Raw genomic sequence first — 72089 nt, forward strand, 5'->3', positions numbered from 1 at the left:
CTACAGTATCCGGGAGTTGCACAATCTCATGGTCTAAGGAAAGGATACTTGACATTAGGAAAGCTCTAGCAGACGAACTACACGATCTTGTGCTATGCTTAAGATTGGGTCTTGTCCATCACATCATTCTCCTAATGATGTGATCCCGTTATTAATGACATCTAATGTCCATAGTCAGGAAACCATGACTATCTGTTGATCAACGAGCTAGTCAACTAGAGGCTCACTAGGGACATGTTGTGGTCTATGTATTCACACATGTATTATGATTTCCGGATAACACAATTATAGCATGAACAATAGACAATTATCATGAACAAGGAAATATAATAATAACCATTTTATTATTGCCTCTAGGGCATATTTACAACAAAAACATGGTTTAATTCTCTTGATCCTAGTTGTGTGCATAGTCCCCAGGATATGATTTATTACTTCTCTGCTAAATTTTTCCCCGCTCATAAGAAACAAGCTGCCTTAAGGGAAATATATAATTTTGTGCAAATTGAAGAAGAGAGTCTCCCACAAGCTTGGAGGAGGCTTCTCCGATTACTTAATGCTTTGCCTGATCATCCTCTTAAGAAAAATGAAATACTTGATATCTTTTATAATGGACTAACCAATGCTTCCAGAGATTACCTTGATAGTTGTGCTGGTTGTGTTTTCAGGGAAAGAACTGTTGATCAAGCTGAATTGCTATTGAATAATATGTTGGCTAATGAAAATAATTGGACACTTCCTGAACCAACAACTAAACCAACTCCGAAAAAAGGGGTATTCTATTTCTCAGTCCCGAAGATATGCAAGAGGCAAAGAAATCTATGAAATAAAAAGGTATTAAAGTTGAAGATGTTAAGAATTTACCACCTATTTAAGAAATACATAGTCTTAATTTGCTACCTATTGAAGAAATACATGGTCTTGATAACCCAACACATGTAGTAAAGGTAAATTCTCTCTATAGATATGATAAAGCTGAAATCCCGTCCACTAAGTTTACTAGTCAATGCTTGGATGAGTTTGATGACTTTATGGTTAAACAAGAAAATTTCAATGCTTATGTTGGTAAACAATTGAAACGTAATGCTTATATGATTGAACACTTGAGTGATTATATTTCTAGAGTTAAAGGTGAACTTAAACTCATTAGTAAACATGCTTCTATGGTTACCACTCGAACAGAGCAAGTGCTTAAAGCTCAAAATGATTTGCTCAATGAATTAAATAATAAGAAGAATGATAATGTTGTTATAGTTATGACTAGAGGAGGTAAAAATGACTCAGGAACCTTTTATCCTGAGGGCCATCCTAAGATAATTGAGCAAGATTCTCATAGAACTAATGTAGATGCACCTAGTCCTTCTAAAAGGAAGAAAAAGAAAAATGATAGGACGTTGCCTGCTTCTAGTGAACCTGTTGTTGACACACCTGAGAATCCCAATGATATTTCTATTTCTGATGCTGAGACACAATCTGGTAATGAACATGAACCTAGTGATAATGTTAATGATGATGTTCATGTTGATGCTCAACCTAGCAATAATAATGATGTAGAAATTGAACCTGTTGTTGATCTTGATAACCTACAATCAAAGAATCAACATTATGATAAGAGAGACTTCGTTGCTAGGAAGCACGGTAAAGAAAGAGAACCATGGGTTCATAAACCCATGCCTTTTCCTGCTAAGCCATCCAAGAAAAAGGATGATGGGGATTTTGAGCGCTTTGCTGAAATGATTAGACCTATCTTTTTGTGTATGTGTTTGACTGATATGCTTAAAATTAATCCTTATGCTAAGTATATGAAGGATATTGTTACTAATAAGAGAAAGATACCGAAAGCTGAAATTTCCACCATGCTTGCTAATTATACTTTTAAAGGTGGAATACCTAAGAAACTAGGAGATCCAGGAGTACCAACTATACCATGCTCCATTAAAAGAAACTATGTTAAAACTGCTTTATGTGATCTTGGAGCCGGTGTTAGTGTTATGCCTCTCTCTTTTATCGTAGACTTGATTTGAATAAGTTGACACCTACTGAAATATCTTTGCAAATGGCTGACAAATCAACTGCTATACCTGCCGGTATTTGTGAGGATCTGCCTGTTGTGGTTGCAAACGTTACTATTTTAACGTACTTTGTTATTCTTGGTATTCCCGAGGACGATAGTATGTCCATTATTCTTGGAAGACCCTTTTCGAATACTGCAGGGGCTGTTATTGATTGCAACAAAGGCAATGTCACTTCTCATGTTAATGGTAATGAGCATATGGTACACTTTCCGAGGAAACAACCTCAAGTCCACGGTATCAATTCTATTGGAAAATTTTCAACAATTACTTTTGAAGGTTTTGAATTTCCTCGCTACTGTCAAGAAGAAATATGATATTCTTATTGTTGGGGACATGCATATCCCCGTTGAGGTAACATAGTGTTATTCGAAATTTCTCCGGTTCCATGTTATTCAGAATGAGTTTGTTAACAAAACTTGATCAACCTTTTTAGTGGATTCCTTTTGATGAGCATGAGATGGATGAAGTTAGAAAGCACAACCTTCTGTACCCTCCTTTTACTTTCTGTTATTTAGATTAAATAAAGGAATAATAGTATTTTTTGTCTGTTCCCTGAATTATCCATGCAATAAAAAATACCCCAAAAATAAAAGTTCTCCAAATGCCCCGAAAATGAAATATGATTTTTTTCTAGATTATTTAAGAATTTTAGGCACTGAGAACATAGCAGGGGGAGCTGCCACGTGCCCACGAGGGTGGAGGGCGCGCCCACCCCCTAGGCACGCCCCCTGCCTTGTGGACCCCACGTGGGTCCCCTCCACTTATTCCAGCACCCACACACTCCATCTTCCTCCAGAAAAAATCACTAGACAGCTCAAACCTGAGTTATAGCTTGTCTTGCTGCCATTTTTGATCTCCTTGCTCAAAGCTCCATTCACAAAACTGCTTTGGGGGATTGTTCTTCGGTATGTGACTCTTCCAATGGTCCAATTAGTTTTTGTTCTCGTGCTTTATTCATTGCAAATTTTTACTGCCTAGGTGACCCTGTTCTTGAGCTTGCATGTCAACTTTATATGGTCCCAAGTAGTTTTAATGCATGATATTGCCTCTAGGCACTTGTAGGAGTTGTTGCTATCAATCTTGTTGAGTTTGGTTCACTTTTATTTTGAGTTACTAAAAATTTCAGAAATTTTTCATAGGAAGAAATATGTTTAGGAAATTGTACCAAGGGGGTTATTCAAGGAAGAAAGGACCCAGGCCCGCAATACGTGAGCCGGACAATGACCTACCAAGGGAGGCTCAAGTGCGGCCTTGTGAATGGCCGTCAGAGGACTTCATGGTTCGGGCAGGAATTAAGGAAGATTTTGACGCATATGTGTGTAACGCTGATCTAGAGAGCTTCAAGGCAGATAAGTGCTGGCAATACCTCTATTTAACTGATTCGTTTGTGAGAAGGTTTAAATTTACATCATCACGCAATTCTCAAACTGTCCTGTTTGATCTTTATGATAAATCTTATACCATGGATTTAGAGGATTTTAATACTGCTTGTAAACTCCCGCAGTGGGGTAATGTTAGTGAGCCCCACAAATCTAAATATAAAGACTTTCTTGCTAGTATACCTGTGAGGGAATCTAGGGAGATCACGCAAGCCACCATAGGGAGCATTCATTTTCCTGCCATACATTATTTTGCTCTCTTTATAGGTAGATGCATTAACGGTAAGGACGAGGCATGTCACATGTGCGTTCCAAATCTTAGTGTTCTCAAGGGTGTTGTATTAGGGGATAAACAATACAACTTGGGGGCCATTGGTGCACATAGGTTGCATAATAATAGTATTCATGGATATTTCTTTGGTGGAATTTATGCAACTCGCATAGCTAACTTTCTTGAGATACCCATATGTGGAGATGATATTGATTTGACTCCTTCTTATCTAGATTATGATGATATGGTTCGTCATCAGTTTGTTGAGAGGAACAATCAGTTCCTCCAGTACTGACTAATCTTTGACAGACGACATACCTATCATGTCGCTCTCTCTACTCCTACTTTCTTTGACATTCAGACAAAAGGGAGATATGTTATAACCAGGGAATAGGTGAACTAGTATCAGAGGAGGACGGAGGCAGCCCGCCTCCAAGCTGTAGCCCTACAGGCAGTAGCTGATGCATCTCAGTACGACCCTAGCTTCAACTTCGGATATCCACCTGGCCATCCATGGGCATAGACCAACTTAGGCCAAAAGCCTAAGCTTGGGGGGTACGTATTTCTCACCGACATTACATTCATGTTCACACACTCATGCTAGTTGTCGGTACTCATACTTTTTCATTGTATTATCCATGCTAGTTTATTTTCCTTTTTCTCGCTTTCTTCTTGTGTGTTTGAATAACCTTAAGAAAAACCAAAAAAATAGTTGTAGCTTTTAGCTAGTTTACTTTCCATGCCTGTAGTAGTAATTAAGAGAAAACCCAAAAATATTTATCATTCTTCTTTTGCTTGTTGGGAGCTTTCCCGTGTAAATAGTTTTATTTCTTTTCTTCTTCTTTGGGGGTTGAGAGGAGAAGACCATGATGAAAATGTTAAATGGCTCTCATATGCATTATTGTTAATTTAACCAAGAGCCATATTACCTTGTCTTCTCCTGCGTATTGAATGCTTGTAGATTCCAGCTGTTGGAAATATGCCCTAGAGGCAATAATAAAAGCATTATTATTATATTTCCTTGTTCATGATAATTGTCTTTTATTCATGCTATAATTGTGTTATCCGGAAATTGTAATACATGTGTGAATAAATAGACACCAACATGTCCCTAGTAAGCCTCTAGTTGACTAGCTCGTTGATCAACAGATAGTCATGGTTTCCTGACTATGGACATTGGATGTCATTGATAACGAGATCACATCATTAGGAGAATGATGTGATGGACATGACCCAATCCTAAACATAGCACAAGATCGTATAGTTCATTTGCTAGAGTTTTCCAATGTCAAGTATCTTTTCCTTAGACCATGAGATCGTGTAACTCCCGGATACCGTAGGAGTGCTTTAGGTATACCAAACGTCACAAAGTAACTGGGTGACTATAAAGGTATACTACGGATATCTCCGAAAGTGTCTGTTGGGTTGACACGGATCAAGACTGGGATTTGTCACTCCGTATGACGGAGAGGTATCACTGGGCCCACTCGGTGATGCATCATCATTATGAGCTCAAAGTGACCAAGTGTCTGGTCACGAGATCATGCATTACGGTATGAGTAAAGTGACTTGCCGGTGACGAGATTGAACGAGGTATTGGGATACCGACGATCGAATCTCGGGCAAGTAACATACCGATTAACAAAGGGAATTGTATACGGGGTTGCTTGAATCCTCGACATCGTGGTTCATCCGATGAGATCATCGAGGAGCATGTGGGAGCCAACATGGGTATCCAGATCCCGCTGTTGGTTATTGACCGGAGAGCAATCTCGGTCATGTCTACATGTCTCCTGAACCCGTAGGGTCTACACACTTAAGGTTCGGTGACGCTAGGGTTGTAGGGATATGTATATGTAGTAACCCGAATGTTGTTCGGAGTCCCGGATGAGAACCCGGACGTCACGAGGAGTTCCGGAATGGTCCGGAGGTAAATAATTATATATAGGAAGTGCTATTTCGGCCATCGGGACAAGTTTCGGGGTCACAGGTATTGTACCGGGACCACCGGAAGGGTCCCGGGGGTCCACCGGGTGGGGCCAACTATCCCGGAGAGCCCCATGGGCTGAAGTGGGAAGGGATCCAGCCCAAAGTGGGCTGGGGCACCACTTCCCCTAGGGCCCATGCGCCTAGGGTGGGAAACCCTAAAGGGGGGGCGCCCCCTTGCTTGGGGGCAAGCCCCCCACCCCTTGGCCGCCGCCCCTCCTAGGAGATTGCATCTCCTAGGGCCGGCGCCCCCCCCCCTAGGCTCCCTATATATAGTGGGGGGAAGGGAGGGCCTCTGACCTACGCCTTTGGTGCCTCCCTCTCCCTCTCCAACACCTCCTCCTCCTCCATAGAGCTTGGCGAAGCCCTGCCGGAGTACTGCAACTCCATCACCACCACGCCGTCATGCTGCTGCTGGAGCCATCTTCCTCAACCTCTCCTTCCCCCTTGCTAGATCAAGAAAGAGGAGACGTTACGCTGACCGTACGTGTGTTGAACGCGGAGGTGCCGTTCGTTCGGCGCTAGGATCTCCGGTGATTTGGATCACGTCGAGTACGACTCCCTCATCCCCGTTCTTTGAACGCTTCCGCTCGCGATCTACAAGGTACATAGATGCATCCAACCACTCATTGCTAGATGAACTCATAGATGGATCTTGGTGAAACCGTAGGAAAATTTTTGTTTTCTACAACGTTCCCCAACACCAGCTTAGTCCAATGCACGTGCACTATTATTATTTTCCACACCGTTCGGTCATGCAAGTGAAAGGCAATAATGACGATATATGATGGACTGATTGAGATGAGAAAAGCTGGTATGAACTCGACCTCTCTTGTTTTTGTAAGTATGATTAGTTCATCGTTCCTGATTCAACCTATTATGAATGGAACATGTTTGCAATGACAATTAGAGATTATAGTTGCTTATGCCATGCTTAATTAGCTAGGAGTTTATAATGGTTCACCTTGCGTGCCAACATGCTATTAAAATGGTTGTGATGTGGTATGATAGGGTGGTATCCTCCTTTGAATAATTTAAGTGGCTTGACTTGGCACATGTTCACGCATGTAGTTGAAACAAATCAACATAGCCTCCACGATATTTATGTTCATGGTGAATTATATCCTACTCATGCTTGCACTCAGTGTTGATTAATTTTAATCCATGTTCATGACTGTTGTCGCTCTCTAGCTGGTCGCTTCCCAGTCTTTTTCTAGCCTTCACTTGTACTAAGCGGGAATACTGCTTGTGCATCCACCTCCATAAACCCCAAAGTTATTCCATATGAGTCCACCATACCTACCTATATGCGGTATCTACCTGCCGTTCCAAGTAAATTTGTATGTGCCAAACTCTAAACCTTCAAATGAAATTCTGTTTTATATGCTCGAGTGGCTCATGTATCAACTAGGGATGTCTGTATCTCCCATGCTAGGTGGGTTATTCTCAAGAGGAGTGGACTCCGCTCCTCATTCACGAGAAAATGGCTGGTCACCGGGATGCCCAGTCCCATGCTTTAAGCAAATCAAATCAAAATAATTGCAAACAAAACTCCCCCGGGATTGTTGTTAGTTGGGGGCACCCGTTGTTTTGGGCAAGCCATTGATTGATGCTTATTAGTGGTGGGGGAGTATAAACTTTACCATTCTGCTTGGGAACCACCTATAATGTGTGTAGCATGGAAGATATCGAGATCTCTCGGTTGTTATGTTGACAATGAAAGTATAGCACTTAAAATATTATTCATCTCTATTTCAAAACAGAGCTCTGGCACCTCTACAAATCTCTGCTTCCCTCTGTGAAGGGACTATCTATTTACTTTTATGTTCAGTCATCACCCTCTTATTAAAAAGCACTAGTTGGAGAGCACCACTGTCATTTGCATTCATTACTATTAATTTATATTGAGTATGACTATGACTGGATCTCTTTTACCATGAATTACAATGTTTAGTCAGTCCTTGATCTTCAGAGGTGCTCTGCATTTATGTTTTGTGGTCTCAGAAAGGGTTAGCGAGATACCATCTTGTTATATCATATTATGATTGTTTTGAGAAAGTGTTTTCATCCAATATTTATTATTATTGCTCGCTAGTTGATTATGCCATTGATATGAGTAAATGTGAGACCTAAATGTTACTGTGAATATGGTTAGTTCATAATCTTTGCTGAAAACTTGAATGTTGGCTTTACATATTTACAACAACAAGAGCAAACAGAGTTTGTAAAAGTTTTTTCTTTATCACTTTCAATTTGTCAACTGAATTGCTTGAGGACAAGCAAAGGTTTAAGCTTGGGGGAGTTGATACGTCTCCGCCGTATCTACTTTTCCAAACACTTTTGCCCTTGTTTCGGACTCTAACTTGCATGATTTGAATGGAACTAACCCGGACTGACGTTGTTTTCAGCAGAACTGCCATGGTGTTATTTTTGCGCAGAAATAAAAGATCTCGGGATGACCTGAAAATAAACGAAGATTATTTTTGGAATTAATAAAAAATACTGGCGAAAGAATCAAGGCCAGGGGGCCCACACCTTGTCCACAAGGGTGGGGGCGCGCCTACCCCCTGGGCGTGCCCCCTGCCTCGTGGGCCCCTTGGTGCTCCACCGGCCTCACCTCCAACTCCATATATTCGTGTTCGGGGAGAAAAAAATCAGAGAGAAGGATTCATCGCGTTTTACAATACGGAGCCGCCGCCAAGCCCTAAACTCTCTCGGGAGGGCTGATCTCGAGTCCGTTCGGGGCTCCGGAGAGGGGAATCCATCGCCATCGTCATCATCAACCTTCCAAAATAACCAATTTCATGAAGCTCACCGCCGTGCCTGAGTAATTCCATCGTAGGCTTGCTGGACGGTGATGGGTTGGATGAGATTTATCATGTAATCGAGTTAGTTTTGTTAGGGTTTGATCCCTAGTATCCATTATGTTCTGAGATTGATGTTGCTATGACTTTGCTATGCTTAATGCTTATCACTAGGGGCCGAGTGCCATGATTTCATATCTGAACCTATTATGTTTTCATAAATATATGTGAGTTCTTGATCCTATCTTGCAAGTCAATAGTCACCTATTATGTGTTATGATCCGTTAACCCCGAAGTGACAATAATCGGGATACTTACCGGTGATGACCGTAGTTTGAGGAGTTCATGTATTCACTAAATGCTAATGCTTTGGTCCGGTAATCTATTAAAAGGAGGCCTTAATATCCCTTAGTTTCCATTAGGACCCCACTTCCACGGGAGGGTAGGACAAAAGATGGCATGCAAGTTCTTTTCCATAAGCACGTATGACTATATTCGGAATACATGCCTACATTACATTGATGAACTAGAGCTAGTTTTGTGTCACCCTAGGTTATAACTTTTACATGAGGAATTGCATCCGACATAATTCTCCATCATCGATCCAATGCCTACAAGCTTTTCGCATATTATTCTTCGCTTATTTACTTTACCGTTGCTACTGTTACAATCACTATAAAACCAAAACTGCTACTGTTACTTTTGCCACTGTTACTGCTACTATCATATTAATTTGCTACTAAATACTTTGTTGCAGATATTAAGTCTTTCAGGTGCGGTTGAATTGACAACTCAACTGTTAATGATTGAGAATATTCTTTGGCTCCCCTTGTGTTGAATCAATAAATTTGGGTTGAATACTCTACCCTCAAAAACTGTTGTGATCCCCTATACTTGTGGGTTATCGGTGCATACTCGGGGAGAACTCTTTTATCTTGAAATTTAGTGAAGGGATCATCTTATAATTCTACCGTCATTCTAAGAAAAATAAGATGCATGATAAACATCACATGTAATCAAAATATGTGACATGATATGGCCTTCATCATCCTATGCTTTTGATCTCCATCTTCAAAGCATCATCATGATCTCCATCGTCACCGACTCGACACCTTGATATCCATTGTTGCATCGGGGTTGTCTCGCCAACTATTGCTACTACAACTATTGCTAACGCATAGCGATAAAGTAAAGCAATTACATGGCGCTTGCATTTTGATACAATAATTAAGAGACAACCCAAAGTCTCTTGTCGATTGTCAATATTACAAAACATGATCATCTCATACAATAACGTATATCACATCACGTCTTGACCATATCACATCACAACATGCCCTGCAAAATCAAGTTAGACGTCTTCTACTTTGTTGTTGCAAGTTTTACGTGGCTGCTACGGGCTTCTAGCAAGAACCGTTCTTAACTACGCAAAAAACACAATGGTGATTATCAAGTTTGTTGTTCTAACCTTCTTCAAGGACTGGCCCTAGTCAAATTTGATTCAACTAAAGTAGGAGAAACATACACCCGCAAGCCACCTTTATGCAAAACAAGTTGCATGTCAGTCGGTGGAACCGATCTCATGTACGTGGACATGTAAGGTTGGTCCGGGCCACTTCATCCCACAATGCCACCGAATCAAAATAAAACATTGTTGGTAAGCAGTATGACCATCACAGCCCACAACTCCTTTGTGTTCTACTCGTGCATATCAACTACGCATAGACCTGGCTCATGATGCCACTGTTGGGGAACGTTGCATGGAAAACAAAAAATTCTACGCACACACAAGATTCCATGGAGATGCACAACTACAAGAGGGGGAGAGCATCTACATACCCTTGTAGATTGCTAAGGGGAAGCATTTATCACATGATTGATGTAGTCGTACTCTTCATGATCCAACCGATCTAGTGCCGAATGGACGGCACCTCCGAGTTTTGCACGCGTGCTGCCCGATGAAGTATCCTCCTTCTTGATCCAGCAAGCGGGAGAGCGGAAGTAGATGGGATCACAACCAACATGACAACATGGTGGTGATGGTGGTGGTGGAGCACCGACAGCGCTTTGCTAAGCGTCACCAGGATGAGTCAATGGAACTACGGAGTAACGGGAGAGAGAGGGGTACCAAGAGCTTGGTGTGTCCTCTTTGGGTGCCCCTCCCCTCTATATATAGGTGGATGAGTGTGGGAAACAGCCCCTCCAAGCCCTAGAGCGTAGCTAAGGGGGAGAGGACTTGGACTCCAAGTCCAATCCTATTCCTACTAGGACTCCTTCCTTTTTTGCCTTCCCTAGCCACATGTGCTTTTGAGGACTTGATGCGCCTAGCCCAATAAGTCCAGGGCACCTCCCCGCAGCCTATGCTAGCCTTGGGTCGTGGTAGACCCACTTGTGGACTTCTGGCTCCCTCCAGAATCCTCTGGAACCTTCTGGAAGCTTCCTAGTACAATACCTAAAAAACTGCACCTTTTTCCGGAAGCCAAAATACGACTTTCCATATATAAATATTTACCTATCGACCATTCTAAGACTCCTCGTGACATTCAGGACTCCGAACAACATTTGGTTACTACTCATCAAATATCCCAATACTACTCTAGCGTCAACGAACGTTAAGCGTGCGACACTGCGGGTTCAGGAATTATGTAGTCATGACCGAGACACCTCTCTGGTTAATAAACAATAGCCATACCTAGATGCCCATATTGATTCCTACATATTCCACGAAGACCTTTCATCGGTTGAACCTTATGACAACATACATAATTCCTTTTGTCTGTCGGTATGTTACTTGCTGGAGATTCGATCGTCGGTATCTCCATACCTAGTTCAATCTCGTTACCAGCAACTCTCTTACTCGTTCTGTAATACATAATCTTGCAACTAAGTCCTCAGTCACTTTTCTTGCAAGATTCTTGTGATGTGTATTACCGAGAGGGCCCACAGATACCTCTCCATCATACGAAGTGACAAATCCCAATCTCGATTCACGCCAACTCAACAGACACCTTTGGAGATACCTGTAGAGCATCTTTATGATCACCCGGTTATGTTGTGATGTTTGATAGCACACAAGGTATTCCTCCAGTATCTGGGAGTTGCATGATCTCATGGTCGAAGGAATATGTATTGACATTAAGAAAGCAGTAGCAATAAACTGAATGATCATATATTAAGCTAACGGATGGGTCTTGTCCATCACATCATTCTCCTAATGATGTGATCCCATTATCAAATGACAACTCATGTCTATGGTTAGGAAACCTTAACCATCTTTGATCAACGAGCTAGTCTAGTAGAGGATCACTAGGGACACGGTATTTGTTTATGTATCCACACATGTATTTTAATTTTCCGGTCAATACAATTCTAGCATGAATAATAAACCTTTATCATGATTAAGGAAATATAATGATAACCATTTTATTATTGCCTCTAGGGCATATTTCCATCAAGAATGTCTCCTGCCCAGGAAGAGATTAATATTTGCTAGGCTTCTATGTAAGAAGAAATTGATGAAATTGTGAGCTCATTAGATTAAAAAGATGAGGAGGAGAGTGAAGAACAAAAGGAGGAAGAGCGGATTAGCTACCCGTGCCCACCTTGTAATGAGAGTAACTCTTTAACTCATACATTGTTTAATTTCCCTTCGTGCTTACCGGTGTTGTGATCTCGCTGATTCGACTGAAGTATCTTTTTTGATGAATTTGGTGCTTGCTATGATTATGGCCATGATGCCAATATTGATGATGCTTATGAAGATGAACTTCCTATAGTTCCTTATGTTAAAAAACAAATTTTTGCTATTGCACCCAGACTTGATAGTCCTATTATCTTTTTGAATTCTCCCCACTACACTATATCAGAGAAGTTTGCACTTATTAAGGTTTATATTGATGGGTTGTGTTTTACTATTGCACATGGTTTTTTTAATTGGTATAATATGCACGTGCTTACTTGAAATTATTATGAGATAGGAATCACATCTCCACCTCAATATATTTCTAATGCGGTAAAATTTCAAGAAATTGCTTATGCTATGTATTTTCCTTTACTTTTTGTGCATGAATTGTTCTTTTATGACATGCCAATGCATAGGAAGAGAGTCAAACTTTGTTGTTATATGATATATGTTAGTTTGTTCTCACTAATAAATTATAAATCATGGGATTTCTATTTTTGTGCCTCTGGTTGCTTGGTACTCCCCAGTTTTGCCCCGCCCAACTAACATCCCTCACTTTTGCCCTCCTCCACTCAGCCTGCACTCTAAAATGCCCAAAATAGAGCATTTCCGTCGGGTTAAAGTTGTTGATCATTACATGGCTCATATACTGGTGTGTGGGACACGCCGGGATCCACCTATCAGTGTCTGGTTTATTGTGACAAAAGGGTGGAATATATTGACGTGTGGGACAACCCAGGATCCACCTAAAAGTGTTTGGTTTAGTGGCAAAACAAAGGGTGGAATATAGTGTCGTCTGTGGGAGTCGTACTCAAGAGCCATCGTTCAATATGCATCGTACGAGCCATTTCATCTATGTGGGTGTGTGTGCCTATGGGTAGAGCCTCGGCTATTTGACCTGACATTTTCTACGTAACAGAAGGGACTGTGATGTAGTGACCCTAGAAAAATAGAATGCAGCAGCGTCAAACAAATCAGATTTAGAGATTCAGACAAGCTTAACAAGCACATTCTTATATTTGTGAATGCTTAACAGAGCGCACTGACATACTGACATTACACTAAGGGATCCATTACACGAATATAAAATTTTAACAGGAGCGACGGACAGCCGGCGCTAATACGTCCATTTTGCATCATGTTTTACTACAATTATTTATAATATTCTTATGCATAATAATGCTTTATTGAGTAATTATAATGCCTTTTCTCTCATAATATGCAAGGTTTACATAAAGAGGGAGAATACCGGCAGCTGGAATTCTATACCTGAAAAAGTTATGTCAGAGATACTTATTCTGCACATCTTGAAATGAGCTGAAATTTAACAAAGAATTATTTTGGAATATATAATGAATATTGGAGCAAATAGCTACCAGAGGGGGGCTGTCTGGTGCCCACAAGACACCAGACCTAGAAAAAAATAGGACTCCAGGACGGAGCACCGCCATCTCGAGGCGGAACTTGGGCATGAGCACTTTTGCCCTTAGGCGGAGCGATTTTGCCAGGGGAACTTCCTTCCCAGAGGGGGAAATCGAAGCCATTGTCATCACCAACAACCCTCTCATGTTTGGGAGGCCAATCTCCATCAACATCTTCAACAACACCATCTCATCTCTAACCCTAGTTCATCTTTTGTGTTCAACCGAAACCTCAGATTGGTACCTATAGGTGACTAATAGTGTTGATTACAAATTGTAGTTGATTACTATATGGTTTATTTGGTGGAATATTATATGTTCAGATCCATTATGCTATTTAATACCCCTCTGATCTTGAGCATGAATATCATTTGTGAGTAGTTACTTTTGTTCTTGAGGTCACGGGAGAAGTCATGTTGCAAGTAATCATGTGAATTTGACATGTTTTTGATATTTTGATGATGTGACAAAGCTTAAACCCTAGTTTATGCGCTATTTCGTAAGGGACTGATTTGGATCCATATGTTTAATGCTATGGTTAGATTTTTTTTCTAAAGACTTTTCTCTTAGTTGCCGATGCTTGCGAGGGTTTTAATCATAAGTGGGAGGCTTGTTCAAGTAAGAACAACACCCAAGCACCGGTCCACCCACATATCAAATTATCAAAGTAGCGAACACAAATAAAACCAACATGATGAAAGTGACTAAATGAAATTCCCGTGTGCCCTCAAGAACGCTTTGCTTATTATAAGAGACCGTTGTGGCCCGTCCTTTGCTACAAAAGGATTGGGCTATCTTGCTGCACTTTATTTACCATTACCATTACTTTCTCATTACAAACTATCTTGCTACCAAACTACCTGTTACCAACAATTTCAATCCTTGGAGAAATTACCTTGCTGAAAACCACTTGTAATTTCCTTCTGCTCCTTGTTGGGTTTGACACTCTTACTTATCGGAAGGACTACGATTGATCCCCTATAATTTTGGGTCATCAAGACTCTTTTCTGGTGTCGTTGCCGAGGAGTGAAGCGCTCTTGGCAAGTGGAAACCGGTAACGAAAAATTTATATTGCATGCTGAAATTTATTGTCACTTGTCACTATGGAAAACAATCCTTTGAGGGGTTTGTTTAGGGTATCTTCACTTCGACCAGAAACACAAAGAGTTGCCCCTCAACCTACTACACCTACTGAAAATGTTGGTTATGAAATTCCTTCGAGTATGATAGAACAACTGCTAGCTAATCCTTATGCAGGAGACAGAACTAAGCATCCCAATATGCATCTGATACATGTGGATGAAATTTGTGGATTGTTTAAGCTTTCAGATTTACCCAGAGATGAAGTTAAGAAGAAGGTTTTCCCTTTATCTTTGAAGGGAAAAGCATTGACATGGTATATGCTATGCGATGATATTGGATCTTGGAATGAGAATCGATTGAGATTGGAATTTCACCAAAAGAAATTATCATGTGCATCTAGTTCATCGTGATTGGAATTATATATATGTAATTTTTGGCCTCGTGAAGGAGAGAGTATCGCTCTAGCTTGGGGGAGGCTTAAGTCAATGTTATATTCATGCTCCAATCATGAGCTCTCAAGAGAAATTATTATTCAGAATTTTTATGCTCGTCTTTCTCGTGATGATCAATCCATGCTCCATACCTCTTGTACTAGTTCTTTTATGAAGAAGACTATTGAATTCAGGTGGGATATTTTAGAAAGAATTAAGCGCAACTCTAAATATTGGGAACTCTATGAAGGTAAAGAGTCGGGTATTAAGCTTGAGTTTGATTGTGTTAAATCTTTTATGAACATTGATGCTTTTCACAAGTTTAGCACTAAATATGGACTTGACTCTGAGATAGTAGCCTCCTTTTTGTGAATCATTGGATACTCATGTTGATCTCCCTAAGGAGAAGTGGTTTAAATATCATCCCCCTATTAAAGAAGAAATTAAAGAACCGGTTATATCTAAAGATGAAACTATCATTTACATTGTTGATCCAGTTGTGCCTACTTCTTATATTGAAAAACCACCTTTCCTTGTTAGGATAAAGGAACAAGCTAAGGTATCAACTGTGGTTTGCAAAAGTAATATTATAGCACCTAAACCCTCTGAACAAATCAAAGTAGAACCTAGTGTTGCTATGGTAAAAGATCTCTTGGTCAAAAACATTGATGGCCATGTTATTTACTTTTGTGATGAAGCAGCTAGAATTGCGAAACCCAAGGAAAAAGATAAACATAGACCTGTTGTTGGCAGGCCTATTGTCTTAGTTAAAAAAGGAGATCATTTCTATCATGGTTTATGTGACTTGGGTGCTAGTGTGAGTGTTATTCCTTTTACCTTATACCAAGAAATTATGAACATAGCACCCGCTGAAACAGAAGACATAGATGTCACTATTAAAGTTGCTAATAGAGATACCACCAACCACTTGGGATTGTTAGAGATGTCGAAGTCTTGTTGGGAAAATAAAATACCCTAGTGATTTTCTAGTCCTTAGTTCCCCACAAGATGACTTCTGTCCCACTATCTTTGGTAGACCTTTCTTGAACACTGTCAATGCTAAGATAGATTGTGAAAAAGAAACCGTCAGTGTTATCTTTGGTGATGTGTCTCGTGAGTTTAATTTTTCTAAGTTTCATAGACAACCTCATAATAAAGAATTGCCTAGTAAAGTTGAAATAATTGGTCTTGCTTCTATTGCCGTACCTCCTACTGACCCACTAGAACAATAGTTGCTAGACCATGTAAATGATATGCACTTGCATGAAAGAAATGAAATAGATAAAATATTCTTTGAACAACAACCTCTCCTTAAACACAATTTGCCTATTGAAACTCTAGGAGGTCCTCCTCCACCTAAAGGTGATCCTGTGTTTGAATTAAAACAATTGCCAGACACTCTGAAACTTGCTTATCTTGATGAGAAAAAGATATATCATATTATTATTAGTGCTAAACTTTCAGAACATGAAGAAGAAATATTATTAAAAATTCTAAGGAAGCACCGTGCTGATATTGGATATACTCTTGATGATCTTAAGGGCATTAGTCCCACTCTCTGTCAGTACAAGATTAATATGGAACCTGATGCCAAACCCGTTGTTTATCACCAATGATGATTAAATCCTACGATGAAAGAAGTGGTAAGAACTGAAATACTAAAGCTTCTGGAAGTAGGTATAATCTATACCATAGCCGATAGTAGATGGGTAAGTCATGTTCATTGTGTCCCTAAGAAGGGAGGTATTACTATTGTTCCTAATGATAAAAATGAACTCATCCCACAAAGAATTATTACTGGTTATAGAATAGTAATTGATTTTAGAAAATTTAATAAAGCTACTAGAAAAGATCATTACCCTCTGCCTTTTATTGATCAAATGATAGAAAAAGATTGTCTAAGCACATACTTTTGTTTTCTTGATGAATATTATGGCTTCTCTCAAATACTTGTATCACAACATGATCAAGAGAAAACCACCTTTACTAGTCCTTTTGGAACCTACACTTATAGACGTATTCCTTTTGTTTATGCAATGTGCCTAATACCTTTCAAAGATGTATGACTGATATATTCTCTGATTTTGTGAAAAGAATGTTGATGTATTCATGGATGATTTTTTCCGTTTATGGAACTTCTTTTGATGATTGCTTAAGCAACCTTAATCGAGTTTTGCAGAGATGTGAACAAACTAATCTTGTTTTGAATTGGGAGAAGTGCCACTTTATGGTTAATGAAGGCATTGTCTTGGGTCATAAAATTTCTGAACGAGGTATTGAGGTGGATAAAGCTAAAGTTGATGCAATTGAGAAAATGCCATGTCCTAAAGACATTAAAGGTATCCGTAGTTTCCTTGGTCATGTTGGTTTCTATAGGAGATTTATTAAAGACTTCTCAAAAATTTCTAGGCCTCTTACTAATCTTTTACAAAAGGATGTTCCATTTGTTTTTGATGATTATTGTGTAGAAGCCTTTAAAACACTTAAGAAAGCCTTAACTTCTGCATCTATTGTTCAACCACATGATTGGAACTTGCCTTTTGAAATTATGTGTGATGCTAGTGATTATGTTGTTGGTGTTGTTCTAGGACAATTAATTGATAAGAAATTAAATGTTATCAATTATGCTAGCGAAACTTAGGTAGTGCCCAAAGAAATTATGCTACTACTGTGAAAGAATTTTAATTCACTACAAAAAAAGACACATCTGTGACATTTTGGGCCGAACGAATTTTTTTCCTGTCATGCTTATGACACTTCTATGACGATAATTGTGACAAAATCCGGTATCATCATAGATGTGGTGGGCTCCTACTTCTATGAAAAAAATCATGACAAAAATGGGCTTTTTGTCCACCCAACGCGATAAAGGGGTTGTCAATCCCTTCACGGTTACTTGCAAGGATGAGATCTGATAGTGATAGATATAAAGATAACTAAAAGTGCAAAATAAGATAAAAGTAAATAAATTGCAGCATGGTATTTTTGTGTTTTTGAATTTATAGGTCTGAAAATAATATGATAAAAATAGACCCGAGGGCCATAGTTTTCACTAGAGGCTTCTCTCTTGAAAGAAATCATACGGTGGGTAAACAAATTACTTTGATCAATTGACAGAAAAGTGCATAGTTATGACAATATCTAAGGCAATGATCATGAACATAGGCATCACGTCTGTCGGTGTCAAAACCGGTGGATCTCGGGTAGGGGGTCCCAAACTGTGCGTCTAAGGCGGATGGTAACAGGAGGCAGGGGACACGATGTTTACCCAGGTTCGGGCCCTCTTGATGGAGGTAATACCCTACTTCCTGCTTGATTGTTCTTGATAATATGGGTAGTACAAGAGTTGATCTACCACAAGATCAGAGAGGCTAAACCCTAGAAGCTAGCCTATGGTATGATTGTATGTTGTCCTACAGACTAAAACCATCCAGTTTATATAGACACCGGAGGGGGCTAGGGTTACACAAGGTCGGTTACAAAGGAGGAGATATACATATCCGTACTGCCTAGCTTGCCTTCCACGCCAGATAGAGTCCCATCCGGACACGAGACGAAGTCTTCAATCTTGTATCTTCATAGTCCAACAGTCCGGTCAAAGGATATAGTCCGACTGTCCGGAGACCCCCTAATCCAGGACTCCCTTAGTAGCCCCTGAACCAGGCTTCAATGACTATGAGTCCAGCACGCAGTGTTGTGTTCGGCATTGCAAGGCGGGTTCCTCCTCCGCATACATCATGGAAGAGTTCTGAATACAAGGATAGTGTCCGGCCCTGAAAAATAAGTTCCACGTACTATTGTAGAGAGAATAACATTTCCACAAATCTAATCTGCTGACACGTTTTGACGGCATGAAATCACGCCATGGCTCGGTCATTATTCGAACCGTTTTTCTCAGCCAGCTCCGCACATAACGCGAGGCGGTTTTCTTGACACGTCTCGTCAAAGCAGAGATCGTGTCCCCCTTATCACGGGATTCTCATCAATAATGTCGTGGGTAACCCAACCGTGCCTATTGGTAGGACTCCTAGATCTTAGGCAAGTCCCAAACGGCCATGAGGAGGACGCTTGATATTCACCCTCTTTATAAAGGGGACAAGGCTTTTTATTTTTTCCCTCCCGTGCTCAATCGAATCCTTCCCCCACCTCGAGTTGTAACACCCAAAGCTCAGGTCAGGCGCTTCGGACCTTCAACTATGTCCGGATCCAACCTACAAGGTCGGTGGATGCCTTCCTCTATCACAGAGGAAGACATCAAGAAGTTGATGGAGGCCAGATATCTAACCGCCGAAATTCCGCATCGGCTGCCTGCCCGAGGATAGGTCGTCCCTATTCCCGAACCCAACGAGAGCGTCGTGTTTGTCTCCCACTTCCTCCGAGGACTAGGCCTCGCTCTGGATCCCTTTGTTAGGGGTCTTATGTTCTATTACGGGCTAGATTTTCACGATCTGGCCCTGGATTCCCTTCTTCACATCTCATCATTTATTGTCGTATGTGAGGCCTTCCTCCGCATTACCCCTCACTTCGGCTTGTGGCTCAAGACCTACGATGTGAAGCCAAAGATGATTGAGGGGCAGCACGCAGCGTGCGGAGGCACTTTAATAAGCAAATCGCTGACGCTCCATGGCCTGAGGGTTCCTTCCCAGAGGTATCCGGATTGTGGCAGTGGGAGTGGTTCTACATCACAGCTCCCCGAAGTGCCAAGTGGGTAGCTGCCCCTACCTTTCGCTCGGGCCCCCCACCACAACTGATTTCATGGATCCGCAGGGGGCTGAGCTGGGGTCCAGCCAAGGACGTGCCAATACTGCAAAGCCGTATCCGAGATCTCTTTGAGAGATATTTTAGTCTGGTTATGGTAATGCAAGTTATGCTAGTTCATCGAGTCCAGCCTTGCAAACGCCGGCCCCTCCGCATGTGGGAATTCAACCCGGAAGGACTGTGAGCTATTCAGCATTTCCTCGGCATGACGCACGAGGAGATGTACAAATCGTTCTTCGGACCCCCAAATAGAGTGTCCGGACACCACCGAGGACATGGGTCTGAGCTACAACCGCCCTGCTGCCCAAGTAAGTAATCCCATGTCGAACCTGCTATCCTTTTATTTATCATGACATCATTCTAAAGAGCCGCTCTTTGACCAGGATTGGATAACAAAGGCGATGATGATCAGGTGTTCGGCCCCCCTTCCTGAGGGCTTGGACAATCCGGTACTGGACAAGATGCTCGAGCCGGCACCTTATCCAGTGCCCTCAAAGGAAGATGATGGGGGGAATAGAGAGGGCGAAAGCGGGCCTCACTCGCTACTCATTCCAACAAGGGGAATGAGTGCCTCCACGAGGGAGGACGGCCAAAGGGAAGAATCTGACATTCTTGCTCCCCGGGGAAGGAAGAGGACTACCTTTGAAGATCCGGAAACTAAGGTTTCCAAACGGGAGAAGAAATCTTCATCAAAGGGTCCTGCCTCGGAGGGTATTCTTGCCGCACAATGTCCGTGCGGGGATCAGCCCTCTACCGAGCTATAAGTAGTCGAAACATACTTAATGGTGGAAATATCCTACCTTACTTCCAAAGACAATAACTCATGCTTTATAAATTGCAGTCCGGATTGTAGCCCATCTCGACAGAGTTCGTCTTCGGGGGATCTTCTTCCGGAGATGATGGAGAGCGAAACGCCTCCCCCTAACTCCCCGTCTCATGAAGCGGGCGACCTTGAAGTGTCGTCGCGAGGGGTATCTCCGGATCTGCCAAGGTCAGAGGATAACCCTTTGGCTACCCGGGATCCCCAGTATCCGGCTCCTAAAGAGAGCGGCAGCAAGGGTCCGTACAGTATGCGGTCGGACGCGCTGAAGGATCTTCTAGGGCAAGCGGCCGTCTCGGAAGCGCATCGTACGCAGATGGGTACGGTAATTGAAAGAATTTCATCCGCCGAAAGAGGTTTGCATGAAGCATTTATGAGTCTACTAAAAGGCTTCGAGGTACGTGAAATAGTGTATGTTTTTTATAGTACCGCACACGTTAGGTGTGCCCTATGCAGATAGTAGCGCCTAAGACTCTGGTTGTCGTTGAAAACGGCGGCAAACAGAGTATCATAGTCCCAGGTAATAACCAGACCGCCGTGATGTGCAGGTGGCTGAAGCTCCGGTGGCTAGCCGGACTGGTGCGTTTGCCGAGCTAAAGCGGCAACTGGATGCGGTAGATGCCGACATCGTGCTTGTCAACAAGCGGCTTGACGAGGCACGGGGTAAGTGATTTTTCTGGTGATTGACACATAGTAAGAGGAGCATCATGCCAGTATCTTTAATATGTTGTGATTGCAGATGGAGCTGCCACCGTGGAGACCCTTCGGGCAGAGCTTACCCGAGCCAAGGAGCAAGCAAGGAGTAGCAATGTGGCCGCTCTAAAGGCGGCCGAAGAGTTAAGGGCCGAACAGGCCGCACATTGCGAGAGCAAGGAAAAAATAGCCAAGATGGTTGTAGAGTTAAAAGATGCCGCTGACCGTTACAAGCTTCTTGAAGAAGGAAACCGAGCGAAGGAGACGGACCTGGAGAAGGCCCTTGTGGCTGCCAAGGAAGCCCGCTCCAAAATTAGAGCGACGAAGGAGGAGCTGCATCAAGCTGCTGATATTGTATCTGGGAAGCCCTTCTTGTTGCGGACTAAGTTCGGGGATCCTAAGTATGCACCTCTGGACCGGCTATGGAGTTCTACGGATGCCTACATGGATTTGGCTGCAAGTGCTGCTGATGCGGCCGAGTACTTCAAGGATCAAAAAGATCACGAAGTGGAAAAACTGTTTTGGTCACAGTTTCATGCTCCAGCCCGTCCGCTGCTATTGAATGAGCAAATGGCCGTGTGGATCAAGCTCCATAGATTGTCCGGAGGTGCCATGAGGTCCGTTGTAGATCACCTGTGGCCGAGAGGGCCAAGGCCGAATAGCTACTTTAGTTTAGTGCAACAATTCCTTGGTGTTGTGCCACGCATCGATGCTGTAAAGAGATCGGCGTGCATAGAGGGTGCATGGATGGCCTTTGCCCGTGTCAAGACATACTGGGCGGAAATGGAGGCCACCACTGTTGCGACACAGGGTTCAGCCGTAGGCCGAGTGGCTGCCGAGCACTAATTTGAAGAAGTTCTTGAAGGCGCTCAATCGATAGAGGCTCAGTGCTTGAAGAATATTATGTTTGAGTGACATGTATTCCCATTGTAAAAACAATGTTTTATTGAATTATCAAGGTTGTATTTATACTTTTGCCCGAAAGTACTATGATGCCTCCTGTGCGAACGTTTATGTATATATGTATATAACCTGAAAGTTTGCAGTCGTTGGCTTCCGCCCCCACGCATATAATGCGGGGGTGTTCGCAAAAAATGCATATCCACACTTGATCCAACGGCTTGGTCCGTTAAGGAGGTGATAGTGCAGCGAACGAGGCAATCGGACTATATTGCTTTAACACTTTCACTTAGCCATAGGAGTTTGACAGTGGGGCTACTATATAGCCCCTGGTACTTCTGCACTCGTCCGAATACGGGGCGCGTACGTACATGACCGGGCAACGACCCTTTGTTAATGCGGATAAATCCTGAAGATTATGATTAGTCATCGAGTGGTTGACCAGTCTCTCGCTGTATCATGACAGTCAGTTTTCGGCTTTCTCTACTAAGGTGCTCGTTCGGATGAACCAGGGCACAATCGCAGTAGTACTCCCAGTGCTACCTTAGCCGATATAATGGGAAGTAAGGTACCAAAAGATGGGAGCCGGGAAACCCCAACATTTGACCAAAGACATGATTCGGAGCTGATGCATATAGGGCCAAACTCGCGACGCCGAACACTCCCTAAGGTGTTCGGTCTTTATAACTTATACCAGGCTAAACAATGCCCTTAATAAGAAACCCCATGTGTCCAGTTACGTGCAAAATACTGGCGTGGCCACATGCCAATACCGCCAGCATCCTTCTCGGTTATGTGGAGTATCCAGAGGATGTGAGCAACAAGAGACAGTAAAAAAGGTTTACGCAGGGTCTTAATCTAAAAAGAAACCTTTGGGCGGGTCCCTGCTGCACGTCTGTGCATGTATCTCCGTTGTGCCGTGTCCTGGACGGGTGTAGCATGATTGTCATCTGTAAAAGGAAAGAACTTAGCTGAAAGTTGTCGTGCCAAAAAAAAAGAATTGGTTGCTATAAATGAACTATCAAGATTTAAGAGAAACCAAGTTGAGCCGGGCTGGCCCTGACTACACGTGGGAAGCCCCTGGTATCATTTATGAGGGTTTGATCATCAAACCCATCTTATGTGTATATGATGGAACACCGGACTCGTCTAACCGTGTCCGTGGTCTTGACGACCTGCCATTTCTTCGGGTTGGCGAGGCCATCTAGTTTGCGGCTGTTAGAGCAGCTGCATTCTCGTCCATACGTAAAAAACGTTCGGTATTTCTGCTAACTGAGATGATGCCATGTGGACCGGGCATTTTGAGCTTGAGAAAAGCATAATGCGGTATGGCGTTAAAACGAGCGAAATCCGCCCTTCCGAGTAGTGCTTGATAATCACTTCGGAATGGAGCGATGTGAAAAGTTAACCTTTTGCTTCGGAAGTTATTAGGAGAACCGAATATCACCTCTAGTAGTAGAGAGCCCGTACAGCGGGCCTCTTGGCCAGGTATTACTCCCTTGAAGGTAGTATTACTGTGGCTTATTTGTGTCGGGTCTATCCCCATTTTGCGGACTGTGTCCTGATATATCAGATTTAGATCACTGCCGCCGTCCATGAAGACTCGTGTGAAATGGTACCCATTTATGATTGGGTATAACACCAAGGCCGTCATTCCTTCGCGCCGGATATTTGTATCGTGATCCCTACGATCAAAAGTGATCGGGCAGGCCAACCAGGGGTTGAACCCAGGGGTGCTGGGATCTATGGCTCATGTGCATCGGAGTGCATGCTTGCTTCTCCCCTTTGTCACATGGATCACGTTTACTGTTTTGACCTCTGGTGGGAACTTTTTCTGTCCTCCGGCGCTTTGCTGGCGAGGTTCATCCTCATCTTCGCTTGGTGTCTCTTCCCCTTTGTGTTCGGCGTTTAGCTTGCCGGCCTGCTTGAAGACCCAACATTCTCTGTGGGTATGATTTGCAGGTTTGTCTAGGGTGCCGTGAATCTGACAGAGTTTGTCAAGAATTTTGTTTAGGCCAGATTGTCCTTCTCTGCTCCCTTTGAAAGGCTTTTTCCTCTGACCTGGTAGGGAGCCCCTGAATCCGGCGTTTACCGCCGTGTTATCTGGGCTGCCTTCTTTATTTCGATGCTTGTTTTTATTGCGTCGTGGTTTACCATTGCCATCCCTGACTTCGTATGTGCTTGGGTCGCTAGTGCTGCTACGGGCCAACCAGTTGTCCTCGCCCGCACAAAAGCGGGTCATGAGGCTTGTTAGGGATGCCATTGTTCTCGGTTTTTCTTGGCCGAGGTGTCTGGAGAGCCATTCGTCTCGGACGCTGTGTTTGAAAGCTGCTAAGGCTTCGGCGTCCAGACAGTCAACGATTTGGTTCTTCTTGGTGAGGAACCTGTTCCAAAGCTTTCGGGCGAACTCTCCGGACTGTTGGATTATATGACTTAAATCTTCAGCATCCGGAGGTCAGACATAAGTCCCTTGAAAATTAGCCCGAAAAGCGTCCTCGAGCTCCTCCCAACTTCCAATTGAGTTTTCGGGGAGGCTTTTCAGCAAGTGCCGAGCTGGCCCTTTGAGCTTGAGGGGCAAGTATTTAATGGCATGGAGATCGTCTCCACGAGCCATATGAATATGGAGGATAAAGTCCTCTATCCAGACTCTAGGGTCTGTGGTCCCGTCATACGCCTCTATGTTCACCGCTTTGAATCCCTCTGAGAATTCGTGATCCAGTACCTCATCAGTGAAACATAGGGGGTGTGCTACACCCCTATATTGGGATGCGCCATGGCGTTCGGACGGTTGTAGTATTCGGTTTTGGTTTTGTATCGGAGCACGCTTCCTAGATATGTAGATGGATCTGGTTGCGCCGGATTTTTGGCGCAAGTTCTCACGTAGATTGTGTGTTGACTTATGCGTGACCTTGTTAGTCGCACTATCGCGCTCACAAGGTGGTGGATCCGGCCGGTTGGCCGTATCGTTCTTCAGCTGTGTGGGCTCTAAGGCCTCATCATCGAATTCCGGTAATAGCTTGCGCTTTGGATAGCTATTTGTGTGGTAACTTCCACCATACTTTGTTACTTTGTTCCACCTGCTGTTGAGCGTATCTTGTGCGGCCTTAAGCCTTTGCTTCTGTTTCTTCAGGCTCTTCGTTGTGGCAATAAGCCTTCCGCGGAGGTTCTCTTGCTCCAGGTGCATTTCCGGGATGATGTGTGCATCTTCGTCCGGACTATTTTCCTCCCCCAACGGGGTTTGATGAGGTTTATCCTTGGCGTCATCGTGTTCGGACGTTGGGTCCGTACTATGTTTGCAGTTTGCATCTTGATCATGCTCTGTCACCAGGGTGGTGCAGTTGGCGTTTCTTCCAGAGTCGAGTGGGCTATTATGTCCTCTTGCGCTGTTATCGCTGTTTTTGCTATGGCGGGACTTAGATCGGCGCCGCTGACCTCGGCACTTGGGTTGCTTGGAGGGTGCATCCTCCGCTGTCTCTTCGCCATTGCCCTCTCTGGGTGTATCCACCATGTATACTTCATGTGATGAAGTGGTGGTCCGCCGCCCTGTGGGCGGTGGTTCCTGTTCGTCTCCTGCATCGTCGTCCATGCCGTTGATGTCTTCGGAGTCGAAGTTGAGCATGTCGGTTAAGTCGTCGACAGTGGCTACCAAGTGTGTGGTGGGTGGGCAGCGAATTTCTTCGTCGTCCATATCCCATTCTAGCCGGACATAGTTCGGCCAAGGTTCTCCTGACAGGGAGAGAGACCTTAATGAATTTAGCACATCTCCGAAAGGTGAGTGCTGAAAGATATCCGCGGAGGTGAACTCCATGATCGGTGCCCAGTCGAACTCAACAGGTACGAATGTGAGCGACTCGGAGTCCGTGGCCCGAGATGAATCCAGTGGTTCGGCGTCACAGCTCTCGTGAGGGGTGAAGTCAGTATCCGGCTCTATCGCCACTGAGAGTGCAGCCTCCATGGCGGGGTCTATCCCTCCGCACTCGGGTGGCGTGATTTGCCCCAGATTAATGGCCGGAGCAGTTGTGGATGCGATCCTCCGAACACAGTCCGACAGCAGAGTTACGTCATGCTCGTCATGGCTGTGCGGCGCGTCCATCATGGGCTCGAATCCGTCGAAGATCAAGTCTCCACGGATGTCGGCCGTGTAGTTCAAGTTTCCAAATCTGACCTGATGGCCAGGGGCGTAACTCTCAATCTGCTCTAGATGGCCAAGCGAATTGTCCTGCAGTGCGAAGCCGCCGAATACGAAGATTTTTCCGGGGAGGAAAACCTTACCCTAGACCGCATCGCTAGCGATGATCGAAGGAGCCATCAAGCCTTATGGCGACGACACAGTGGAACTCTCAATGAAAGCACCAATGTCGGTGTCAAAACCGGCAGATCTCGGGTAGGGGGTCCCGAACTATGCGTCTAAGGCGGATGGTAACAGGAGGCAGGGGACACGATGTTTACCCAGGTTTGGGCCCTCTTGATGGAGGTAATACCCTACTTCCTGCTTGATTGTTCTTGATAATATGAGTAGTACAAGAGTTGATCTACCACGAGAAGGCTAGGGTTGTATGTTGATCTACTTCGGGCCCTCTTGATGAAGCTAGCCTATGGTATGATTGTATGTTGTCCTACGGACTAAAACCCTCCGGTTTATATAGACACCGGAGAAGTCTAGGGTTACACAAGGTCAGTTACAAAGGAGGAGATATACATATCCGTACTTCCTAGCTTGCCTTCCACGCCAAGTAGAGTCCCATCCGGACACGGGACGAAGTCTTAAATCTTGTATCTTCATAGTCCAACAGTCCGGCCAAAGGATATAGTCCGGCTGTCCAGAGACCCCCTAATCCAGGACTCCCTCAACGTCCGTCACAACTAGAGCGACTCATGCGTGCATCTACTACTATTACTCCACACGTTGACCGCTATACAGCATGCATCTAGTTTATAAAGTTAACAAGAACTGAGTGATGCCTTAAGCAAGATGACATGATTTAGAGGGATATATCCAATCAATATGAACAAACCCCGCCTTTTTATCCTTAATGTAAACAATACAAATATGTGTCATGTCCCTTTCTATCAATGGGAATAAGCACCGCAAGATTGAACCCATTTCAAAGCACCTCTCCCATGGCAAGAAAAATCAATCTAGTTGGCCAAACCAAATCAATAGATCGGAGAGAAATACAAAGATATCTTATTCATGCACAAAAGAGTTCAGAGAAGACTCAAATAATATTCATAGATAATCTGATCATAAACCCACTATTCATCGGATCTCAAAAAATGCACTGCAAAAGAAGATTACATCAAATAGATCTCCAAGAACATCGTGGAGTACATTGTATTGAAGATCAAAGAGAGAGAAGAAGCCATCTAGCTACTAGCTATGGACTCGTAGGTCTATGGTAAACTACTCACACATCATCAGAAGGTCGGCAAGGTTGATGTAGAAGCACTCCATGGTGGAATCCCCCTTCGGCAGAGTACCCGAAAAGGCCTCCATATGGGATATTGCGAGAACAGAAACTTGCCGTGGAGGAAAAGTATTTTTGGTGTGCCCTCTGGTCTACGAGGAATATTTGGGTATTTATAGAATAAAAATTAAGGTTGGAAGTGCCACGAGGGGCCCACAAGCTTGGAGGGTGCGCCCTGTGAGCTTGTGGCCACCCCTTGGCTCTTCTGGCCTCCTCCTCCTAAAGCTTCCAGGGTGTCTTGTGGTCCAAGAAAAATTGTCAAAAAGTTTCATTCCATTTGGACTCCGTTTCATATTGATTTTTTGTAAGGCAAAAACAAGGAAAAACATCAACTGGCACTTGGCACTAGGTTAATAGGTTAGTCCCAAAAATGATATAAAATAGCATAATAATGCATATAAAGCATCCAAGATTGAAAATATAATAGCATGGAACAATAAAAAATTATAGATACGTTGGAGACGTATCACTGCCCGAAGACGCGAGGTTACTTAACCACGAAGGCCTGCCGCATAGGTGTGGACAGTGCTTTCTAGCCTGACATCTTTATCGAAGCGGCACCACCCACGACTTGACGAGGAATTACTGCTCATCCAAATCACGGCCGGAGGCAATCTTTTTATAGGCATGTCCCATCAAAATGGAGATCGTGCCCATTTTCTTAGGGATGTCATTAAGATTTTGTTTCTCCCCGTACACATAACAACATCTTTTGTGGGGAGTAGCGATTTCAATGGCACAGAGGGACTATTGGCCTTTTATCAGCCTATATAAGAGTAAAGAGATAGCGACGGAAAAAGCACGCTCTCATTTCTCCTCGCCTGCTACCACTCGACCTCCACCACCCAGATCTAATCTTGGCCCGATCCTACGTAATGCATCCTAGTCTCCATCCCTAGCAATGGCAGACGCCAAGCTCAAGGGGCACTGGGCTGGTTCCTCCTTACGGAGGGAGCCATCTTGGAGCTGCGTGGCATGGGGTAAATCCCCGCTGAGGTCAACACCTGAGTGCCAAACCCAAAACAATGGGTACCCGCTCCCAATCCAGGGGAGAGGGTGGTCTGGGGTTCCCGCTGCACCCCTTCGTGCGCGGGGTCATGTTCTTTTACGGGCTCGATTTCCACCATCTAGCCCGAAACTCTATCCTCCACCTCACCTCCTTCATTATAGTCTGCGAGGCCTTCCTCCGCATCGAGATTGAATACAAGAGATGAACTGGGGTTAGAGATGAGATCGTGCTAGTTAATATGTTGATGAAGATCGGTCCTCCCATGATGAGAGGATCATTGGTGATTTCAATGGCTTCAATTTCCCCCTCCCAGAGGGAAGTATCCCCAGTGGAATCGCTCCCCGGAGAACAAAAGTGCTCCTGCTCGGGTTCCGCCTCAAGACGCGGCGCTTCGTCCTGAAAGTCCTACTCTTATCTTTTCTAGGGCAAATGGCTTCATATAGCAGAAGATGAGCACCAGAGGCCTGCCAGGTGACCCACAAGCTTGGGGGGCCAGGGGGTAGGGCCTCCCCCAGGCTTGTCGCTTCCTGGTGGATCCCCTCCTGATATTTCTTCCGTCACAATTTTTATATATTCCAATATAATTCTTTGTAAATTTCCAGGTCATTTGTAGTTGTGTAGAATAGATATCTCTGTTATAGTGTTTTCTGGTCCAGAATTCCAGCTGCCGATAATCTCCTTCTTCATGTGAAACTTGCAAAATAGGAGAGAAAAGGCATAATAATTGCATCATAAAGTGAAATAAAAATCCAAAACATAAGAAATAACAGTAGGGAAACATGATGCAAAATGGATGTATCAACTCCCACAAGCTTAGACCACACTTGTCCTCAAGCGAAAGCCAAAATCGATAATCATGGTTACATGCTTAGAGAGAGAGGTGTCGAGAAAAATAAAATACAAAGATGAAAGCATCATGGTCATTATCATAGCAGCAATATATCACCATAAAACTTCTCATGCTAAAGTAACAATTCATTCACAAACTAAAGTATGAAACATAAACTTTATTGAGAACTAACAAACTAGATATCAGTCATTGAAACAATCACAATCCATCATATTTTCAGAAAAAGTGTATATAAGAGCTTTGTTTAGCAAGTTCACATACTCAACTATCATTTAGTCTTCTATGATTACTGACACTCATGACATATATATAGAGCAAAAGTTTCAGTCAAACACATAGGAAAATGGGGGTTTATAATGTTCACCACCCAACTTGTTTATCTCGAGGATAATTTCAACAATAATAACTCACGTTCACCTACATCCAACTGGATATATATAACTGGATCTTTCCCCACCACATTATGCTTGCCAATTAAAGAGTACATAGAAAGGAATAGGGATAAACATTATTGACTCTTGCATAAAAATAAATACAAAAAAATTAAAAGATAGGTCTTTCGCAAAGGGAAGCAGAGGTTCGCATGCGCTTTCTATTTTTGGATGTGCAAGCTCTTAATGTAAAGGAACGTCACTTTATATTACCCCTTATGATAGCAACCTTTTTTATGCAGTCCGTCGCTTTTAAAACACAAAAAATGCATAACTAAAGGTTAATATCGAGAAACATGCTAATTTGTAGATACATTGGACACATATCGGTATAATGCATGAGATACAAATGTCTACATGCTTTTCTCCATGCTTAATTTCAAGTGACTTTATCCGATGATCTTTGTTTAGAAAATAATTACATCCCTCATTGTCGTGTAGCATATTTTTAGCCAAAAATTCAAATGCTTTAAATGTGTACATACATTTTTCTGTGATTAATTTGATGTGTCCTTATCCAACAACCTATGTTTAGAAAATAATTAAAACCTTTGTTGTTGTGTAGCATATTTTCTTTAGAGGACATTGATAAAAGGTTTTGCTTTGGACCCCACTTCCATCTATATAAAGGGTCACCATCCCCTCTTTCAAACCACAACTCGTGTCTTCCCCAAGAGCAATATCTCGAGAAGGATACTTCTAGTCATCTAGTCACAAATCACTTTAGATCATATCCACTTCCAGTATGCCAAAGAGAGGGAGGAGGTCGGGTGTGGGGAAGGTCGAGTATGAGGCGAAGAAGGTAAGGATTGCGTTGTTGCAAGAGGAGGTAGCCCGGTTAGAAAGAGAGATTGTGGTCGAAAAACAGAGAGCAAAAGAGACCAATGAACGCTTTGAGAAGGCCAAGGAAGAGAGCGTTGGAACTGTTTCTAGGTATCTCTTCATGAACATAGAGGATCTTAACCATGAGGAGTGCAAGGAGTACTACCAAGAGTTGATGCGGATCAACCAAGAAATTGCAAATCGGTTGTCCTTCGAGTCCACGGGCTCAAGCATGCCAACCCCGCAGCTACATGTGTCTTCAGTGGAATCACAAACGAAGGAAGAAAAGTAGTGAAACTTCCATACCTAGTCCATATGTGGGCCATGTCCCGTCATTTGAGATATAGTGCTTATGTTGCAGTGAAGAAATAATGGACGCCGCTTATGTTGCAATGGATAAACTTGTTTGAAGTAATACTTGTGACAAACTAAAATTATCCATAGAAAGAGTTGTAATGGAACAAAGAATTAGAATATAAAAAAATAAGTTTTAAAATATATAACAGAACGACATATGTATGTTTAGTAGATTCCAATAATAAGATCTTAATCCAAAAGAAAAACATCACCATTTAATGAGCAAACAAACTTCTTAATTAAGATATAAACTATAATTTGAATGTCTAGATGAAATTTCGCACAAAGGGATCTTCAAAAACACATTAGTCAACTATATTTGACGTCACCTCACCTAGATTGTTGTTCAATATTTTTATTCTTCATGGATATCTTGAGAGAGTTCTCACACTAGTACGTGACCCCTCATTAGCGGCATCTCTAAGTTCCTACTAGCACTGTTCTACGCGAACGCCACCTACTTTCGCTGGTAGTTTACAACTAGCAGTGTGTGCTCCAAATGCTGCTAATGAATAACCTACCAGTAGCGTCCAACCTAAACGTCGCTAATAATAGCTCAACTAGTAGCATTTGTCCCAAGTTGATCACTCCTAATAGCGAATCAACATAGTGTGTTTGCCCTGCTTTGCACACTAGTGGCCAAAAAAATCGAGAAGAAAAAGGTTTTCTTTTATTTGGTAGCATGTTGTACCCAATTTTGCTGCCATCGCATCATTTATGAACCATGGGAAGAAAAATAGGATCAAAATGCTATCATGCAATATTTTGTAGCCCAAGTGGTGGCATTACACCATTTTGAGCCACCAACATCAAATTCAGACATTATTATCATTGGATCATAATCTAAACATATCACATGTGAAGCATAATTCACTATCACAGAGTACCTAGCAATTCTGGAAACAAACTACTTAGCGGTAGAAAGCACGTGGGATGATCTTCTCAAGCTTGCATAGACTTTCAGGAATTTCACGTTCCAATGGTTCGACGGCATCGATTCTTAATGTCTTCGCACACAACTCCTTAAAAAATCTTCCTAATTAGGCAATAGCTTCATACGTCTCCTTGGGGACAATGCCTCTAAGACTAGCTTGTAAGATAGGTTGCAGGAGTATGTTTTAATCATGCTTCTTTAGCCGTGTAATTTACCAATCTCGATATCCACGTATTAATACATCTCCAACGTATCTAAATTTCATGCCATGTTTATAATAATTATGTATAGTTTGGGTATGATTTGAATGGAACTAACCCAGACTAACGTTGTTTTCAGCAGAACTACCGTGGTGTTGTTTTTGTGCAGAAATAAAAGTTCTCGGAATGTGCTGAAACTTTTTGACGATTTTTTGGAACAAAAGAAAACCAGTAAGCTTCCGTGAACACCAGAAGACCCACAGGGGCCCCACAAGCCACCTGGGCGTGCCCTGGTGCCTCGTGGGCCCCTTGTGGCACCTCTTTGCGTGAGACCAATGCCAAAAATTCCTATATATTCATAACCCCCCGAAAGTTAATCTAGAACTTCAACTCCGCCGCCGCAAGCCACTGTACCTTTAGAATACCATGTGGAGCCCTATTCCGGCACCCTGCTGGAGGGGGGAAATCATCACCGGAGGCCATCTTCATCATCCCGGCGGCCACCATGACAAGGAGGTACTAGTTCACCCTCGAGGCTGAGGGTATGTACCATTAGCTGTGTGTTTGATCTCTCTCTCTCTCTCTCTCTCTCTCTCTCTCTCTTGTATTCTTGATTTGGAATGATCTTGATGTACCGCGAGCTTTGTTAATATAGTTGGATCATATGGTGTTTCTCCCTCTCTATCTTGTTGTGATGAATTGAGTTTTTGCCTTTGAGGTCTCACTATTATCAGTTTGAATACTTTTATGGATTTGAGAGCACTTGATGTATGTCTTGCATGTGGACACATGTGGTGACAATGGTGTGTTCTATTGATTCACTTGATGTATGTTTTGGCACTCAACTTCCGGATTTCCAAGGTGACATTGGTGTAATCTATGCATAGGGGTTGATGCATGTTTTCGTCCTACTTTATCCGGTAGAAATCTTGGGGCACTCTTTGAAGTTCTTTGTGTTGGATTGATAATTATGAATCTTAAGTTGTTTGATGCATATTGAATAATAAACTCACGGATACTTGGGGTGACATTGGAGTATCTAGGTGACATTAGAGTTGGTTGATGTGTATCATATGGTGTTAGTTTAGTACGAACTCTAGGGTTGTTTGTGACACTTATAGTAATAGTGTTGGGAAACATTCCATGGAAAAACAAAACAAAATTATGCACACGTAAGATCTATCCATGGAGATGCATAGCAATGAGAGGGGAGAATGTGTCTACGTACCCTCGTGGACCGTGAGAGGAAGCGTTTGTTAACGTGGTTGATGTAGTCGAACTTCTTCGCGATCCAACCGATCAAGTATCGAATGTACGGCACCTCCGCGTTCAGCACACGTTCAGCTTGGTGACGTCCTCGTTTTCTTGATATAGCAAGATGGGAAGTAGTGGACGAGTTCGGCATCACGACGGCGTGGTGATGGTGGTGGTCAAGCTATCTCTGCGGGGCTTCGCCTAAGCACTACGAAAATATGACCGAGGGACAAAACTGTGGAGGGGGGGCGCCGCACACGGCTAAGAGATTGTCGTCATTATGTGTGGCGCCCCACTCCCACATATATATAGGTGGGAGAGAGGGGAGCAGCCAGGAGGCGCCCCCAAGTAGGCCGAATCCTACTTGGGGTCTGATGTCTACTACACAACCTTCTTCTTGTAGACGTTGTTGGGCCTCCAAGTGTAGAGGTTCGTAGGACAGTAGCAAATTTCCCTCAAGTGGATGGCCTAAGGTTTATCAATCCTTGGGAGGCGTAGGATGAAGATGGTCTCTCTCAAACAACCCTGCAACCAAATAACAAAGAGTCTCTTGTGTCCCCAACACACCCAATACAATGGTAAATTGTATAGGTGCACTAGTTCAGCGAAGAGAATATGGATGGTAGATACAGGTTTTTGTAATCTGAAAATATAAAAACAGCAAGGTAACTAATGATAAAAGTGAGCACAAACGGTATTGCAATGCGTTGAAACAAGGCCTAGGGTTCATACTTTCACTAGTGCAAGTCCTCTCAACAATAATAACATAATTGGATCATATAACTATCCCTCAACATGCAACAAAGAGTCACTCCAAAGTCACTAATAGCGGAGAACAAACAAAGAGATTATGGTAGGGTACGAAACCACCTCAAAGTTATTCTTTCCAATCAATCCATTGGGCTATTCCTATAAGTGTCACAAACAGCCCTAGAGTTCGTACTAGAATAACACCTTAAGACACAAATCAACCAAAACCCTAATGTCACCTAGATACTCCAATGTCACCTCAAGTATCCGTGGGTATGATTATACGATATGCATCACACAATCTCAGATTCATCTATTCAACCAACACATAGAACCTCAAAGAGAGCCCCAAAGTTTCTACCGGAGAGTCAAGACGAAAATGTGTGCCAACCCCTATGCATAGATTCTCACGAAACCCGCAAGTTGATCACCAAAACATACATCAAGTGGATCATAGAATACCCCATTGTCACCACAGGTATCCCACGCAATACATACATCAAGTGTTCTCAAATCCTTAAAGACTCAATCCGATAAGATAACTTCAAAGGGAAAACGCAATCCATTAAAAGAGAGTAGAGGGGGAGAAACATCATAGGATCCAAATATAATAGCAAAGCTTGCGATACATCAAGAGCGTATCACCTCAAGAACATGAGAGAGAGAGAGGGAGATCAAACACATAGCTACTGGTACATACCCTCAGCCCCGAGGGAGAACTACTCCCTCCTCGTCATGGAGAGCACCAAGATGGTGAAGATAGCCACCGGAGAGGGATTGCCCCCTCCGGTAGGGTGCCGGGACGGGTCTAGATTGGTTTTCGATGGCTACGGAGACTTCTGGCGGCGGAACTCCCGATCTATTCTCCTCCCCGAAGTTTTTAGGGTATATGGGTATATATGGGAGGAAGAAGTACGTCGGTGGACCTCCGGGCTGTCCACGAGGCAGGGGGCGCGCACAAGGGGGTGGGCGTGCCCCCCACCCTCGTGGGCAGCCCAGGACTCTCCTGGTCCATCTTTGATACTCCGTGGGTTTCTTCTGGTCCAAAAATAAGTTCCGTGAAGTTTCAGGGCAATTGGACTCCGTTTGATTTTCCTTTTCTGCAATACTCTAAAACAAGGAAAAACAGAAACTGGCACTGGCACTGGGCTCTAGGTTAATAGGTTAGTTGCACAAATAATATAAAAGTGTTTAATAAAGCCCATAAACATCCAAAACAGATAATATAATAGCCTGGAACAATCAAAAATTATAGATACGTTGGAGACGTATCAGCATGCCCAAGCTTAATTCTTGCTCGTCCTCGAGTAGGTAAATGATAAAAATAGAATTTTTGATGTGGAATGCTACCTAACATATTCATCATGTATTTCTCTTTATTGTAGCAAGAATATTCAGATCCATAAGATTCAAGATAAAAGTTTAATATTGACATAAAAACAATAATACTTCAAGCATACTAACTAAGCAATCATGTCTTCTCAAAATAACATGGCCAAAGAAAGTTCATCCCTACAAAATCATATAGTTTGGTCATGCTCCATTTTCTTCACACAAGAATGCTCTCATCATGCACAACCCCGATGACAAGCCAAGCAATTGTTTCATACTTTAGTAATCTCAAACTTTTTTCAACTTTCACGCAATACATGAGCTTGAGCCATGGATATAGCACTATGGGTGGAATAGAATATAATGAGGGGGTTATGTGGAGAAGACAAAAAGGAGAAAGTCTCACATCGACGCGGCTAATCAATGGGCTAGGGAGATGCCCATCAATTGATGTGAATGCAAGGAGTAGGGATTGCCATGCAACGGATAAACTAGAGCTATAAATGTATGAAAGCTCAACAAAAAACTAAGTGGGTGTGCACCCAACTTGCTTGTTCATGAAGACCTAGGGCATTTAAGGAAGCCCATTGTTGGAATATACAAGCCAAGTTCTATAATGAAAAATTCCCACTAGTATATGAAAGTGACAAAACAAGAGACTCTATATCATGAAGATCATGGTGCTACTTTGAAGCACAAGTGTGGAAAAAAGGATAGTAGCATTGTCCCTTTTGTATTTTTTATTTGGCCTTTCTTTTTTTTGGCCTTTGTTTTTTTGGCCTTTCTTTTTTAATTAGGCCTTTCCCTTTTTTTATTTGGCATTTCTCTCTTTTTTGGGACAATGCTCTATTAATGATGATCATCACACTTCTATTTATTTACAACTCAAAGATTACAACTCGATACTAGAACAATATATGACTCTATATGAATGCCTCCGGCGGTGTACCGGGATTGCGATGAATCAAGAGCGACATGTATGAAAAATTATGAATGGTGGCTTTGCCACAAATACGATGTCAACTACATGATCATGCAAAGCAATATGACAATGATGATGCGTGTCATAATAAACGGAACGGTGGAAAGTTGCATGGCAATATATCTCGGAATGGCTATGGAAATGCCATAATAGGTAGGTATGGTGGCTGTTTTGAGGAAGATATAAGGAGGTTTACGTGTGAAAGAGTGTATCATATCACGGGTTTTGGATGCACCGGCGAAGTTTGCACCAACTCTCAATGTGAGAAAGGGCAATGCATGGTACCGAAGAGGCTAGCAATGATGGAAAGGTAAGAGTGCGTATAATCCATGGACTCAACATTAGTCATAAAGAACTCATATACTTATTGCAAAAATCTACAAGTCATCAAAAACAAAGTATTATGCGCATGCTCCTAGGGGGATAGATTGGTAGGAAAAGACCATCGCTCATCCCCGACCGCCACTCATAAGGAAGACAATCAAATAACACCTCATATTTCAAATTTGTTAGACAACGTTTACCATACGTGCATGCCACGGGACTTGCAAACTTCAAAACAAGTATTCCTGAAATTCACAACTACTCAACTAGCACAACTCTAATATCACCATCTTCATATCTCAAAACAATCATCAAGTATCAAACTTCTCATAATATTCAATGCACTCTATATGAAAGTTTTTATTATATCCCTCTTGGATGCCCATCATATTATCACTAGTTTCATAACCAAAGCAAACTACCATGCTGTTATAAAGACTCTCAAAATAATATAAGTGAAGCACGAGAGTTCATCTATTTCTTCAAAATAAAACCACCACCGTGCTCTAAAAAGATATAAGTGAAGCACTAGAGCAAATGACAAACTACTCCAAAAGATATAAGTGAAGATCAATGAGTAGTCAAATGATTATGCAACTATATGAAGACTCTCTAACATTTAATAATTTTAGATATTGGTATTTTATTCAAACAGAAAGCAAAGCAAAAGAAAATGACATTCTAAGAATAGCAAACATCATGTGAAGAAGCAAAAACTTAGGATCAACCGAAACTAACTGATAGTTGTTGAAGAAGGAAGGTGAGATGTCAACCGGGGCATCCCCAAGCTTAGACGCTTGAGAATTCTTGAAATATTATCTTGGGATGCCTTGGGCATCCCCAAGCTTGAGCTTTTGTGTCTCTTTAATTCCTCTCATATCACGGTCTCCCTAAATCTCAAAAGCTTCATCCACACAAAACTCAACAAGGACTCGTTAGATAAGTTAGTATAAACCATTGCAAAAACATTATCATACTCTACTGTAGCAAATCACTAAAATTATTATTCAACATTGCATACTAAATGCCTCTACATATTTAATAGTCCTATCCTCAAATAGAATCATTAAAGAAGCAAACATATGCAAACATAACAGCAATCTGCCTAAACAGGATAGTCTGTAAAGAGTGCAGCAAGATCCATACTTCCCTAACTCCAAAAATTATTAAATAAAATTCCCACTGTAGTAAATTTATCAGATCTTAATATTCAAAAGGTTGCCACATTTTATCACATTCTGAATTTTCTAGGGAATTATTGCAACAACGGTAAACTTTCTGTTTTCAAACAGCGACATGAAGACTTGTAAAATAGGCATAGTAAAGGCTATCAATGCCACTTTTATTGAAATAAAAGATGCAAAACATTGTTATAAATAACATCAAGAAAATCCTAATAAAATAAATTGACACTCCAAGAAAAACACATATCATGTGGTGAATAAAAATATAGCTCCAAGTAAAGTTACCGATGAACGAAGACGAAAGAGGGGATGCCTTCCGGGGCATCCCCAAGCTTAGGATCTTGGTTGTCCTTGAATATTACCTTGGGGTGCCTTGGGAATCCCCAAGCTTAGGCTCTTGCCACTCCTTATTCCATAGTCCATCAGATCTTTACCCAAAACTTGAAAACTTCACAACACAAAACTTAACAGAAACTCATAGGCTCCGTTATTATAAGAAAGCAAATCACCATCATAAGGTACTGTAATTAACTCATTATAAATTCATATTGGTGTAATATCTACTGTATTCCAACTTCTCTATGATTCATACCCTCCGATACTACTCATAGATTCATCAAAATAAGCAAACAACACATAGAAAACAGAATCTGTCAAAAACAGAACAGTTTGTAGTAATCTGTATCAAACGTATACTTATGGAACTCATAAAATTATCAAATAAATTGGTGGACCTGAGTAATTTGTTTATTAATCATCTACAAAAAGAATTAACTAAATAGCACACTCCAGTAAAAAAATGGCAGCAATTCTCGTGAGCGCTAAAGTTTCTGTTTTTTACAGCAAGATCGCAAAGACTTTCCCCAAGTCTTCCCAAAGGTTCTACTTGGGACAAACACTAATTAAAACATAAAACCACATATAAACAGAGTCTAGATGAATTATTTATTACTAAACAGGAACAAAAAGTAAGGAATAAAAATAAAGTTGGGTTGCCTCCCAACAAGCGCTATCGTTAAATGCCCTTATCTAGGCATGATGATTTCAATGATGCTCACATAAAAGATAAGAATTGTAACATAAAGAGAGCATCATGAATAATATGACTAGCAAATTTAAGTCTAACCCACCTCCTAGGTTTTGTGAGCAAACAACTTATGGGAACAATAATCAACTAGCATAGGAAGGCAAAACAAGCATAACTTTAAAACTTTAAGCACATAGAGAGGAAACTTGATATTATTACAATTCCTACAAGCATATGTTCCTCCCTCATAATAATTTTCAGTAGCATAATGAATGAATTCAACAATATAACCAGCATCTAAAGCATTCTTTTCATGATCTACAAGCATAGAATTTTTATTACTCTCCACATAAGCAAACTTCTTCTCATCAATAGTAGTGGGAGCAAACTCAACAAAATAACTATCATGGGATTGAAAATTGAAATCAAGATGACAAGTTTCATTGTTATCATTATTATTTAAAGCATACGTGTCATCACAATAATCATCATAGATAGGAGGGATGCTTTCATCATAATAAATTTGCTCGTCAAAACTTGGGGGACAAAAAATATCATCTTCACCAAACAGAGCATCCCCAAGCTTGTGGATTTGCATATCATTAGCATCATAGATATTCAAGGAATTCATACTAACAACATTGCAATCATGCTCATCATTCAAATATTTAGTGCCAAACATTCTAATGCATTCTTCTTCTAGCACTTGAGCACAATTATCGGAATCCTTATTTTCATGATAGATATTAAAAAGATGAAGCATATGAGGTACTCCCAATTCCATTTTTTGTAGCTTTATTTTATAAAATAAACGAGTGATAAAACTAGAAACAAAAAGATTCGATTGCAAGATCTAAAGATATACCTTCAAGCGCTAACCTCCCCGACAACGGTGCCAGAAAAGAGCTTGATGTCTACTACACAACCTTCTTCTTGTAGACGTTGTTGGGCCTCCAAGTGCAGAGGTTTGTAGGATAGTAGCAAATTTCCCTCAAGTGGATGACCTAAGGTTTATCAATCCGTGGGAGGCGTAGGATGAAGATGGTCTCTCTCAAACAACCCTTCAACCAAACAACAAAGAGTCTCTTGTGTCCCCAACAAACCCAATACAATGGTAAATTATATAGGTTCACTAGTTCGGCAAAGAGATGGTGATACAAGTGCAATATGGATGGTAGATATAGGTTTTTGTAATATGAAAAATATAAAAACAGCAAGGTAACTTATGATAAAAGTGATCACAAACGGTATTGCAATGCGTTGAAACAAGGCCTAGGGTTCATACTTTCACTAGTGCAAGTCCTCTCAACAATAATAACATAAGTGGATCATATAACTATCCCTCAACATGCAACAAAGAGTCACTCCAAAGTCACTAATAGCGGAGAACAAACCAAGAGATTATGGTAGGGTACGAAACCACCTCAAAGTTATTCTTTCCAATCAATCCGTTGGGCTATTCCTATAAGTGTCACAAACAGCCCTAGAGTTCGTACTAGAATAACACCTTAAGACACAAATCAACCAAAACCCTAATGTCACCTAGATACTCCAATGTCACCTCAAGTATCCGTGGGTGTGATTATATGATATGCATCACACAATCTCAGATTCATCTATTCAACCAACACATAGAACCTCAAAGAGTGCCCCAAAGTTTCTACCGGAGAGTCAAGACGAAAATGTGTGCCAACCCCTATGCATAGATTCCCAAGGTCACGGAACCCACAAGTTGATCACCAAAACATACATCAAGTGGATCATAGAATACCCCATTGTCACCACAGGTATCCCACGCAAGACATACATCAAGTGTTCTCAAATCCTTAAAGACTCAATTCGATAAGATAACTTCAAAGGGAAAACTCAATCCATTACAAGAGAGTAAAGGGGGAGAAACATCATAGGATCCAAATATAATAGCAAAGCTCACGATACATCAAGATCGTATCACCTCAAGAACACGAGAGAGAGAGAGAGAGAGAGAGAGAGAGAGAGAGAGAGATCAAACACATAGCTACTAGTACATACCCTCAGCCCCGAGGGAGAACTACTCCCTCCTCGTCATGGAGAGCACCGGGATGATGAAGATAGCCATCGGAGAGGGATTGCCCCCTCTGGCAGGGTGCCGGAACGGGTCTAGATTGGTTTTCGGTGGCTACGGAGGCTTCTGGCGGCGGAACTCCCGATCTATTCTGTTCCCCGAAGTTTTTAGGGTATATGTGTATATATGGGAGGAAGAAGTACGTCGGTGGACCTCTGGGCTGTCCACGAGGCAGGGGGCACGCCCAGGGGGGTGGGTGCGCCCCCACCCTCGTGGGCAGCCCGGGACTATCCTCGTCCATCTCCGATACTCCATGGGCTTCTTCTGGTCCAAAAATAAGTTCTGTGAAGTTTCAGGTCAATTGGACTCCATTTGATTTTCCTTTTTTGCAATACTCTAAAACAAGGAAAAAACAGAAACTGGCACTGGGCTCTAGATTAAGAGGTTAGTCCCAAAAATAATATAAAAGTGTTTAATAAATCCCATAAACATCCAAAACAGATAATATAATAGCATGGAATAATCAAAGATTATAGATACGTTGGAGACGTATCAGTGTCCTCCCCAAGCAGCGCCCCCTTCTTTATTTTCTCCAGGGAAAAGGGAAAGGGGAGGAGAGGAAGGCAAGGGGGGCTAAATCCCCCCTTTCCTTTTCTCCCCAAGGCAGGCTGCCATAGGAGGGGCGCGCCAGCCCCTTGTGGGCTGGTGTGCTCCCATCTTGGCCCATGTGGCCCATTAACCTCCCGAGGGTTGATGGCAGCTGAAACTACGTCGGTATTTCCCAGAGAGGGAGGGATGATGTAGCACAGCAACGGTAGGTATTTCCCTTAGTTATGAAACCAAGGTATCGAACCAGTAGGAGAACTAAGTAACACAATGTAACCAACATCTGCACACAAATAACAACACCTCGCAACAACACGAGTTAAAGGGGTTGTCAATCCCTTTCGGGGTACGGCGCCTCAAGATAGGCAAGAGGACGTGAGATAAATTATAGTATATTGATAGATCGAACGCCAAATAAAATAAATAAAGATAAAATGCACCAAGGTATTTTTGTATTTTGGGGTTTAATATATCTGAATAAAAATGCAAAGGAAAAGTAGATTGCAAGGCAAATATATGAGAAAGAAGACCCGGGGGTCGTAGGTTTCACTAGTGGCTTCTCTCGAGAAAAATAGCTAACGGTGGGTAAACAAATTACTGTTGGGCAATTGATAGAACTTCAATAATCATGATGATATCCAGGCAATGATCATTACATAGGCATCACGTCCAAGATTAGTAGACCGACTCCTGCCTGCATCTACTACTATTACTCCACACATCGACCGCTATAAAGCATGCATCTAGTGTATTAAGTTCATGGAAAAACGGAGTAATGCAATAAGAACGATGACATGATGTAGACAAGATCCGTTGTAACATCCCAAATTTTCAATTTGGAATGTTATACATTAGATCATCATGCATATCATATTTTATTTGCTTTTGGGTTTTGATCCTAGAAAATTCTAAGCAACTCAAGGGCCCACGTAGAGAGTTGGGGATTTCGTTATTTTCATATTTGAGTTTTCTAAATTTTTGAGAATAGGATCATTTGATTTTATTTATTTTATCATCAATTATTTCTATTACAAAAATATGAGAGAGGGAATAAAATGACTTTCCCAAAATATAGAAATATTGAGGATTTAATAAAAAAATCAAATAGTTTTATTTCGGAGTTTTTTTGTTGTTTTTATTTGAATTTAGGAAAAATGCGCGTTTTTCAAAATTGCATTTAGGGCCCAAATAAATGTTCACTTTGTCGGGCTTGATTTTAGAAGCCCGGGAAAATTTATTTCGGGATTTTTGGAGTCCGTTTAGTATTTCTTTTTAATTTTTTTATTCCAAGCGTAATTATTTAAATAAAAAAAGGAACCGACTTTGGGCCGTACTCGGCCAGGACTCCGCCTGGCCGGGGCCTTTATAAGGCGTGCCCGAGGCCCGAGTAGCCCACCCCAAACCCTAGCCGCGCCCCAGCCCCAGCCCTGCCGCCGCCGCCGCGACCCGTCGCCCGAGGTTCGCCACCGCCTCGTTTTTCGTGCTGTTTTTTTTAAATCCGTTCGTCGTTTTTCTTTTTCATCGGATTTTCCACGGTTATTTTTTGATCGCGATTTCTGATCCGATTTTCGTTTTAGTTTATCTTTTTGCTCGTTTATCGGAATCAGGCGATTCAAGCGCCTAAAGTTTCGTCTCGAAACCCTCTATCCGAATAATCAACTTGAACAAGTTTTTGCTATTGTAAAATTTGACTTAGATTCAGATTACTAGAACGAAGTTGTTTTCTTTCGCCGTTTGACTTTCTTTGCTTCGTTCGATTTGATTGTTTTTGCCAACCGGAGTTCTTAATATGAACCTTCTGGTTAGATCTCTTATTTGAGTTTTACCTGTGCATTAGATGAGTACTTATTGGATGCTTGTTTGTTGTCTGCGATAGAGTACCCGGAGTGCGCCGCCTGTTACTTCGAATCGTTAGGTTTTGCGGATCATCAGCAAGGCAAGTAACACTTTGATCATACCTTTTCTACAACCTAGTTTTTTTGCATTAGATCAATTTTCACACATTGCATGATTAGGATCTAATTAAACTGTGGGATGGGAAGTAGATGAGGTAGTACCTATTACCTGTTTATTGTCAAACCTTTGGGAGTTACTTCTATGTTTGCTTAGTATGCCATGCTATGCGAGTAGACGTGGATTGGGTGAGTGATATCCATGACAGATGTGAGATTGATAATTAATGGTTTATCTAAGGTGGAAACTTAAACACACATCTGGGTGGATTGAGGCACCTGGGTATTCCAGGGCATGCCTATTTTCTTTTGGACCGCCACCCAGGCTCAAAGGGATCATGAGATTATTCATACTAGAAACTTCCGTGTGCAGCCACAAGCCATTATGGGCTCTGGCATAGTTGATTAAGTCGTGCAAACTCTTACAGGGTAGACTAGCAGATGTAGGGGAAAGTAGGTGTACCGGTCTATCCATCGTAAGGTGCTAGTGCTTCTGAAAGACTGTGTATCGGTCATCCGTTTCTCAAACACCATGTAGTGCGAGAAATCCAACGGAGGCGATCGAGTCTTGTGGGGAAAAGTGTGCAAACCTCTACAGAGTGTAATAAACTAATCATGGTTAGCCGTGTCCCCAGTTATGGACATCTTGAGTATCTAGTATCTGGATTATCATGTGAATCTCAACATGTTACTCTAAAATTAATTTTGTTGGGTTTGTTTAATGATGATGCTTAATTGGGATTGAGAATGCTGTCAACCATTCTCAATGTTTAACAACCACCATGATAGTAATTAAATTTATTCCTTTGAAGTAGGGAAAAATTGGCTTTATGCAAAAACTGTAACCATAGAGCTTTCCACCAGCCAAATATGCATATAGTATAGCTGTTTCATTCCATTACTCTCTATGTGTTACCTTGCCAGCATATTCCATGTGCTGACCCATTTTCGGGCTGCAACGTTAATGTTGCAGACTTTTCAGACGATGATTAAGGAGTTTTTAGGTCGTGGTTCTATACTCAGTGATGTCGTTGGAGTTGATGGACTCACTTATCTTCTAAGCCTTCCGCTGTTATCGTTATTAGATGGCCTTAAGCCATATTTATTGTAATGAGTTCTCTTGTGAGACACCCGATGTAATAAGTGTGTGATTGCTACTCTGCTATAAATCCTCCGAGTACTGTGTGGTGTCAGCATTACTGATCCAGGGATGACACCGGAGCACAGAGATCAGACTGTTTGAGGTCTGGTCGCTACAGAGATGGTATCAGAGCCAGGTTGACTGTAGGACACGACCACTAAGCTAAAGACCTAGATCACTACTCACTCTCTTCTCTTCTGACTTGTCATCTTTTCTACTCTTTAGGATGGCGGATGCAAGGAACAAGTTCACCCAACCGGACGAAGATACACCCTTTGGACGCCACTTGAAGGAAGTCACTAGATACCTGAACATAGGAGTACCAAGATTCACGGGAACCTATAACGCCACTTTACCTGAAGAAGAACGCTGGATGATTCAAGTTCAAGTTCTAGGAAGGACGTTTATGCCAGTCACTGAGCCCATAGAGTTTTCTTTTGATGCACCAACTTGGAGTCTAGGAAAGAGTATGGCAGCTCACATCGCCATGGGACGCATTGGAGAAGTCTAGCGCAAGGATCGCAAGGATACTATCTACCAGATTTGTGGGCGCCGAGATGAACACTGGGAGATGATTAGCACCAGGAAGGATAGATCAATTGCAGCTTTTATCCAGGAGTTAAACTAGCACATTTGACGACAGGAGAATCAGATGTGCACCGACATGATAGATCTGAAGAAGGCTAAGACTAGAATCAAGGAACTGGAGGAAGAACTCAAGGCTACACGTGAAGATTATGAAGAAGAAATTGAAGTATTGGTGGAGAAGAATGACGACCTGATCAAGAAGATTGGAATATTTATGGGAGGCCCGACACCAGTAGATGAAGACGAAGAACCCAAAGAGATTAGCCCGGAAGACTACATCATCATCGACGGCACCGACTCGGAAGCAGATAGTAGCGATGATGACTATGTTGATGAAGCAGGAGCAGATATCATGGAGTCTACAACCGTAGAATATTTCTAGTAGACCACCTCATCAGTAGTAGTAGTAGTCCACCATGTAAATATAGTAGTCCGAGCACTTTGCGATAGCTAGATCGATTGTATGCCTTTGTTTGATTGAATGAAGTGAATTGTTTGCTTTTGCCGCATGTGCATATGGGTAGTGTTTTCTCTTTAGACCCCCTCTAATCTTGTATCTCATTTTTTCTAAACCCTCAGATGCCTCCGAGACATGACCCCGGATTTGCCTTTCCGCCGGAGCTCACCCAGTTGATCCAGCAGCAGAACACCTTGATGCAGTTGCTAGTCCAGAATCAGAATCAGGGGAACAACAACAACAACCCACCACCACCACATGTTGACCACTTAGCCCGTTTTCTTAGGCTGAATCCGCCGGTGTTTTCCAGTAGCACCGAGCCGATAGTAGCAGATGATTGGCTCCGCAAGACAGCTAGGGAGTTGACCATAGCAGGATGCACAGATGTGGAGAAGGTGAAGTATGCCACACATCAGTTAGAAGGACCCGCAGCATCATGGTGGGAGAATTTCACAGCCACCTTCCCAGTCGACACTGTCACATGGGACCAGTTTCAGCAGGCTTTCCGTACTGCCCATGTTTTAGCAGGAGCAATGGCCATGCAGAAGCGTGAGTTTCGTAACTTGCGCCAAGGAGGACGGACAGTTGGCCAGTATGTGGAGGAGTTTAGTAAGCTAGCACGTTATGCCCCAGATGACGTTGCTACGGATGCAGCTAAGCAGGAGAAGTTCCTGGAAGGACTGAATGATGAGTTGAGTATGCAGTTGATGGTAGCCACCTTCAACAACTACCAGGAGTTGGTAGACCGTGCTCTTATGATTGAAGGGAAGCAGTAGCAAATTGAGAACCGCAAGAGGAAGTATGGACAAGGAAAGTATAATTCAGGAGCTCAGCAGAAGCCACGTTTTACCCCTAGACCGGGAGGGCATTTTCAGCATACCCATGGAGTAGGTAGCTCGCACAATCACAATGGCACCAAGAATGGTAACGGGAATGGAGGAAGCAATGGCTAGAACCGCAACACCCCATCAACCCCAGCCAAGAGAGATCTGAGTCAAGTCACCTGTTTCAAGTGTTCCAAGACCGGACATTATGCCAATGAATGTCCTGAAGGCCAAAACGGCAATGGAAGCTCTGGAAAGAAGCCGAACCCTTTCAACAGGGGACAAGTGAACCACGTTAATGTGGAGGAGGTTGAAGCTCAGCCTGATGCAGTAATAGGTAAGTTTTTGGTTAAGTCATTTACTGCACTCGTTCTTTTTTATACTGGTGCATCGCATTCATACATATCAAGGGGATTTGTGGAAAAGTTAGCCTACCCACTAGGGTTCTCAAAACACCTATGCTAGTAAGCTCACCAGGAGCAGAGTACATGGCCAGTCAAGGATGCTTTCAAGTGCCATTAAGTATAGGACGACATGTTTTCCCAACAGATTTAATTATTCTGGAATCTCAAGGTCTGGATGTGATTCTTGGTATGGATTGGCTGTCGATGTATGGAGGAAACATCAATTGTGCTAGTAAGTCAATTTTGCTTACCACCCCAGAAGGGAGAAGGATCAAGTATGTATCCCGGCATGCGCCAAACAAGACACAAGTAAATTCATTAACAGGAATTGTGCAGGAGGAAGTACCGGTGGTAAGGGAATTCCCTGATGTATTTCCAGAGGAGTTGCTAGGCATGCCACCGGATAGAGATATTGAGTTCTTGATTGAGCTATTGCCAGGCACATGGCCAATATCAAAGAGACCATATAGGATGCCAGCAAAGGATTTGGTGGAAATTAAGAAACAGATTAAGGAGTTACTGGATAAAGGTTACATTCGCCCAAGTTCTTCACCTTGGGGATCACCAGTACTACTAGTGGAGAAGAAGGATGGATTGTTAAGGATGGTCGTTGATTATCGAGGATTGAATGAAGTAACAATCAAGAACAAGTACCCGCTACCAATGATCAATGATCTGTTTGATCGACTGCAAGGAGCTAAAGTGTTTTCCAAGATCGATTTGCGATCAGGGTACCACCAGTTGAAGATTCGAGAACAGGATATTCCAAAGACAGCTTTTACCACCAGGTATGGGCTGTATGAGTATACCGTTATGTCATTTGGTCTGACTAACGCACCTGCCTATTTTATGAACATGATGAACAAAGTGTTTATGGAGTTTTTGGAGTTTTTGGATAAGTTCGTCGTAGTGTTCATTGATGATATCCTGGTTTATTTGAAGAATGAAAAGGAGCATAAGGAGCATTTGCGTTTGGTACTTGGAAAGCTCAGAGAACATCAATTATATGCCAAGTTCAGCAAATGTGAGTTTTGGTTGAAGGAAGTAGGATTCCTTGGACACGTTATATCCAGAGAAGGTATAGCAGTAGATCCCGCTAAAGTTGAAACCGTGACCAAGTGGGAAGCGCCAACAACAGTTGGAGAGATCCGGAGTTTTCTTGGACTCGCAGGATACTACCGGAGGTTTATTGAGAATTTTTCAAAGATTGCGAAGCCTATGGCTGAGTTGTTGAAGAAAGATACCAAGTTCATATGGACTGAGCAGTGTGAGGCTAGTTTCCAGGAGTTGAAGAAACGCTTGGTTACCTCACCAGTGTTGATTTTGCCAGACCAGACCAAGGATTATGAGGTGTATTGCGATGCTTCACGTCGAGGACTTGGAGCGGTGCTTATGCAGGAAGGGAGAGTCGTTTCATATGCCTCAAGACAACTGAAGCCCCATGAGTTGAATTACGCTACGCATGACTTGGAGTTAGCAGCCGTAGTGCATGCCTTGAAGACATGGAGACATTTCCTCATTGGAAATCATTGTGAGGTGTACACGGATCATAAGAGTTTGAAGTACATTTTCACACAGAAGGAGTTGAACCTCAGACAAAGGAGATGGTTGGAGCTCATCAAGGATTATGATATGAGATTGCATTATCATCCTGGGAAGGCTAATGTAGTAGTTGATGCATTAAGCTGCAAGAGCCATGTCAATACGTTAATGACGGGAGAAATACCCAAGGAGTTAGCAGAAAATCTTCTTGAACTGTGTTTGGAAATAGTTCGGAGAGGCTATGTAGCAGCATTGGAAATTTAGTCAACTTTGATGGACAGAATCAGGGAAGCTCAGAAAACTGACAAGGAGATTGCTTCCATAAAGGAGAAAATGAAAGAAGGAAAAGCTAAAGGATTTCGTGAGGATGAGCACGATACCCTATGGTTTGAAGACCGTGTCTATGTGCCCAATGACCCGGAGATCAGGAAGTTAATTCTGCAAGAGGCACATGATTCACCCTATTCGATTCACCCAGGGAATACCAAGGTGTATCTGGATTTGAAGGATATATTCTGGTGGACCGGAATGAAGAAAGACATAGCGGAGTATGTAGCAGTTTGTGATGTATGCCAGAGAGTAAAGGCAGAGCATCAGAAGCCAGCAGGATTGTTACAACCATTGCCGATACCCGAATGGAAGTGGGATAAGTTAGGCATGGATTTTATCACGGGATTGCCCAGGACTCGTTCAGGCTATGACTCGATTTGGGTTGTAGTCGATCGATTGACGAAAGTAGCTCATTTCATCCCAGTAAAGACCACTTATACCAGTGCTAAGTTGGCAAAAATATACATGACCAGAATAGTATGTCTGCATGGAGTTCCGAGGAGTATCATATCAGATAGAGGAACCCAGTTTACCTCAAAGTTCTGGAAGCAGTTGCACGAAACTTTGGGAACCAGGCTAAAATTCAGCACAGCTTTTCATCCGCAGATAGATGGACAGACTGACAGAGTCAATCAGAATTTGGAAGATATGCTAAGATCTTGTGCGCTAGATTATGGATCTAGTTGGGACGATAATTTGCCATATGCAGAGTTCTCTTACAACAACAGCTACCAAACCAGTTTAAAGATGGCCCCTTTCGAAGCTTTGTACGGAAGGAGGTGCAGGACACCGTTGTCGTGGGACGAAGTTGGAGACCGTCATTGTTTGGACCTGACTTGATTAAGGAGTCTGAACAAAAAGTGAAGTTGATTCGCGATAGGCTCAAGGTAGCCCAGTCCAGACAAAAGAGTTATGCAGATTCTAAACGCAAGGAGACAGTTTACGAAGTTGGAGACAGAGCTTATCTTCGAGTATCTCCACTTCGGGGAACAAAGCGTTTTGGAGTTAAAGGGAAGTTAGCGCCACGATTTATAGGACCATATCGAATTTTGGAGCGTATGGGAGAAGTGGCCTACAAGTTGGAATTGCCCGAAGGATTGTCAGGAGTTCATGATGTGTTCCACGTTTCCCAGTTAAAGAAGTGTCACGCGGAGATAGCTGACACACCATTGAGAGCAGTGCCTTTGGAAACCATTCAGTTGGATAACGATTTGACCTACGAGGAGAAACCAGTTAAGATCCTCGAGTTTCCCAGCCGAGTTACCCGCAGCAAAGTTATCAAGTTTTGCAAGGTTCAGTGGAGTCACCACACGGAGGATGAAGCCACCTGGGAACGAGAGGAAGATTTGCTCAAAGACCACCCTCACCTATTTTCTAGCCAACCCGAATCTCGAGGGCGAGATTCATCTTAAGGGGGGGTAGGTTTGTAACATCCCAAATTTTCAATTTGGAATGTTATACATTGGATCATCATGCATATCATATTTTATTTGCTTTTGGATTTTGATCCTAGAAAATTCTAAGCAACTCAAGGACCCACGGAGAGAGTTGGGGATTTCGTTATTTTCATATTTGAGTTTTCTCAAATTTTGAGAATAGGATCATTTGATTTTATTTATTTTATCATCAATTATTTCTATTACAAAAATATGAGAGAGGGAATAAAATGACTTTCCCAAAATATAGAAATATTGAGGATTTAATAAAAAATCAAATAGTTTTATTTCAGAGTTTTTTTGTTGTTTTTATTTGAATTTAGGAAAAATGCGCGTTTATCAAAATTGCATTTAGGGCCCAAATAAATGTTCACTTTGTCGGGCTTGATTTTAGAAGTCCGGGAAAATTTATTTCAGGATTTTTGGAGTCCGTTTAGTATTTCTTTTTATTTTTTTTTCTTCCGAGCGTAATTATTTAAAAAAAGGAACCGACTTTGGGCCGTACTCGGCCAGGACTCCGCCTGGCCGGGGCCTTTATAAGGCGCGCCCGAGGCCCGAGTAGCCCGCCCCAAACCCTAGCCGCGCCCCAGCCCAAGCCCCGCCGCCGCCGCCATCGCCGCCGCGACCCGCCGCCCGAGGTTCGCCGCCGCCTCGTTTTCCGTGCTGTTTTTTTTTTTAAAATCCGTTCGTCGTTTTTCTTTTTCGTCGGATTTTCCGTGGTTATTTTCTGATCGTGATTTCTGATCCGATTTTCGTTTTAGTTTATATTTTTGCTCGTTTATCGGAATCAGGCGATTCAAGCGCCTGAAGTTTCGTCTCGAAACCCTCTATCTGAATAATCAACTTAAACAAGTTTTTGCTACTGTAAAATTTGACTTGGATTCAGATTACTAGAACGAAGTTGTTTTCTTTTGCCGTTTGCCTTTCTTTGCTTCGTTCGATTTGATTCTTTTTGCCAACCGGAGTTCTTAAGATGAACCTTCTGGTTAGATCTCTTATTTGAGTTTTACCTGTGCATTAGATGAGTACTTATTGGATGCTTGTTTGTTGTCTGCGATAGAGTACCCGGAGTGCACCGCCTGTTACTTCGAATCATTAGGTTTCGCGGATCATCAGCAAGGCAAGTAACACTTTGATCATACCTTTTATACAATCCAGTTTTTTTGCATTAGATCAATTTTCACACATTGCATGATTAGGATCTAATTAAACTGTGGGATGGGAAGTAGATGAGGTAGTACCTATTACCTGTTTATTGTCAAACCTTTGGGAGTTACTTCTACGTTTGCTTATTATGCCATGCTATGCTAGTAGACGTGGATTGGGTGAGTGATATCCATGACAGATGTGAGATTGATAATTAATGGTTTATCTAAGGTGGCAACTTAAACACACATCTGGGTGGATTGAGGCACCTGGGTATTCCAGGGCATGCCTGTTTTCTTTTGGACCGCCACCCAGGCTCAAAGGGATCATGAGATTATTCATACTAGAAACTTCCGTGTGCAGCCACAAGCCATTATGGGCTCTAGCATAGTTGATTAAGTCGTGCAAACTCTTACAGGGTAGACTAGCAGATGTAGGGGAAAGTAGGTGTACCGGTCTATCCATTGTAAGGTGCTAGTGCTTCTGAAAGACTGTGTCTCGGTCATCCGTTTCTCAAACACCATGTAGTGCGAGAAATCCAACGGAGGCGATCGAGTCTTGTGGGGAAAAGTGCGCAAACCTCTGCAGAGTGTAATAAACTAATCATGGTTAGCCGTGTCCCCGGTTATGGACATCTTGAGTATCTAGTATCTGGATTATCATGTGAATCTCAACATGTTACTCTAAAATTAATTTTGTTGGGTTTGTTTAATGATGATGCTTAATTGGGATTGAGAATGTTGTCAACCATTCTCAATGTTTAACAACCACCATGATAGTAATTAAATTTATTCCTTTGAAGTAGGGAAAAATTGGCTTTATGCAAAAACTGTAACCATAGAGCTTTCCACCAGCCAAATATGCATATAGTATAGCTGTTTCATTCCATTACTCTCTATGTGTTACCTTGCCAGCATATTCCATGTGTTGACCCGTTTCCGGGCTGCAACGTTAATGTTACAGAATTTTCAGACGACGATTAAGGAGTTTTTAGGTCGTGGTTTTATACTCAGTGATGCCGTTGGAGTTGATGGACTCACTTATCTTCTAAGCCTTCCGCTGTTATCGTTATTAGATGGCCTTAAGCCATATTTATTGTAATAAGTTCTCTTGTGAGACACCCGATGTAATAAGTGTGTGATTGCTACTCTGCTATAAATCCTCCGAGTACTGTGTGGTGTCAGCATTACTGATCCAGGGATGACACCGGAGCACAGAGATCAGACTGTTTGAGGTCTGGTCGCTACATCCGTTTATCTATATGGCAGTAGATATAGATCTCATCTTTTTATACTTAGTAGCAATGATACATATGTGTCGGTTCCCTTTCTGTCACTGGGATCGAGCACCGTAAGATCGAACCCACTACCGGGCACCTCTTCCCATTGCAAGATAAATAGATCAAGTTGGCCAAAAAAACCAAATATCAGAGAATAAATACGAGGCTATAAGAGATCATGCATATAAGAGATCAAAGAAACTCAAATAACTTTCATGGATATAAAAAGATATAACTAATCATAAACTCGAAGTTCATCGGAACCTAACAAACACACCACAAAAGAGTTACATCATATGGATCTCCAAGAGACCATTGTATTGAGAATACAGGGAGAGAGAGAGAGAGATGAAGCCATCTAGCTACTAACTACGGACCCGAAGGTCTACAAAGAACTACTCACGCATCATCGGAGAGGCACCAATGGAAGTGGTGAACCCCTCTATGATGGTCTCTAGATTGGATCTGGTGGTTCTAGACTCTGCGGTGGCTGGATGAATATTTTGTTAACTCCCCTAGGGTTCTGGAATTTTTGAGGTATTTATAGAGCAAAGAGGCGGTCCGAAGGGTACCCGAGGTGGGCACAACACACCAGGGCATGCCAGGGCCTCCTGGCGCACCCTGGTGGGTTGTCCCCTCGGGACTCCCCCTAGGTGCAACCAGGGCCCATCTGCTTCCTTCTGGCCCATAAAAAATCGTCGTAAATTTTTGTGCCATTTGGACTCCGTTTGATATTGATTTCCTGCGATGTAAAAGACATGGAAAAACAAGAACTACCACTGGGCACTATGTCAATAGGTTAGTGCCAAAAATGATATAAAATGATTATAAAACATCCAAGATTGATAATAAAACATCATGGAACAATCAAAAATTAGAGACGTATCAGCATCCCCAAGCTTAACTCGCACTCGTCCTTGAGTAGGTAAGTGATAAAAACAGAATTTTTTATGTGGAGTGTTGTTTATCAAGTCATATCATATTCTTTTCTTCATAGCATGGACAATTGGACTTTTATGTGATTCAAAGCAATAGTCTAGTTTTGACATAATAATTTAGATACTCAAGCATATCAACAAGCAACCATGTCTTTCAAAATATCAATGCTAAAATAAGTTATCCCTAGCCCGTCATGCTCAAACATTGATCCATTCATGAAACACACTCGAATATTAACTACACCCAATAATTGAACACGATCATATTGCCTCCTAGTTGGTGCTTTTATGAAAGAAGATGGAGACTCAAATTTCAAAATAAAAATTGCATAAAGTAAAAAAAGGCCCTTCACAGAGGGAAGTAGGGATTTGTAGAGGTGCTAGAGCTCAAAGCGAAAATTAGAGGTAAAAACATTTTGGGAGGTGTATCCATCCCACCAACAAAAACGACTTAGAGTTCCCAACACTTTCCATGCTAGATATGCCATAGGCGGTTCCCAAACAGAAAATAAAGTTTATTCCTTTTTCCACCATAACTTTCACTTTCCATGGCTAACCGTATCCACGGGTGCCCTCCATACCAACACTTTCCAAGGAATTTATTATTTGACAACATAAAGTAAATTCATTTTTGTTTTTGCATTTCGGGACTGGGCATCCCTAATACCTTTGCCTTACTCTCATGTAATGACAAGTGAATAAACACTCATCTTGAGAATAACACAACTAGCATGGAACATATTAGCCACCCCTCACCTCTTCGTGAGCGAAGCAAACACACAAAAGAGAACTTTATTTTGAAAATATGCAAATTTTCTTAGAACGGCAAAAGAATACCACATATAGGTAGATATAGTGGACTCATGTGGCAAAACTGGTTTAAATGATTTTGGATGCACAAGTAGAGGTCATACCTAGTGCAAAAGGAAGGCTAGCAAAAGATTGGGAAGCACCAACTAAGAAATGAATAATCTCATAAGCAAGCATTAAGCATAGTTAACACCGAATAATGCACCACAAGTAGGATATGATTTTCATTGCATGATTATTGACTTTCGTGCATGCATAGAGAATCACAAACCTTAACACCAATATTCTTACTAGAGAACAATTACTCATCAACATAACTCACATATCACATCATCATATCTCAAAACTATTACTAAGAATCAAGTTTATTTTATACAATGATCTTCATTTTCTTTACTTTATCCCTTTTGGATATCTATCACTTTAGGACTAATTTTCATGTGTTTCTTTTCATAATCTCAAACAAATATAAGTAAAGATCATGAGCATAAAAAAATTTCTTTCTCTAAAAATAATTTAAGTGAAGCAAGATAGAATTTTTTTCAAAATTACTAAGCACACCGTGCTCAAAAAGATATAAGTCAAGCACTAGAGCAAGTCCTAGCTCATAAAGATTTAAGTGCAGTATATAGAGCACTTCTAACAAGTCATGATATAATTTTGGCTCTCTCAAGTAGGTGTGTCCAGCAAAGATTGATGACTTGAAACACAAAATAAAACAAGCAAAGACACATATCATACAAGACGCTCCAAGCAAAACACATATCATGTGACGAATAAAATATAGTCTCGAGTAAAATACCGATAGTTTTTGGAAGAAAGCGGGGATGCCACTCGGGGGCATCCCCAAGCTTAGTTGGTTGCTCATTCATGGATAATAGCTTGGGATGTCGGGGAATCCCCAAGCTTAGGCTCTTACATCCTTACTTTATGCATCGTAAGATAACCCAAAACTTGGAAACTTCAATCACACAAAACTCAACAAAAACATTCATGAGATCCGTTAGTACAAGAATAATAAACCACTACTATAAGTGTTGTATCAACCAATTAATAATTTATTTTTGTATTATATCTACTGTATTCCAACTTTTTTATGGCAAAAACTCATCAAAGAAAACCATAGAGCCATCAAAATAAGCACACAACACAAAGAAAACAAAATTTGTCAAAACAGAACTGTGTGTAGCAATCTGACTATTTCGAATACTTCGGTAACTCCAAAAATTCCGAAAAATTAGGACGGCCTGAGAAAATTATATATTGATCTACTGCAATTGGAATGGGTATTTTATCGCTCTCTGGTAAAAGATGATAAATATTTTCTTGAGCGCAAACTTTCTGGGGTTTTTTCAGCAAGATCAAACAACTATTACTCGAGAAGATCCTAAAGGCTTTACCTGGCACAAAAACTAATTGAAACATAAAAAACACAAGCATAACAGTAGCATAATTGTGCTAACACACAAGAACAGGAAGCAAAAAGCAAAAATAAATTTATTCATTGGGTTGCCTCCCAACAAGCGCTATAGTTTTACGCCCTTAGCTAGGCATAAAGTAAGGATCTAAGTTTTTTCATCTTTGGTTCGAGATCCATAAGATGCCCTCATGATTGATTCATAAGGTGGCTTAATTCTAGTTCTAGGAAAGTGTTCCATACCCTTCCTCAAAGGAAATTGTAACTTAATATTGCCTTCTTTCATATCAATCATGGCACCGATAGTGCATAAAAATGGTCTACCAAGAATAATGGGACAAGACGGATTGTAATCAATATCAAGAACAGTAAAATCTATGGGCACATAATTCCTATTTGCAAGAATAAGAACATCATTTATTCTTCCCATAGGATTTTTAATAGTAGAATCTGCCAAGTGCAAATTCAAAGAACACGATTCAAGATCGGTAAGACCAAGCACATCACATAGAGATTTCGGAATAGTAGAAACACTAGCGCCCAAGTCACACAAAGCAAAAAACTCATAATTTTTAATCTTGACTTTGAAAGTAGGTTCCCACTCATCATGCAATTTTCTAGGAATTGATACTTCTAATTCCAATTTTTCTTCAAGAGCTTTCATCATAGCATCAACAATATGTTTAGTAAAAGCTTTATTTTGTTCATAAGCATGGGGTGCATTGATCATGCATTGCAACAAAGAAATACAATCAATCAAAGAGCAACTATCATAATTAAAGTCTTTTTAATCCAAAAGAGTGGGCACACCACTAGTTAAAGTTTTGACCTCTCCAAACCCACTTTCATCAATTTTCTCAACAAGATTTTCACCCTCCGAAATATTGGGATGCCTTCTACCTAAAGTTGACTCTTCTCCAGTCCCTTTTTCATCATTTTTAACTTTACTAAACATGGAAACAATAGAAGAAACACAAATCATTTTAAGATCTTCATCACTTTTGCAAGAATAATCACTAGAAAAAGCTTTTTCTAAAAATTCTCTTTTAGCTCTAAGCATAGCAGTTCTTTTCTTACTTTCATCCATAGAAACATAAAGAGCTTTGATTGATCCATAGAAAAGCCCTAGGATTAAAATTACCTCTATAAGCATTGTTGTTGAAATTATTTCTAGAGATAAAATTCACATCAATAGCATCACTATTTTTCTCAATCAAAGTAGACAAAGGCATATCATTAAAATCAATAGGAGCACTTTTACTAGCAACCAATTTCATAAGAGCATCAACTTTATCACTCAAAGAAGAAATTTCTTCAACCGAATTAACTTTTTCACTAGTAGAAGCTCTTTCGGTATGCCATTATGAATAATTTTACATGATATTATCAAGCTATCTGGTGGCTCACCCAAAGTAATTTCCATAAAAGTACCACCTGCGGTGGAGTCTAAAAGATTACGAGAAACAAAATTCAACCCCGCATAAAAAATTTGTATGATCATCCAAAGATTTAACCCATGAGTTAGGCAATTCCTTAGCATCATTTTCATCCTTTCCCAAGATTGTGCAACATGCTCATGTTCAAGTTGCTTGAAATTCATGATCTGGGTTCTAAGGGAAATGATTTTTGCGGGAGGAAAATACTTAGTGATAAAAGCATCTTTACACTTATTCCAAGAATCGATACTATAACGAGGCAAAGAAGAGAACCAAATTTTTGCAGAATCACGCAAAGAGAATGGAAATAATTTCATATTGACCACATCATTGTCCACATCTTTTTTATTTTGCATATCGCATAATTCCACGAAGGTATTAAGATGGGGTGCGGCATCCTCATTAGGAGTACCGGAAAATTGGTCTTTCATAACAAGGTTCAGCAAAGCAGTATTAATATCACAAGTCTCCGCACTAGTGGTGGGAGGAGCAAGCGGAGTGCCAATAAAATCAGTGTTGTTGGTATTTGATAAATCACATAACTTGGTGTTCTCTTGAGTCATGATGACCACACAACAAGATTGCACTCAAAAACAGATCCAGCAAGAAAACAGCAAACGGAAAAGGAAGGGCGAATAAAACGACAAATTTTTGTGATGTGGGGGAGAGGAAAACGAGAGGCAAATGGCAAATAATGTAAATTGCAAGGAGATGAGATTTGTGATTAGGAACCTGATGTATGTTGAATATCCTCCCCGGCAATGGCGCCAGAAATTCTCCTTGATGGTAGCTGAAACTATGCCGATATTTCTCGGGAGAGGGAGGGATGATGTAGCACAGCGATGATAGGTATTTTCCTCAGTTATGAAACCAAGGTATCGAACCAGTAGGAGAATCAAGCAACACAACGTAAATAGCACCTGCACAGAAATAACAACACCTCGCAACCTGACAAGTTAAAGGGGTTGTCAACCCCTTCCGGGGTATGGCGCCTCAAGATAGGCAAGCGGATGTGAGATAAATTGTAGTAGATTGATAGATTGAACGCCAAATAAAATAAATAAAGATAAAATGCAGCAAGGTATTTTTGCATTTTTGGGTTTAATAGATCTGAATAAAAATGCAAAGGAAAAGTAGATCGCAAGGCAAATATATGAGAAAGAAGACCCGGGGGCTGTAGGTTTCACTAGTGGCTTCTCTCGAGAAAAATAGCAAAGGGTGGGTAAACAAATTACTGTTGGGCAATTGATAGAACTTCAAATAGTCATGACGATATCCAGGCAATGATCATTACATAGGCATCACATCCAAGATTAGTAGACCGACTCTTGCATGCATCTACTACTATTACTCCATAGATCGACCGCTATCCAGCATGCATCTAGTGTATTAAGTTCATGGAAAAACGGAGTAATGCAATAAAAACGATGACATGATGTAGAAAAGATCCGTTTATCTATATGGTGGTAGATATAGATCTCGTTCTTTTATCCTTAGTTGCAACGATACATACATGTTGGTTCCCTTTCTGTCACTAGGATCGAGCACCGTAAGATCGAACCCACTACCGGGTACCTCTTCCCGTTGCAAGATAAATAGATCAAGTTGGCCAAACAAAACCCAAATATCAAAGAAGAAATACGAGGCTATAAGATATCATGCATATAAGAGATCAAAGAAACTCAAATAACTTTCATGGATATAAAAAGATATAACCGATCATAAACTCGAAGTTCATCGGATCCCAACAAACACACCGCAAAAGAGTTACATCATATGGTTCTCCAAGAGACCATTGTATTGAGAATCAAGAGAGAGAGAGATGAAGCCATCTAGCTACTAACTACGGACCCAAAGGTCTACATAGAACTACTCACGCATCATCGGAGAGGCACCAATGGAAGTGGTGAACCCCTCCGTGATGGTGTCTAGATTGGATCTGGTGGTTCTGGACTTTGTGGCGGCTGGATGAATATTTCATCGACTCCCCTAGGGTTCTGGAATTTTTGGGGTATTTATAGAGCAAAGAGGCGGTCCGGGGAGTACCTGAGGTGGGCACAACCCACCAGGGCGCGCCCAGGGACCATCTTCTTTCTTCTGGCCCATAAAAAATCATTGTAAAGTTTTGTGCCATTTGGACTCCGTTTGATATTGATTTCCTGCGATGTAAAAAACATGGAAAAAACAGGAACTAGCACTGGGCACTATGTCAATAGGTTAGTACCAAAAAATGATATAAAATGATTATAAAACATCCAATATTGATAATAAAATAGCATTAAACAATCAAAAAGTGTAGATACGTTGGAGACGTATCAGCGGTGCCCGGAACCCCTTCTGGTGATCCGATGACTACCGAGTGCACTCCGAAACTCTTCTGGTGCCCGAATATCATCATCCTATATATATATATATATATATATATATATATATATATATATATATATATATATCAATCTTTACCTTCGGACCATTCCGGAGCTCCTCGTCATGTCTGTGATCTCATGCGGGACTCCAAACAATATTCGATCACCAATTCCATATAACTTATATAACACTACACTATTGCAGGATGCTGCGGACGCGACACTACGATCAGAGACCCTTCGACGAAACTGTGTGCAATGCAATAATCGCAAACGGTGGTGTAAAAAACAGTCAAAACGGTGCAAAACTTTTGCGATGACGCATGCATCAAAAACGGTTCGGATTTTAGTTTCGTGTGCGATGCAGGGCATACGGTTCAGTTCAATTAACGGTTTCGGATGAGGAGGAACAAAAGAAACGGGCAGGCAGATGAAGGTGTGTGCGATATACAACATATGGTTCACTCGGATGAACTGTTTGTGATTAGGCAACACAAAACAAACAGTCGGCCAGATCAAGGTGTGTGCGATATACGGCATGCGGTTCACTCGAATGAACTGTTTGTGTTGAGACAAGAGAACAGAAATGGTTCAATATATCAAGATGTGTGTGATACGCGGCAAACAGGTGTGTAATCATAAATGTGTGCGAAGACCAATAATAACACAGACGATTACTTCTAATAAGACGTATGTGATATGCTCTGTCTACACAACATCTATTGGCCATTTGGGAACGGGCGGTCAACAAGATATGTGATATGCTCTGTCAACACAACATCTCTTAATTTAACTTCGAGGACCTTGTTTTTCATTTTTTTTATTTTTTTAACACATGTTAAAGAAGCTTTACTGCATTACTTTATGACAATGTGCGATACATGGCATACGGTTGATCCATCTGACCTATTTGTGATGGAATAAGCCGTGTGTGTTGTGGGCAAACAATTGCTAGTATTCAACCATTTGTGATTGATGAATTCATCACCGACGGGTTCCCTAGTGTAGTCCATGTTCATCTGATCATCATCTACTTCTTGCGCTATCTCGATGTTCCTTCTGTGCTAAGTTTCCATTAATTTATTGTGTTTTATGAACACGCCACCATTTTCCGCCATTTCCTCACCTGTTTCCTACCACCCGGCGATATTGCGCATAAACCTAGGCGGCGCGCAACGCACGGAGGCGACAAGCGCAGCCTGTAGCACATCCACCTTTTCCAAGCATGCCAACCCACCAAACCACCGCCTCTGCCATCAACCTCATCGACGAGGAAAATAAGCAGGCGCCACGGCCCGTCGAGGCCAATGCACTCCCCGGCAATGCGATGGACGATGTTGTGATGCGCGTCATCGCCAGGGTTGAGCAGACCTTTGGCGCATGGCGCTTGAGCGCCGCAGATCAAGATAGGCATGGCAGCGCCGATAGGCTGCAGCTCGCTGCACAACATGATCGATGGGGTGCCGTAGAGCAAGCTAGGTGTGTCCACACCGATAGGCTGCGGCTCGCCGCACGACGAGACCGTTGGAGCACGCAGAGCGAGAGGCGTGGCGCACCGCACAGCAAGAGCGGATCCATCGACGCTTTCCTGCTGTCGACATGGTGTCGCAGCTGGGTATACGTCCCGCCAGTACCCCCATTCCTCGCCAGGAGTGGGCAGAGGCCCTCAACGCCATACTTGCACCGGACGCCCGCCACGCCGTTCCCATGGGTGGAGCCATTCACCTTGTCTGCGGCCCGCTGGATGCCAACGCGCTGGTCCGTAGGCTTGACCGCCTCCTTGGTCCAGGTGTCCACCTGGGCGCAATAGAGGAACATGGCTGTCGCATCCTCGAGCTGGTGATCTCCGTTGAAATAGCCAACTTGGAGCTCGAGATCGCGCTCTAGATGTACCGCAAGCGTGTCGACCACTTGGACGAACGCCTGCACGAATTCAGTCAGAGCCAAGAGCTACCATAGGCAAGGGCTACTGGTTATGGTCTCATGGATGCATTTTATTTTGTTGAGTCATTTCGACATGGATAGCTAAGTATTCACAACAATCATAATATTGTTCTGTTTATTCCTCTATTTCAATGTGTGTACTCTGTTTTCTGTTCTTATATGTTCTGTTTCAATGTGTGTATATACGCTTTCCATTCTGTATATGTGGATGATAACAGCTAGATTCAAATTAGTATACAAAAACAGATAGAAAATGGAATTCATAATATATATATATTAATTGTTTAGTAGTTTGTCACAATATATATATATATATATATATATATATATATATATATATATATATATAATATCATCACATATACGTGATGATACTTAACTACTAGGTACAATGCATAAAATTGAAAACGAACAATACTAAAACTAATAATCCCTCCTGGGGCCAGTATTCCGGCAGCCCCTCGCCAGCAGCTCCCTGGTGCGCGGCGTCTTCCCAGTGCGGAGGCAGTACTCCACCTACCCCGCCTTGCAGCGCTTGATGTACCGGTCTGCCTCTTGCTGGCGGACGCGCGCGAACGATCTTGTCATTTTGTTGGGTGCCCACCGGAGCTCCTCGTCGATGGCACGCTGGAGTTTATCGGCCCACCTCCACGCAACAACGAGGTGCCCAGTGCCTATGACCTTCCTCGCGAAGTACCCATCTTCATACACCTCCTCGGCATGATGACGCGCCCACCCTCAAAGCTCCACTGCCTCTTTTTTCCAGGTGGCATCACGGGCTTCACAGGCCACCTGGTACCTGGCTTCCTCCTTTGCCATCTCCTTATTGAACGCCACTTGCCTGGCTTTCTCAGCCGGCGGCAGTGACTTCCACAAACAAAGATTGTGCTAGCCCCAAAACCAATCCAAAAGTTGGGGGGTCCGCCGCAACCTCGTCCGGCGGTGCGTAGGGGTCCTCGTCGCTGCTATTCGACTGAGCGACCTCGGGGGCGCCGACTCCTCGTCGGCGCGTGGGCAGACCGGCGGCGCCATGGTAGAGATTTTTGAGAGAGAGAGAGAGAGGACGAGCAAGGGGAGGATGTAAATGAGAATTCATGCGGGACGGCGTGAGCAAGGTAGTATTTATTGGTGGCCAGAATCTAGATCACGGGGATAGTACACATGCTGGTCGCTGTAATTTACGAGTACTATAGTTTGAATTACACGCGATTCCCGCATCAAAATCCGTGTGTGGACATAATCGCCAAAATCCGTGTGTGAACATAATAGCTGACGGTTTCCAATGCAGAACCATGTCTGATTAATGATCTCCGCCACTCACCTACCAAACTTCAAGCCGCGAGAGAGAGTGTCAATCGTGTGGGGGCCGGTTGTCTTGCCAGATCTTTACATTTTCTTTTTTAAACACTAGATATTTACATCATCTGATGATTTTTTAACTCGCACACAAGTACACAAAAATATGATTTTTCAAACCGTTGGGGTTAGGCGTTGCATGTAGATGTAGTTCAAATTTGAATCACGGTCCTTAAAAGGCTAGAAAATCACTTAAGTGTCTTTAAAAGGTCAAATGACCCCTGAAATTTTACAAATTTTCACATGACAGTTGTATTAGTGCACATTAAACATAGAAAACAATTGAAGGTCGTAAGAGGAAGCTATCTCCCGTTCGTCATCAAACATGCATTGTTCCCTCTCGGAACCACGAACCTTCTAGTGAGTTACTCCGGTTTGTAAGGGGTGTGTGTCCAAACTTTCATCAAACAGGCCAATTTTTTTACCACATCATCTTGGTGGCATGACATTAAATCAAGCAAGGTTTCATGTTTTTCTGATCATTTTTTATTTTTTTGGAATTAAAATGCCATGGCACTCCATGCATGTGCCCATGCCGTGAGACCAATATGTTTGAAAATTTCTTCTAATTTACTGCGCATGGAATTAACTCACACACAAGTACACAAATATGATTTTTCAAACTGTTTTGGTTAGGCGTTGCATATAGATGTAGTTCAGATTTGAATTACGGTCATTAAATTGCTAGAAAATTACTTAGATGTCTTTAAAAGGTCAAATGACCCCTAGAATTTTCCAAAATTTCACATTACAGTTGTAGTAGTACACGTTAGACGTAGAAAAAATTGAAGGCCGTAAGAGGAAGCTATCTCCCGTTCGTCATCAAACATGCATTGTTCCCTCTCGGAACCACGAGCCTTCTAGTGAGTTGCTCAGATTTGTGAGGGGTGTGGGTCCAAACTTTCGTCAAACATGCCATTTTTTACCACATCATCTTGGTGGCATGACATTACATCAAGCAAGGTTTCATGTGTTTCTAATTATTATTTTTGGAATTAAAATGTCATGTCACTCCATGCATACATATGCATGTGTCCATGTCATGAGACAAATATGTTTGAAAATTCCTTCTAATTTACTACACATGAAATTAACTTACACACAAGTACACAAATATGATTTTTCAAACCGTTATGGTTAGGCGTTGCATGTAGATGTAGTTCAAGTTTGAATTACGGTCATTAAATGGCTAGAAAATCACTTAAATGTCTTTAAAAGGTCAAATGGCCAATAGAATTTTCCAAAATTTCACATTACAGTTGTAGTCACTACTGCAGGATGGTCCAAACGCGACAATACGATCAGAGACCCTTCGACGAAACTGTGTGTGATGCCATAATCGCAAATGGTGGTGTAAAAGAACCATCAAAAAAGGTGTCAAACATTTGCAATGGCGGAGCTATCAAACACAGTTCAGATTTTAGTTGCGTGTGCGATGCAGGACATATGGTTCAGCTCAATGAACTATTTGTGATAAGGAGGAACAAAAGAAACGGGCAGCCTGATGAAGGCGTGTGCGGTATAGAACATATGGTTCACTTAGATGAACTTTTTGTGATTAGGCAACACAAAAGAAACAGCAAGAAAGATCAAGGTGTGTGTGATACGTGGTAAACGGGCCCGTAATCAAAAATGTATGCGAAGACCAATAATAACACAGACGATTGTTGCTAATAAGCCATGTGATTTGCTCTGTTTATAGTAGAATAACATGTGTGTATATATATAACTGAAATAAACATCCAATTACATAAGTGACTATACAAATCATTCGCACACACCTCAATAAACAATTGCGTGCATTCTAAAGTAGGAGAAACGATCATCTAGTCATCTACTTCTTGTGACGCTCCAGCCACTGCTAAGTGGCTCAATCCCTCGTCTGGGTCAGGAAGAAGACAGTTCCTCATGTCAACGATCTGCATGTACATCTCGTAGCTTGTGTATGCGTCCATGGCCGCGTACTTGACATGTTGCTCATCCAGTCTCTTATGCCACACACTGTGCCAGGCGTTCCTGTCCTTATTGCTCTAATTCTTCATCTTCATGTAGTAGGGGTCAATGATGGCCGAGGTGAGGTCAACCAAGGAGTTCAGTTTGTTTTTGTCGCTGCCCCAGACCTTGTAGTGGCTTTGGATTTTGACAAGATTCGGGCATTTCAAGTCCAAAAACTTGAGCACTTTTAGATCGTTAGTGGTGTCCACCGTAGCAAAACTGTAGTCGGAGCTATTGATAAACCTGGAGAAACACTCGCAAGGCCTTGTGGCAAGGTGGTAGTAGTAGACGAGGATGTCATCTTGCACGCACAACTGGGCGACGGCAACCTTCTGATCGTGCCCGGCACGACCGATGGTGTACTCAAGGTCGAAGCCGACCACTCGGTACTTGTCCTCGGCAAGGAACTGCTCCAGAGTTTGGATGGAGCTCTCCATCGAGACATGATCGTTCGTGTACACCACCGAGAGGGCCTTCCCCCTCACGTGGGTGTCCACTACGTGATGCGTGGTGAACTTCCCGCCGTTGTCGTCGTCGGCCGCTAGGAGCGCCATTAGAGCCACGAGGAGCGCCATTGGAGCCACAGGGAGCGCCATTGGAACCGTTGGATGTCCTCTCTGTATGTGTACTCGTGGGTGTGCTTATTGTGTCGTGTGAGATGAGAGATAAAGGTAACTGGCCGCAGGAATAAAAGGGGGCCGGGTGGCGTGGATTCTCGGTGCGTCCGCATGGCAGTTTTTGCAGCGGGTAACTGCATCATTGCGCCGCACCCGGCGCAACCGCTTGCACACGAATGTGCGTGATCGTGCGCCGGCCCCAAACACTGGCAGTGCGCCTAGAGGGACGAGGGCAGAGCACCCGAAGGGACGCGAGAGTAGAGCGCGTGCGGCAGGACGCAAGCAGAGTGCGCCGTGGCCGCTTGAACCGCAAGCAACCACACGCATAGAGCAGTTGAATAGGCAGGAAATGGTCGCCTACAAGCCGGCCGACAGTTGGGACGCCGTGTAGAGAGCGGCCGTGTGCTACCACCTCCATCTAGTCTATAGTCTCCTTTATATTCTGTGCCATACTTTGCCCTCAAGTCTAACCAACAAAATTTTAATGCATGTTTTAAAAATTATATAATTGGAAACTATGTTCAAATACAAATCCAACTATATAATCTTTGGTGACATGCATTCGTATTTTATTAGTTAAATCATACTTATAAACCAGGACGGTGGTATAGTAGGTAATTAAATCGCAAACACTTTTTAATTAACCGTATGTGTATGTGGCCTTTCGTCCTCCTCTCGCACATCTTGTCACCCTGCTGCCGCAGACGGCTTAAAGCGCAAGCTTGCACAGCGCGCGGGGGCGTTCTTTTGGCCAAACGGTGCGCCAATGAATCGTCGGTGAGCCCATTCCCGCGCAACCTCGTAGGTTCCCGCGCAAGTTTCCCGCCCGACTCGGTGAAATCCCCCAAAATCCCAATGCTTACCGACCTGCTATAAAAACCCTCACGATCGGCGAGTCGTGCGTCGCATTTTCCCCTCCCTCCCTGTAGCTTATCTCGTCTGCTTCTCCCACAATCGCCAATGGCACCGGTCCGTCGTCGTCGCTCAGCCACTCCGCCGTCATCAGAGGACAGCTCCAGCTAGGAGCCTACACCACGGTGGCGGCGCAGTCCTCGGTGTAGTGTAGTGCGTATGGCATCCCTGTTGGGTGTGCGCGGAACACCCACCACACGCTCCGTCGCTGGTGCCCGTCTACAGTTGGTGTCGGTCACCGTTGCCGCCACACCACCGTCGAAAGCCAGGGCCATCACGCGCTCCGCCGCCGCGGCCTGAAGGCGGGAGGTGGCCGTCGTGGCCTCCACCCCACTGTCGGCCACTGTGGCCATCACCCGCTCCGCCACCGCGGCCCAAAGGCGGGAGGTGGTGGTCGTGGCCGCCACCCCGTCATCGGCTACCATGGCTGCTAGCCCACTATCGACTGTCGGGGTCATCACCCGCTCCGCCACTGCCGCCTGATGGCGGGAGGCGGAGGTGGATGCCCGCACGTGCGTCAGCAACCTTGCGCACTACACCAAGTTACTACGGGAGGAGGAGGAGCGTCTCGTCGAGCATGCAAAGAGCCTTACCGCCGTGGTGGCCGCGGCACACGCCGCCTCAGAGGCGAGGAATCAGCAGATCTACGAGGAGAACCACCATTTTGAGATGGGTCATCTGGAGCGACAAAGGGTGTTCGAGGTGAGCGTCGCTGAAGCTGCAACAGCGGCAGGCACCATATTGCGATTGCCCAGCTCGTCGGTAGGCTCCTCCTCCTCCTCCTCCTCCGCCTCTTACTGAGCGTGCTCAGCAGAGGAGAGGCAGCCGGAAGTAGTACAAAGCCCCTCAGGTTATTTTGTTCAGTTCATCTGACTATAGATGTGGTGGAACTTTACAACGTACTTAAAATTAGCTAGTATATATAGTTGAACTAGCTATTTCAATACGTGGTTGGCAACAATTGGGGAAAAGTTTGGTCGTTTTAGCTATCGAGTTGAACTGTTTGTATAAATTAAGAATGACTGCTTAATCTATGAATGAAATATATGCTTAATTACTGAATTTTAGTTGCAAAAATTAGATACTGCTAGTGCTTTTTAGCATCATATTTTGACAAATCGCAGTGTTACAAGGATTGACAAATCTTCCAAATTGTTTGTATGTGGTTGCACACGGGTCATCCAAAAGAACCGTTTGCGTTGAAGGGATGCACAAATCCTGAGCTGCTCTCACTTTGCATATGGGTGTTCTATCTAAAACATTTGCGATCAAGAGTAGCAGAAATCCTGCTCGGCACATTTTCATTTGGCTTACTGGGAAGCTGTCAGTTTGCATACGGGTGTTCTAACTAAAATGTTTGCGATGATTGTTTTATATTTAAAAAGCGAATTAAACTGCGGCATGGGCGCCATTAATGGAGAGGATGTGAGCAAGGCAGGCGGCCATGGAAGTCAAAGGGCTCGCTTCTGAAGGAAATATGCCCTAGAGGCAATAGTAAAGTTATTATTTATTTCCTTATTTCATGACAAATGTTTATTATTCATGCTAGAATTGTATTAACCGGAAACTTAGTACATGTGTGACTACATAGACAAACAGAGTGTGACTAGTATGCCTCTACTTGACTAGCTCAATGAATCAAAGATGGTTATGTTTCCTAGCCATAGACATGAGTTGTCATTTGATTAATGGGATCACATCATTAGGAGAATGATGTGATTGACTTGACCCATTCCATTAGCTTAGCACTTGATCGTTTAGTATGTTGTTATTGCTTTCTTCATGACTTATACATGTTCGTGTGACTATGAGATTATGCAACTCCCGTTTACTGGAGGAACACTTTGTGTGCTACCAAACGTCACAACGTAACTGGGTGATTATAAAGGTGCTCTACAGGTGTCTCCGAAGGTACTTGTTGGGTTGGCGTATTTCGAGATTAGGATTTGTCACTCCGATTGTCGGAGAGGTATCTCTGGGACCACTCAGTAATGCACATCACTATAAGCCTTGCAAGCATTGTAACTAATGAGTTAGTTGCGGTATGATGTATTACGGAATGAGTAAAGAGACTTGCCGGTAACGAGATTGAACTAGGTATTGAGATACCAACGATTGAATCTCGGGCAAGTAACATACCGATGACAAAGGGAACAACGTATGTTGTTATGCGTTTTGACCGTTAAAGATCTTCATAGAATATGTAGGAGCCAATATGGGCATCCAGGTTCCGCTATTGGTTATTGACCAGAGAAGTGTCTCGGTCATGTCTACATAGTTCTCGAACCCGTAGGGTCCGCACACTTAACGTTCATTGACGATATAGTATTATATGAGTTATGTATGTTGGTGACCGAATGTTGTTTGGAGTTCCGAATAAGATCACGGACATGACAAGGAACTCCAAAATGGTCCGGAGATAAAGATTGATATATGGGATAATAGTGTTTTGACTCCGGAAGGGTTCCGGAATTCACCGGAAGGGGTTTCGAATATTTCCCGAAATGTTTGGGTACGAGAACACTTTATTTGGGCCAAAGGGGAAAGCCCACAAGGTTTTTGGAAAGCACAAAAGGAAGTTTTGAGGAGTCCAGGGGCCAGACGCCAGGGTCCCTGGCGTCTGGGGCCAGACGCCGGGAACCCTGCCTTCTGGTCCTGGAGTCCGAGAACGACTCTTGCCTTTCGGGTGAAACCGACTTTGTGGAGGATTTTACTCCAAGTTTCGACCCCAAGGATCAACATATAAATAGAGGGGTAGGGCTAGCACCCAAGACACATCATGAAACACCAAGCCGTGTGCCGGCAACCCCGTCCCCTCTAGTTTATCCTCCATCATAGTTTTTGTAGTGCTTAGGCGAAGCCCTGCGGAGATTGTTCTTCACCAACATCGTCACCACGCCGTCGTGCTGCCGGAACTCATCTACTACTTCGCTGTCTTGCTGGATCAAGAAGGCGAGGACGTCATCCAGCTGAACGTGTGCAGAACTCAGAGGTGCCGTGCGTTCGGTACTTGGATCGGTCAGATCTTGAAGACGTATGACTACATCAACTGCGTTGATAAACGCTTCCGCTTACGGTCTACGAGGGTACGTAGACTACACTCTCCCCTCTCGTTGCTATGCATCACCATGATCTTGCGTGTGCATAGGATTTTTTTTGAAATTACTACGTTCCCCAACAGTGGCATCCGAGCCAGGTTTTATGCGTAGATGTTATATGCACGAGTAGAACACAAGTGAGTTGTGGGCGATCCAAGTCATACTGCTTACCAGCATGTCATACTTTGGTTCGGCGGTATTGTTGGATGAAGCGGCCCGGACCGAAATTACGTGTACGCTTACGCGACACTGGTTCTACCGGCGTGCTTTGCACATAGGTGGCTGGCGGGTATCAGTTTCTCCAACTTTAGTTGAACCGAGTGTGGCTACGCCCGGTCCTTGAGAAGGTTAAAACAGCACTAACTTGACGAACTATCGTTGTGGTTTTGATGCGTATGTAAGAACGGTTCTTGCTCAGCCCAGCAGCCACGTAAAACTTGCAACAACAAAGTAGAGGATGTATAACTTTTTTTTGCAGGGCATGTTGTGATGTGATATGGTCAAGGCGTGATGAGATATAAGTTGTTGTATAAGATGATCATGTTTTGTTGAAGTTATCGGCAACTGGCAGAAGCCTTATGGTTGTCTCTTTATTGCATAAGATGCAAGCGCCAAATAATTGCTTTACTTTATTGCTATGCGATAGCAATAGTTGCAAGAGCAATAGTTGGTGAGACAACCATGTGACGACACATTGATATAGATAAAGATTATGGAGATCATGGTGTCATGCCGGTGACGATGGAAATCATGATGATGCTTTGGAGATGGAGATCAAAGGCACAAGATGATGATGGCCATATCATGTCACATATTTTGATTGCATGTGATGTTTATCTTTTATGCATCTTATTTTGCTTAGATCGATGGTAGCATTATAAGATGATCTCTCACTAAATTTCAAGGTATAAGTGTTCTCCCTGAGTATGCACTGTTGTGAAAGTTCTTCGTGCTGAGACACCACGTGATGATCGGGTGTGATAAGCTCTACGTTCAAATAAAACAGGTGCAAAACAGTTGCACACACGTAGAATGCTCAGGTTAAACTTGACGAGCCTAGCATATGCAGATATGGCCTCGGAACACTGAGACCAAAAGGTCGAGCGTGAATCATATAGAAGATATGATCAACATAGTGATGTTCACCATTGAAAACTACTCCATCTCATGTGATGATCGGACATGGTTTAGTTGATATGGATCACGTGATCACTTAGATGATTATAGGGATGTCTATCTAAGTGGGAGTTCTTTAAATAATTTGATTAATTGAACTTTAATTTATCATGAACTTAGTCCTGGTAGTATTAGCATAGCTATGTTGTAGATCAATAGCTCGTGTTTAGCTCCCCTGTTTATTTTTGATATGTTCCTAGAGAAACTAAGTTGAAAGATGTTAGTACAAATGATGCGGACTGGGTCCGTGATCTGAGGTTTATCCTCATTGCTGCACAGAAGAATTATGTCCTTGATGCACCCCTAGGTGACAGACCTATTGCAGGAGCAGATGCAGACATTATGAACGTTTGGCTAGCTCAAATATGATGACTACTTGGTAGTTTAGTGCACCATGCTTAACAACTTAGAATCGGGACTTCAAAGACTTTTTGAACGTCATGGACCATATGAGATGTTCCAGGAGTTGAAGTTAATATTTCAAGCAAATACCCGAGTTGAGAGATATGAAGTCCCCAAGAAGTTCTATAGCTAAAAGATGGAGGAGAATAGCTCAGCTAGTGAGCATGTGCTCAGATTATCTGAGTACTACAATCGCTTGAATCAAGTGGGAGTTAATCTTCCAGATAAGATAGTGATTGACAGAATTCTCTAGTCACCATCACCAAGTTAGTAGAACTTCATGATGAACTATAGTATGCAAGGGATGACGAAAACGATTCCTGAGCTTTTCATGATGATGAAATCGATGAAGGTAGAAATCAAGAAAGAGCATCAAGTGTTGATGGTTGACAAGACCACTAGTTTCAAGGAAAAGGGCAAAGGGAATAAGGGGAAATTCAAGAAGAACGGCAAGCAAGTTGCTGCTCAAGTGAAGAAGCCCAAGTCTGGACCTAAGCCTGAGACTAAGTGCTTCTACTGCAAAGGGACTGGTCACTGGAAGCGGAACTGCCCCAAGTATTTGGCGGATAAGAAAGATGGCAAAGTGAACAAAGGTATATTTGATATACATGTTATTGATGTGTACCTTACTAGTGTTTATAGCAAC

The sequence above is a fragment of the Triticum dicoccoides genome, chromosome 4A (assembly GCF_002162155.2).
Source record: "Triticum dicoccoides isolate Atlit2015 ecotype Zavitan chromosome 4A, WEW_v2.0, whole genome shotgun sequence".
Classification (NCBI taxonomy): domain Eukaryota; kingdom Viridiplantae; phylum Streptophyta; class Magnoliopsida; order Poales; family Poaceae; genus Triticum; species Triticum dicoccoides.